Here is a 63980-nt window from a genome sequence, read left to right as displayed (position 1 = left end):
GGCTACCGGCACAAGTTGGCACTTCAGAAATACAACCTGCAGTGCCAAAACCCCTCTCCCATATTATTGTGTTTACAGAGACTTGGTTAAAACCGGAGATACTTAACTCCGAAGTTCTCCCAGGTATGTACACAGTATACAGGCATGATCGTCCCTCCAGGCGGGGAGGAGGAGTCCAAATTGCTGTTAGGTCTACCCTCACGTCAGAGGAGGTACTTTTTGACGAGTTCCGTAACATAGAATTCTTATGCGTAAAGCTGTCATTTTCTGATAGCTATGTTTATATTACGTGCTCGTACATTCCGCCGTCTTCTGAATTTCCTGAATATATTAACCATTTGTCCGCTATCCAATCCGTTTCAAACAGACTGTCCGATAGGGACCAACTAGTTGTTCTAGGTGACTTTAATATACTAGGCACTAAGTGGTCCACAGAAGAACAGTCGAATATTCTCCTGCCTATAGCACAGCATGACTTTATTGACGGCTTGCTTGACATATCGTTGTCGCAAGTTAATTATATTCGAAATTCTCTTGGTCGTTTATTGGATCTATGTTTTGTTACAAGTCCTGAAAGTGTGTTTCTGACTAGAGTAGGACCTCTTAGTCAACCAGAAGATCCATACCATCCAACTTTCGAGGTGACAATCGACACAGGTACCGTAATAAAAGAGAGGCCAGATAAGTCAACCAAACAAATTCATTGTTTTCGTAAGGCAAGCTTTCGGAGGCTAAATCTTTTTATATCTGGCTTTAATAGGGCCGATCTATATTCTTGCAACATAATAGCCGATGCCATAGATATTTTTTATACTGCAATTAAATCATTTTTCAACTCTTGTGTTCCGATGTACTATCCGTCTACCTCTAACAAACCTCCTTGGTTTAATAAAGAGTGTTAAGAAATGTTAAGTCCAGACTTTATATAAAATTTAAAAATACCGGTTCTCAATCTATATTTTCTAAATATGTAAGTGCTCGGTTAAATTTTACCGTGATTAATGGGCAGTGTTATAAGAATTATTTAAACCGTTGTAAGTTCCAGTTCGCACAGGATCCCAAACAGTTTTTTAATTTCGTTAACACTAAGCGCAAACAACAAAGGGTAACTTGCTATTTTTTGAAAATACTTCGGTAACATCGGATCAGGCAATAGCCGATCTATTTGCCAAGTTTTTTCAAACCACATATTCTACGTTACCTCATTCCGAACGGCCTTACTCTTACGCAGTATCAAAGTCAAATTTAATATTCTGTCCCACTTTAACCGAAAGCTCACTGCTTTATGATCTTCAGCGAGTTAAGCCTGTCTATTCGCCAGGTCCCGACGGAATTCCTGGCTGTGTGCTTAGATTCTGTGCGGAAGCCTCTGGAATCTACACAGTTCGCCCAAATATGGAAGGAGTCCTTTGTGATCGCTCTCCATAAAAAAGGTAGCAAATCGGATGCAAGCAATTACAGAGGAATCTCCAAATTGTCTGCTATCCCTAAGCTTTTTGAAAACGTTATCACTCCTCATTTGCAGCACTTTTGTAGGTCAATTATATCACCATGTCAGCATGGGTTCATGAAACGCAGATCAACAACTACTAACATTCTGGAGCTAACCTCCTTCGTAGTACAGGGCTTTAAAAATAATCTTCAAACATATGTCATTTATACGGATTTTAGTGAAGCATTCGACTCTGTTAATCATTCACTTTTAATAAAAAAAACTTGATTTATTAGGTTTCCCTGTTGATCTCCTAAATTGGATTCTAAGTTATCTGAATGGCAGGACGCAACGGGTCCTCTTTAAAAATTCTCTTTCTTGTATTCTTCGAGTCACATCCGGCGTCCCACAAGGGAGCCACCTAGGTCATATAATAACACATATGTGTAACACAGATAACAGATGTTGATGATCGTGGTGTTCTTCTGGACCCTAAACATAAATTTTCAGAGCATAGTTCGTCTATTGTCAATAAGGCCAGGGGTGTGCTTGGTTTTATAAAACGGTGGTCAAAGGAATTTGATGATCCTTACATGACCAAAACCTTATTTATTTCTCTAGTCCGTCCGATCCTCGAGTATGGATCACCTGTTTGGAATCCACAATATGAAGTTTACTCGGACCGCATTGAATCGGTTCAAAAGAACTTCTTACTTTTTGCCTTACGGCGCCTTAATTGGGATGCAAACCGTAGATTACCTCCTTATTCGAGTAGATTAATGTTAATTAACTTACCCTCCTTAGCTAACCGTAGAACGATGCTTGGAACAGTCTTTATTTTTAACCTTATTCGTGGTGATGTGGATAGTCCCGACTTGGTTAGTCGGCTAAACTTCACTGTTCCAAGCAGATTTACTAGAAACTACGTACCTCTAATTTTAAATCATTGTAGATCTAACTATGAGTTGCATGATCTGACTATAATAGATTCTATCCTATTATCTCTAATTCTGACTCCCTGCCGTTTTTAAAGCGATCAATACTAACGTACTTAACGAATTCTTAGATCTTACTACTATATACATATATTTCCTCGTCCTTTACTGTCTTCTATATCGCGTCTATCTTCCCGCGATTCGAGCCGTACGATTCACGGCAGCGCCCCTCGGTCGGTTGGATGGGAGGTGTGGCCGTGGGACTCGCGCATAAAACAAAAAAAAAAAAAAAAGTGAGCATGCTTTAGTGCTGTTAGGGCCCCTTCGCTGCACTCAGTCCACTGTTCGTCATCGCGTTTGAGCTGACTCTGTATGATTGGCTGCTTCCTGAGTCTAGAGCTTTCTGGGGCTTTCTCGATACTGGAGCAGAAGTATCTCAACGAGCTTCTTTGTGCCCTGCGTATTTCCTTCTTGTAATCCCTGAGTAGGATATTGTATTCCCTAGAGGTCCTCCATTGGATGGGGATATAGCCCGTGCTTCAGCAAGCTGTGAATATAGCGTGTAGCCATGGGGTGATCACTTCTATGGACACCTGTAGCATGGCTGGAAATATTCCATCTAGTCCCGGTGCTTTTATTCCCGCAAAGGAGTCTATAGCCCATTGGATTCTTCTGGAGTATATTAGATCTGTTGGGAGATGCTCTTCTCCAGTTACGAGGTCCTGGTGCTTGTTGGCATCGGATATCTCGGTACATTTTTTTTTTTCATATTTCTAGCTTCAAAGCGAACGGTTTGTTTTGCTAAATCCAGCGGTGGAATTTAACAAATTCTTTAATAATTCAATTTCGTAATCCGTACTAGTTAAAGTTCCGATCGCTTCGCGAGTGAATCTATTGTGATATGTGCATTATTTTAATAAATTAATTCAAATTCAAATTAATTCACTTTCTGTCTTTGCGTTTTGTTTACTCTCTCTTTCGTGCGTTGTCCGTAGTGCTGTTTGGTGTTGTTTTTGTACTTAACTGCACGGTGAATCCGCTTTCTCGCTCTCCCACACAAAATCCTAAAGTGCAGACTGCGTTCTTGCGGTACATTTTCTGATTTTGTCATTTGGTACAGTGGTCAAAACCCAATTAAACATGGAAACCAATGTTGTCTGCTTCCATAACAAATGCCGTCAGGTAATAAAGCCTGAGCAATCAAAAATGACCTGTTGGCTATGTGATAGAATGGTGCACACTAAGTGCGCTGGTTTTAACGGCCGAACAAGTGATGACCTAGCTAAAGGCCATAATCGAAAATACTGTTGTGATACTTGCCTAGGAGTTGCGAATGAAATGCAACTCTTTATGCGCCAAACTAAAGGTGGCTTGAAAAGACTGATCAAAAGTTTTGGCGTGGCTAGAGATAGTTTTCGTCGAGCTGATGATCTTCTTTCTGCGCTTGATTCACAATTCAATAGCCTCAAACTATTAGAAGAATCTCCAAAGCGCAAGAAAGCTGCTGGTGGTAGGCTGCCTAAGCGTAATGTGCCGCAACCTTCGGCAAGTGATCAACAGGACTCCACAGCTGATCAGTTCACGATCGCAGCAAACCTTCAAATGTTGCTTAGATCGGCAGCTAAAAAAGATTTGGTGCAATCCGATCAATCGGTTGTCGAAGGAGTCCAGTCTGGGATTGCTACAGATTCCGGGGATTCCTCCCGTCCCGAATTGTTTACCACCACAAAGGAATATTGAGTCCGGGCTACCGGCACAAGTTGGCACTTCAGAAATACAACCTGCAGTGCCAAAACCCCTCTCCCATATTATTGTGTTTACAGAGACTTGGTTAAAACCGGAGATACTTAACTCCGAAGTTCTCCCAGGTATGTACACAGTATACAGGCATGATCGTCCCTCCAGGCGGGGAGGAGGAGTCCAAATTGCTGTTAGGTCTACCCTCACGTCAGAGGAGGTACTTTTTGACGAGTTCCGTAACATAGAATTCTTATGCGTAAAGCTGTCATTTTCTGATAGCTATGTTTATATTACGTGCTCGTACATTCCGCCGTCTTCTGAATTTCCTGAATATATTAACCATTTGTCCGCTATCCAATCCGTTTCAAACAGACTGTCCGATAGGGACCAACTAGTTGTTCTAGGTGACTTTAATATACTAGGCACTAAGTGGTCCACAGAAGAACAGTCGAATATTCTCCTGCCTATAGCACAGCATGACTTTATTGACGGCTTGCTTGACATATCGTTGTCGCAAGTTAATTATATTCGAAATTCTCTTGGTCGTTTATTGGATCTATGTTTTGTTACAAGTCCTGAAAGTGTGTTTCTGACTAGAGTAGGACCTCTTAGTCAACCAGAAGATCCATACCATCCAACTTTCGAGGTGACAATCGACACAGGTACCGTAATAAAAGAGAGGCCAGATAAGTCAACCAAACAAATTCATTGTTTTCGTAAGGCAAGCTTTCGGAGGCTAAATCTTTTTATATCTGGCTTTAATAGGGCCGATCTATATTCTTGCAACATAATAGCCGATGCCATAGATATTTTTTATACTGCAATTAAATCATTTTTCAACTCTTGTGTTCCGATGTACTATCCGTCTACCTCTAACAAACCTCCTTGGTTTAATAAAGAGTGTTAAGAAATGTTAAGTCCAGACTTTATATAAAATTTAAAAATACCGGTTCTCAATCTATATTTTCTAAATATGTAAGTGCTCGGTTAAATTTTACCGTGATTAATGGGCAGTGTTATAAGAATTATTTAAACCGTTGTAAGTTCTAGTTCGCACAGGATCCCAAACAGTTTTTTAATTTCGTTAACACTAAGCGCAAACAACAAAGGGTAACTTGCTATTTTTTGAAAATACTTCGGTAACATCGGATCAGGCAATAGCCGATCTATTTGCCAAGTTTTTTCAAACCACATATTCTACGTTACCTCATTCCGAACGGCCTTACTCTTACGCAGTATCAAAGTCAAATTTAATATTCTGTCCCACTTTAACCGAAAGCTCACTGCTTTATGATCTTCAGCGAGTTAAGCCTGTCTATTCGCCAGGTCCCGACGGAATTCCTGGCTGTGTGCTTAGATTCTGTGCGGAAGCCTCTGGAATCTACACAGTTCGCCCAAATATGGAAGGAGTCCTTTGTGATCGCTCTCCATAAAAAAGGTAGCAAATCGGATGCAAGCAATTACAGAGGAATCTCCAAATTGTCTGCTATCCCTAAGCTTTTTGAAAACGTAATCACTCCTCATTTGCAGCACTTTTGTAGGTCAATTATATCACCATGTCAGCATGGGTTCATGAAACGCAGATCAACAACTACTAACCTTCTGGAGCTAACCTCCTTCGTAGTACAGGGCTTCAAAAATAATCTTCAAACATATGTCATTTATACGGATTTTAGTCAAGCATTCGACTCTGTTAATCATTCACTTTTAATAAAAAAAACTTGATTTATTAGGTTTCCCTGTTGATCTCCTAAATTGGATTCTAAGTTATCTGAATGGCAGGACGCAACGGTGTAGGTCAATTATATCACCATGTCAGCATGGGTTCATGAAACGCAGATCAACAACTACTAACCTTCTGGAGCTAACCTCCTTCGTAGTACAGGGCTTCAAAAATAATCTTCAAACATATGTCATTTATACGGATTTTAGTGAAGCATTCGACTCTGTTAATCATTCACTTTTAATAAAAAAAACTTGATTTATTAGGTTTCCCTGTTGATCTCCTAAATTGGATTCTAAGTTATCTGAATGGCAGGACGCAACGGGTCCTCTTTAAAAATTCTCTTTCTTGTATTCTTCGAGTCACATCCGGCGTCCCACAAGGGAGCCACCTAGGTCATATAATAACACATATGTGTAACATAGATAACAGATGTTGATGATCGTGGTGTTCTTCTGGACCCTAAACATAAATTTTCAGAGCATAGTTCGTCTATTGTCAATAAGGCCAGGGGTGTGCTTGGTTTTATAAAACGGTGGTCAAAGGAATTTGATGATCCTTACATGACCAAAACCTTATTTATTTCTCTAGTCCGTCCGATCCTCGAGTATGGATCACCTGTTTGGAATCCACAATATGAAGTTTACTCGGACCGCATTGAATCGGTTCAAAAGAACTTCTTACTTTTTGCCTTACGGCGCCTTAATTGGGATGCAAACCGTAGATTACCTCCTTATTCGAGTAGATTAATGTTAATTAACTTACCCTCCTTAGCTAACCGTAGAACGATGCTTGGAACAGTCTTTATTTTTAACCTTATTCGTGGTGATGTGGATAGTCCCGACTTGGTTAGTCGGCTAAACTTCACTGTTCCAAGCAGATTTACTAGAAACTACGTACCTCTAATTTTAAATCATTGTAGATCTAACTATGAGTTGCATGATCTGACTATAATAGATTCTATCCTATTATCTCTAATTCTGACTCCCTGCCGTTTTTAAAGCGATCAATACTAACGTACTTAACGAATTCTTAGATCTTACTACTATATACATATATTTCCTCGTCCTTTACTGTCTTCTATATCGCGTCTATCTTCCCGCGATTCGAGCCGTACGATTCACGGCAGCGCCCCTCGGTCGGTTGGATGGGAGGTGTGGCCGTGGGACTCGCGCATAAAACAAAAAAAAAAAAAAAAGTGAGCATGCTTTAGTGCTGTTAGGGCCCCTTCGCTGCACTCAGTCCACTGTTCGTCATCGCGTTTGAGCTGACTCTGTATGATTGGCTGCTTCCTGAGTCTAGAGCTTTCTGGGGCTTTCTCGATACTGGAGCAGAAGTATCTCAACGAGCTTCTTTGTGCCCTGCGTATTTCCTTCTTGTAATCCCTGAGTAGGATATTGTATTCCCTAGAGGTCCTCCATTGGATGGGGATATAGCCCGTGCTTCAGCAAGCTGTGAATATAGCGTGTAGCCATGGGGTGATCACTTCTATGGACACCTGTAGCATGGCTGGAAATATTCCATCTAGTCCCGGTGCTTTTATTCCCGCAAAGGAGTCTATAGCCCATTGGATTCTTCTGGAGTATATTAGATCTGTTGGGAGATGCTCTTCTCCAGTTACGAGGTCCTGGTGCTTGTTGGCATCGGATATCTCGGTACATTTTTTTTTTTTCATATTTCTAGCTTCAAAGCGAACGGTTTGTTTTGCTAAATCCAGCGGTGGAATTTAACAAATTCTTTAATAATTCAATTTCGTAATCCGTACTAGTTAAAGTTCCGATCGCTTCGCGAGTGAATCTATTGTGATATGTGCATTATTTTAATAAATTAATTCAAATTCAAATTAATTCACTTTCTGTCTTTGCGTTTTGTTTACTCTCTCTTTCGTGCGTTGTCCGTAGTGCTGTTTGGTGTTGTTTTTGTACTTAACTGCACGGTGAATCCGCTTTCTCGCTCTCCCACACAAAATCCTAAAGTGCAGACTGCGTTCTTGCGGTACATTTTCTGATTTTGTCATTTGGTACAGTGGTCAAAACCCAATTAAACATGGAAACCAATGTTGTCTGCTTCCATAACAAATGCCGTCAGGTAATAAAGCCTGAGCAATCAAAAATGACCTGTTGGCTATGTGATAGAATGGTGCACACTAAGTGCGCTGGTTTTAACGGCCGAACAAGTGATGACCTAGCTAAAGGCCATAATCGAAAATACTGTTGTGATACTTGCCTAGGAGTTGCGAATGAAATGCAACTCTTTATGCGCCAAACTAAAGGTGGCTTGAAAAGACTGATCAAAAGTTTTGGCGTGGCTAGAGATAGTTTTCGTCGAGCTGATGATCTTCTTTCTGCGCTTGATTCACAATTCAATAGCCTCAAACTATTAGAAGAATCTCCAAAGCGCAAGAAAGCTGCTGGTGGTAGGCTGCCTAAGCGTAATGTGCCGCAACCTTCGGCAAGTGATCAACAGGACTCCACAGCTGATCAGTTCACGATCGCAGCAAACCTTCAAATGTTGCTTAGATCGGCAGCTAAAAAAGATTTGGTGCAATCCGATCAATCGGTTGTCGAAGGAGTCCAGTCTGGGATTGCTACAGATTCCGGGGATTCCTCCCGTCCCGAATTGTTTACCACCACAAAGGAATATTGAGTCCGGGCTACCGGCACAAGTTGGCACTTCAGAAATACAACCTGCAGTGCCAAAACCCCTCTCCCATATTATTGTGTTTACAGAGACTTGGTTAAAACCGGAGATACTTAACTCCGAAGTTCTCCCAGGTATGTACACAGTATACAGGCATGATCGTCCCTCCAGGCGGGGAGGAGGAGTCCAAATTGCTGTTAGGTCTACCCTCACGTCAGAGGAGGTACTTTTTGACGAGTTCCGTAACATAGAATTCTTATGCGTAAAGCTGTCATTTTCTGATAGCTATGTTTATATTACGTGCTCGTACATTCCGCCGTCTTCTGAATTTCCTGAATATATTAACCATTTGTCCGCTATCCAATCCGTTTCAAACAGACTGTCCGATAGGGACCAACTAGTTGTTCTAGGTGACTTTAATATACTAGGCACTAAGTGGTCCACAGAAGAACAGTCGAATATTCTCCTGCCTATAGCACAGCATGACTTTATTGACGGCTTGCTTGACATATCGTTGTCGCAAGTTAATTATATTCGAAATTCTCTTGGTCGTTTATTGGATCTATGTTTTGTTACAAGTCCTGAAAGTGTGTTTCTGACTAGAGTAGGACCTCTTAGTCAACCAGAAGATCCATACCATCCAACTTTCGAGGTGACAATCGACACAGGTACCGTAATAAAAGAGAGGCCAGATAAGTCAACCAAACAAATTCATTGTTTTCGTAAGGCAAGCTTTCGGAGGCTAAATCTTTTTATATCTGGCTTTAATAGGGCCGATCTATATTCTTGCAACATAATAGCCGATGCCATAGATATTTTTTATACTGCAATTAAATCATTTTTCAACTCTTGTGTTCCGATGTACTATCCGTCTACCTCTAACAAACCTCCTTGGTTTAATAAAGAGTGTTAAGAAATGTTAAGTCCAGACTTTATATAAAATTTAAAAATACCGGTTCTCAATCTATATTTTCTAAATATGTAAGTGCTCGGTTAAATTTTACCGTGATTAATGGGCAGTGTTATAAGAATTATTTAAACCGTTGTAAGTTCCAGTTCGCACAGGATCCCAAACAGTTTTTTAATTTCGTTAACACTAAGCGCAAACAACAAAGGGTAACTTGCTATTTTTTGAAAATACTTCGGTAACATCGGATCAGGCAATAGCCGATCTATTTGCCAAGTTTTTTCAAACCACATATTCTACGTTACCTCATTCCGAACGGCCTTACTCTTACGCAGTATCAAAGTCAAATTTAATATTCTGTCCCACTTTAACCGAAAGCTCACTGCTTTATGATCTTCAGCGAGTTAAGCCTGTCTATTCGCCAGGTCCCGACGGAATTCCTGGCTGTGTGCTTAGATTCTGTGCGGAAGCCTCTGGAATCTACACAGTTCGCCCAAATATGGAAGGAGTCCTTTGTGATCGCTCTCCATAAAAAAGGTAGCAAATCGGATGCAAGCAATTACAGAGGAATCTCCAAATTGTCTGCTATCCCTAAGCTTTTTGAAAACGTAATCACTCCTCATTTGCAGCACTTTTGTAGGTCAATTATATCACCATGTCAGCATGGGTTCATGAAACGCAGATCAACAACTACTAACCTTCTGGAGCTAACCTCCTTCGTAGTACAGGGCTTCAAAAATAATCTTCAAACATATGTCATTTATACGGATTTTAGTGAAGCATTCGACTCTGTTAATCATTCACTTTTAATAAAAAAAACTTGATTTATTAGGTTTCCCTGTTGATCTCCTAAATTGGATTCTAAGTTATCTGAATGGCAGGACGCAACGGGTCCTCTTTAAAAATTCTCTTTCTTGTATTCTTCGAGTCACATCCGGCGTCCCACAAGGGAGCCACCTAGGTCATATAATAACACATATGTGTAACACAGATAACAGATGTTGATGATCGTGGTGTTCTTCTGGACCCTAAACATAAATTTTCAGAGCATAGTTCGTCTATTGTCAATAAGGCCAGGGGTGTGCTTGGTTTTATAAAACGGTGGTCAAAGGAATTTGATGATCCTTACATGACCAAAACCTTATTTATTTCTCTAGTCCGTCCGATCCTCGAGTATGGATCACCTGTTTGGAATCCACAATATGAAGTTTACTCGGACCGCATTGAATCGGTTCAAAAGAACTTCTTACTTTTTGCCTTACGGCGCCTTAATTGGGATGCAAACCGTAGATTACCTCCTTATTCGAGTAGATTAATGTTAATTAACTTACCCTCCTTAGCTAACCGTAGAACGATGCTTGGAACAGTCTTTATTTTTAACCTTATTCGTGGTGATGTGGATAGTCCCGACTTGGTTAGTCGGCTAAACTTCACTGTTCCAAGCAGATTTACTAGAAACTACGTACCTCTAATTTTAAATCATTGTAGATCTAACTATGAGTTGCATGATCTGACTATAATAGATTCTATCCTATTATCTCTAATTCTGACTCCCTGCCGTTTTTAAAGCGATCAATACTAACGTACTTAACGAATTCTTAGATCTTACTACTATATACATATATTTCCTCGTCCTTTACTGTCTTCTATATCGCGTCTATCTTCCCGCGATTCGAGCCGTACGATTCACGGCAGCGCCCCTCGGTCGGTTGGATGGGAGGTGTGGCCGTGGGACTCGCGCATAAAACAAAAAAAAAAAAAAAAGTGAGCATGCTTTAGTGCTGTTAGGGCCCCTTCGCTGCACTCAGTCCACTGTTCGTCATCGCGTTTGAGCTGACTCTGTATGATTGGCTGCTTCCTGAGTCTAGAGCTTTCTGGGGCTTTCTCGATACTGGAGCAGAAGTATCTCAACGAGCTTCTTTGTGCCCTGCGTATTTCCTTCTTGTAATCCCTGAGTAGGATATTGTATTCCCTAGAGGTCCTCCATTGGATGGGGATATAGCCCGTGCTTCAGCAAGCTGTGAATATAGCGTGTAGCCATGGGGTGATCACTTCTATGGACACCTGTAGCATGGCTGGAAATATTCCATCTAGTCCCGGTGCTTTTATTCCCGCAAAGGAGTCTATAGCCCATTGGATTCTTCTGGAGTATATTAGATCTGTTGGGAGATGCTCTTCTCCAGTTACGAGGTCCTGGTGCTTGTTGGCATCGGATATCTCGGTACATTTTTTTTTTTCATATTTCTAGCTTCAAAGCGAACGGTTTGTTTTGCTAAATCCAGCGGTGGAATTTAACAAATTCTTTAATAATTCAATTTCGTAATCCGTACTAGTTAAAGTTCCGATCGCTTCGCGAGTGAATCTATTGTGATATGTGCATTATTTTAATAAATTAATTCAAATTCAAATTAATTCACTTTCTGTCTTTGCGTTTTGTTTACTCTCTCTTTCGTGCGTTGTCCGTAGTGCTGTTTGGTGTTGTTTTTGTACTTAACTGCACGGTGAATCCGCTTTCTCGCTCTCCCACACAAAATCCTAAAGTGCAGACTGCGTTCTTGCGGTACATTTTCTGATTTTGTCATTTGGTACAGTGGTCAAAACCCAATTAAACATGGAAACCAATGTTGTCTGCTTCCATAACAAATGCCGTCAGGTAATAAAGCCTGAGCAATCAAAAATGACCTGTTGGCTATGTGATAGAATGGTGCACACTAAGTGCGCTGGTTTTAACGGCCGAACAAGTGATGACCTAGCTAAAGGCCATAATCGAAAATACTGTTGTGATACTTGCCTAGGAGTTGCGAATGAAATGCAACTCTTTATGCGCCAAACTAAAGGTGGCTTGAAAAGACTGATCAAAAGTTTTGGCGTGGCTAGAGATAGTTTTCGTCGAGCTGATGATCTTCTTTTTGCGCTTGATTCACAATTCAATAGCCTCAAACTATTAGAAGAATCTCCAAAGCGCAAGAAAGCTGCTGGTGGTAGGCTGCCTAAGCGTAATGTGCCGCAACCTTCGGCAAGTGATCAACAGGACTCCACAGCTGATCAGTTCACGATCGCAGCAAACCTTCAAATGTTGCTTAGATCGGCAGCTAAAAAAGATTTGGTGCAATCCGATCAATCGGTTGTCGAAGGAGTCCAGTCTGGGATTGCTACAGATTCCGGGGATTCCTCCCGTCCCGAATTGTTTACCACCACAAAGGAATATTGAGTCCGGGCTACCGGCACAAGTTGGCACTTCAGAAATACAACCTGCAGTGCCAAAACCCCTCTCCCATATTATTGTGTTTACAGAGACTTGGTTAAAACCGGAGATACTTAACTCCGAAGTTCTCCCAGGTATGTACACAGTATACAGGCATGATCGTCCCTCCAGGCGGGGAGGAGGAGTCCAAATTGCTGTTAGGTCTACCCTCACGTCAGAGGAGGTACTTTTTGACGAGTTCCGTAACAAAGAATTCTTATGCGTAAAGCTGTCATTTTCTGATAGCTATGTTTATATTACGTGCTCGTACATTCCGCCGTCTTCTGAATTTCCTGAATATATTAAACATTTGTCCGCTATCCAATCCGTTTCAAACAGACTGTCCGATAGGGACCAACTAGTTGTTCTAGGTGACTTTAATATACTAGGCACTAAGTGGTCCACAGAAGAACAGTCGAATATTCTCCTGCCTATAGCACAGCATGACTTTATTGACGGCTTGCTTGACATATCGTTGTCGCAAGTTAATTATATTCGAAATTCTCTTGGTCGTTTATTGGATCTATGTTTTGTTACAAGTCCTGAAAGTGTGTTTCTGACTAGAGTAGGACCTCTTAGTCAACCAGAAGATCCATACCATCCAACTTTCGAGGTGACAATCGACACAGGTACCGTAATAAAAGAGAGGCCAGATAAGTCAACCAAACAAATTCATTGTTTTCGTAAGGCAAGCTTTCGGAGGCTAAATCTTTTTATATCTGGCTTTAATAGGGCCGATCTATATTCTTGCAACATAATAGCCGATGCCATAGATATTTTTTATACTGCAATTAAATCATTTTTCAACTCTTGTGTTCCGATGTACTATCCGTCTACCTCTAACAAACCTCCTTGGTTTAATAAAGAGTGTTAAGAAATGTTAAGTCCAGACTTTATATAAAATTTAAAAATACCGGTTCTCAATCTATATTTTCTAAATATGTAAGTGCTCGGTTAAATTTTACCGTGATTAATGGGCAGTGTTATAAGAATTATTTAAACCGTTGTAAGTTCCAGTTCGCACAGGATCCCAAACAGTTTTTTAATTTCGTTAACACTAAGCGCAAACAACAAAGGGTAACTTGCTATTTTTTGAAAATACTTCGGTAACATCGGATCAGGCAATAGCCGATCTATTTGCCAAGTTTTTTCAAACCACATATTCTACGTTACCTCATTCCGAACGGCCTTACTCTTACGCAGTATCAAAGTCAAATTTAATATTCTGTCCCACTTTAACCGAAAGCTCACTGCTTTATGATCTTCAGCGAGTTAAGCCTGTCTATTCGCCAGGTCCCGACGGAATTCCTGGCTGTGTGCTTAGATTCTGTGCGGAAGCCTCTGGAATCTACACAGTTCGCCCAAATATGGAAGGAGTCCTTTGTGATCGCTCTCCATAAAAAAGGTAGCAAATCGGATGCAAGCAATTACAGAGGAATCTCCAAATTGTCTGCTATCCCTAAGCTTTTTGAAAACGTAATCACTCCTCATTTGCAGCACTTTTGTAGGTCAATTATATCACCATGTCAGCATGGGTTCATGAAACGCAGATCAACAACTACTAACCTTCTGGAGCTAACCTCCTTCGTAGTACAGGGCTTCAAAAATAATCTTCAAACATATGTCATTTATACGGATTTTAGTGAAGCATTCGACTCTGTTAATCATTCACTTTTAATAAAAAAAACTTGATTTATTAGGTTTCCCTGTTGATCTCCTAAATTGGATTCTAAGTTATCTGAATGGCAGGACGCAACGGGTCCTCTTTAAAAATTCTCTTTCTTGTATTCTTCGAGTCACATCCGGCGTCCCACAAGGGAGCCACCTAGGTCATATAATAACACATATGTGTAACACAGATAACAGATGTTGATGATCGTGGTGTTCTTCTGGACCCTAAACATAAATTTTCAGAGCATAGTTCGTCTATTGTCAATAAGGCCAGGGGTGTGCTTGGTTTTATAAAACGGTGGTCAAAGGAATTTGATGATCCTTACATGACCAAAACCTTATTTATTTCTCTAGTCCGTTCGATCCTCGAGTATGGATCACCTGTTTGGAATCCACAATATGAAGTTTACTCGGACCGCATTGAATCGGTTCAAAAGAACTTCTTACTTTTTGCCTTACGGCGCCTTAATTGGGATGCAAACCGTAGATTACCTCCTTATTCGAGTAGATTAATGTTAATTAACTTACCCTCCTTAGCTAACCGTAGAACGATGCTTGGAACAGTCTTTATTTTTAACCTTATTCGTGGTGATGTGGATAGTCCCGACTTGGTTAGTCGGCTAAACTTCACTGTTCCAAGCAGATTTACTAGAAACTACGTACCTCTAATTTTAAATCATTGTAGATCTAACTATGAGTTGCATGATCTGACTATAATAGATTCTATCCTATTATCTCTAATTCTGACTCCCTGCCGTTTTTAAAGCGATCAATACTAACGTACTTAACGAATTCTTAGATCTTACTACTATATACATATATTTCCTCGTCCTTTACTGTCTTCTATATCGCGTCTATCTTCCCGCGATTCGAGCCGTACGATTCACGGCAGCGCCCCTCGGTCGGTTGGATGGGAGGTGTGGCCGTGGGACTCGCGCATAAAAAAAAAAAAAAAAAAGTTAGCATGCTTTAGTGCTGTTAGGGCCCCTTCGCTGCACTCAGTCCACTGTTCGTCATCGCGTTTGAGCTGACTCTGTATGATTGGCTGCTTCCTGAGTCTAGAGCTTTCTGGGGCTTTCTCGATACTGGAGCAGAAGTATCTCAACGAGCTTCTTTGTGCCCTGCGTATTTCCTTCTTGTAATCCCTGAGTAGGATATTGTATTCCCCATTGATATTCGCGTCTTTGGCGATTTTGAAATATTCTCGGAGGTTATTGCGTAGAAGCGAGAGATTTCCATTCCACCAGGGTGGCGTGGTCCTCTTCCTGGCTCTGATGCGCGTTGGCACTGCACCCACGATCAGTTGTTGGTCGTTCGGGCTGGCTTCCACCATGCTCCTGAGTTCTTCCGGTGGGGCCGTTCTGTCGTGTTCCATGTAGCAGGAAGCTACCAAAAGGCGGTTCCTCTCGCTCTCAAGCATTACAACAGCCAGGTCATCCGTGCTGTAATTTAACATAAGGTTAGTATGCAGGCCCTTCCGTACAAGTACGGCGGCTCTGTTTCTGCTTACCGATGGTGTGTAGAAGAGGTTATAATTGGAGGACTTTAGTCCGGCGTGGGCATTGCCCGAGGCATTCCATGGCTCTTGGACCAAAGCTATGACTGCGGATCCTTGCTCCAGGGCGATGAGGAGTTCCGCCGACGCAACCTTGCTTTTATGAAGATTGAGCTGCAGCACCCTCAGTGGCATGCGTACTGGGCTCATCTCCATTCGACGGGTTGACTGTCAACTTCAGGTCTCCGTCCTCCTCATCCGTCTCGCCTAGCGAAAGTCCCTGGGCGGCTTCCGCGATGGTTTACAGACCTAGGTCCTTCTCCACTTCGCCTGCCTTCAGGGTGTGAGCATCCTCATCCCCGGGATGGCGTTTTTTGAGGCGCAGGTACGCGCTCCCCATGCCCCTCGCCATCTTCCCGTATCTCGGATAGAGGATGTCCTCCGTCTCCTTATTTATCTGGAGGACTGCACTATGGCCCCCCTCCTTGGGTGATAGGGTCGCAAGGTGCAGAACCTTCCAGTCCGCGGTTGGTATATCCGGATTCTGTCGCTGTAGCAGCTTCAGCGCACGGTCCTCTTGGATTGCGATTAGCCCCCTATCCACCACCTCCAGCTGGGGCCCCTCCCACAACGCCTCCAGTTGGCAGACCGTTTGCACTTCAGGATTTTGACTCCGTTCAGCCACCCGGCACCATTAATTGTGGGCATGGGGGCTTCAGGAGCTTCCTCCATCCCTCGACCCTCGCCGTCGGATGCGCGTCGTTGCCTCTTCGCCGTCCTTCCTTCGTCGTCTTGCGTCGCTTCCGATGGCGGATCCGTACCCGCTCGCCTGGGGCTTAGGATGTTATGGCGACAGGGTGTATCGTCCGTGAGACATGCTAGTACTCCTCCCCGAACCACCTTTGCCGACCACTGACTCCACCTCAGGTAAACCTGATGTTATGGGGAAGGGTGTATCGTCCGTGAGATAAGCTAGCGCTTTTCTCCGAACCACCGTTGCGGCCACTGACTCCACCGTCCCTTTTTGACCACGCTAGGTCCTGGTGTTCGTCCTTCGCTGGTCATTACTTGCGGAGATCCTCTCTGGATGCTCGCTTGACGCACTTGTGTTTTCGCTGCTTCCCTATCACTCGGTATTGACTGTCTGCCCGTGTGGCGTACATTCTCGCTGACTGTCCGCGTACTTTTCCCGATCTACTATGTGGCTGTATGGCCCTTCGCGTACTTTTTGTTGACTGTCCCGAGCTGCGCCTGCGCAGTCCCTTATATCGGCTGCGGGAATCCCGTTAAATCCCCCTTTGCACACGGCTCGCTCGGGTACAAGGTCCAAACATGTCCCGTTAGTTCACGGTGCGTCCTCTTTGTGCTTGTCCAAAGTCCGCACCGTTACCGTTCAACCTTTGTGCCCTTGGCTGGCTTGAGTCCAAGGTCAAGCGCGGTACCGTTATTTCACGGTCTCTCCGCTTTGCCGGGGTCCGAGGTCCATTATTTCCCGTTTGACCTAACCGCCCTTGACTCCTCTCGCATTCCAGCCGTCTTCGCTGTTGCTACGCCGATCTCCTGCACCCGGATTTGTGGGGAGTTTTAAGACTCCTCACAAGCGACTCCTCCTACCTGGAGAAGCAGGAGAACCATCTAGCAATCAGCCTCCTTGACAAAAGCCTACAGCGCAGAAGACTCCGAAGATACCATCCACTTGACCTGCCCTTCCAGATTCCCTAAAGGAATCCTCTGATGACCATAGATATCAAATATAAGATTCTCTAGGGAATCTACATAACCGCCCACGTAACACAAAAATTTAATTGATTGTCCTCTTGGGCAGATGTAAATAAAGATACTGTTACACAAAAAAAAAAAAAAAATCTGTGTCTGTAAAGAGACTGCAAAATAACAGAACGTCTACATTCGTTGTGTTGATATTTTAAACTTAATTTTTATTTCTTTGTCCAAGCTTATATACTCGTAGCTAACATGAAATTCACATATTCTAATCATATCTCTAAAACAGCCTTCACGGAACAAGTAGGATATTACTAATTCAATCATATCCCGTTTGGTCTTACAAACGCTCCAGCAACTTTCCAAAGAGTTATGTATAACGTTTTAGCCGACATCATTAATTTTTCACCATCTCTATAAGAGCAAACGCTCATTTATTTTTTGCGTGATTTCGCCAAAATAACCAAACCAATGACGCAACACTTAAAAGGCAAAGCATTAACCGAAGAATTTTCAAATTTTCTTGAAATGTGTAAAATATTGCTGTGTAAAATATTCCGATTTCAAAATACCTTTCACACTAACCACAGATTTTAGTAATGTGGCAATAGGAGCAGTGTTGTCGCAAGGACCATTCGGTCCTGACAGACCGGTCTCTTTTGCAAGCAGAACACTGAATCCACGAGAAGAAAATTATTTCACGGTGGAGAAAAAAATGGTAGCAATTGGGAAATTTGGGCCACTTAGTACTTTCGCCCCTACCTTTTTAAAATCATCAGTGACCACAGACCTTTAACCTGGCTAATGCCTAAAAGGTTACACACTATTTCCGTACCTAACCAGAAAGAAACTGTTCAACACTTTAAAGAACACAAATTAATCAGATTTAAATCACTTTTAAAGGACATTACAGCTAAAGAAGGACAGGAGACAACTATTAAAAACTATCATCTACAAGTAATCGCCGAAGAAATTTAAGCAACTTTAAATCAGCTTAAGAGAACCCTTTATTTTCCGTACATAAAACAAAAGAGAAGTCGAGTACCCCGACTATGTGATACCCGTTACTAAGCTTGTGAAAGTGTGAAGGAGAGTTTTCAACACTGACAGGCGATTTGTGGGCGTTAGAGTGGGCGTGGCAAACATTTTTTTGGCAAATTGATAGAATTATAAATTTCTATTACTATTACTAATTCAAAAATGAAAAAAAATCGAATACAACTTACAAGTCTAACAAAAAATTTTGAGCGATTTGTTGGGGTTAGAGTAGGCGTGGAACATGGGTCAATAAACTGGCTGCGTCTATGTCTCTGGAGTCTACATGCTGAATCTCAACTTCCCAGCTTTTATAGTTCCTTAGCTCTCGTTGTTCATACGGACGGACATAAGGACATTGCCAGATCGACTTGGCTATTGATGTGTAACGTGTAACGACGGGTGCTGTGCTATGACTCCGAGAATCGGTACTTGCGGGGGCACGCTATAGGATCCGGCCTTGCTCGTCGGCTTGCGGGGTGTTGTTCTTGCCTGCACCAATTCAAGCACGGGCTACCCTTTATTAATAAATAGTTCGAAAATTGAGCGGGCTGCAACAAAAGAATGAGCAATAAAAAACTCGTAAGAAAGAACAGACAATTCGCGAAAACAGTTTAAGAAATAGGAAAGATGACGAGATATTCAGAGATGCGAACCCACGGCTATTATTAGGGTCGCGTTGTGCTCTCCCATCCTACGATCACGCGCCTTACAGCTAGGCTCTGGTGACCCCTTTCCTATGCACACGAATACATTAGCTGAGTTCAGTTCACCTTAAATTTAAACATCCATGATTTATTTTTATTGTCTATGTTCTATGGTGATAAGCTCTATAATAATTCTTACAATAAGGAAAGACTGGAACATTATCTCTCTATTATTTACATCCAGTAGTTAGTAGGATTAAAAAACTAGAATTCAGAAAATCGGGCTAAGGTTGTCTTCTTCAATGTTTATCAACTTATTGAATTATCGGTATTTTCTTATAGGAATTTCGACTTTTTTTTTTTGTATTCCTTCTATTCCTCTCGGGAACTTAGGGCTTCTACGAGAGCTTTTCATCTAACTCTATTTTGAGCTGTCTGTTTTGGGCTAGTTCTTGGTGAGCGGTTCTTCTCCAGGTTGCTTTTGGCCTTCCTACTCTCCTGCTTCCTTGGGGGTTCCAGTCTAGTGCCATCCTCACAATGTTACTCGGGTTTCTTCTGCGAGCGTGCCCTATCCACATTCATTTTTTCTTCCTTATTTGTATGTGAATCGGGGATCCGTCTGTAACGCGCCACAGTTCTGTGTTGGCTATTCTGTTTCGCCAGAATACCCCACATATGACTCTCAGGCATTTGTTGCTGAAAGCCTGTAGCTTCTGCGTTATTTTCTTCGTGGCGAGTCATGTCTCACTTCCGTATAGCAGTATGGATTTCACACACGCATTGCAGATCCTGAGCGTTGTTCGTCGGCTGATTTGTCGGTCTCTCCATATGCGGTATAGTCTCCCAAATGCTGAGCGGGCTTTGCCAAGACGACTGGAGACATCATCATCCACCCCACCACTGTTGGATATGATGGTGCCAAGGTATGGGAAAGTGGTAATGAACTCGATTGGGCTCCCATTTATGTTGATGTTTCCTTGGCTGGAGTGGTTGAAGCGCTTAGCTTTTGTTTTCGCTATGTTTATCTCGAGCCCTACGCTGCTGGCTATCCTGACGAGGTCGTCACTTTTCCTCTGTATGTCGCCGAGTCTGTGCGATATGAGACAGATGTCGTCTGCGTAGTCCAAGTCCTCAAGGTGTCTGTTGAGGTTCCACGTAATTCCGCGCTTGGAAGAGCATACTTCGCTCATTAACTCGTCGACTGCGATGTTGAAGAGGAGTGGTGACAGCGGGCATCCTTGCCGAATTCCGGTGTTCGTCTGGAAATTCAATTCCATTAGTTAGCACTTAAATTCTTAATGGGCACTTGCTCCATTATAATTTACTACGATTCCTTTTGTTCATGCTATCGACTTTAGTCGGTTTCAAAAAACATAGACTCTTTTAATTTATAAAATCTACTAATCTTAAAATCGTTTAACTCTAATCAGAGTATTTTCATAATTTATCGTTACGTTAGTCGAGGCAAGTTATCTTTAAGAGAAAAAAATTCGTCGGAAAATTCTTAATTTAGTTTCAACAACTCACTGTTCAATTTCTTATCCAACGACGAAGATCGATCTTCCGATGGTTTAATCTGAAAGAAAAAAGAGATCACGGGAGCCATTTTCTCAGGAATTTCCCTAACAACTTTCTTATTAGCCATGTATGGGGAGCTCTTGCCTTGACCTACGCATTTAAAGGTATTACTTTGAAAAAATAACTTAAATGATAGTAATTAGAATGAAACTTTAATCAATTTTAAGGCAGTGATATATATATAGGAATTCAAATAAGGACAGGTTTCACGTCCATTTGTTGTTGCCCTGGCGACCGAATTTATCATGTTCTAATAAATAGAAACAGCTCTGCTGGCCGACACGGAAAAAATCCTTTTCTGTTTGTCTTAAAGGCTCCCGGGCACTTAAATCATTACATTATCGGAAGTGTTCGAATCGAAGAAAAATACTGTATTTTTACTTGATAAAAGCATCCAACGGCTGAACGAATTTCCTGGTCTACAGGAGACTAGCGAACGAAAATGAGGCTGACAGGAATCTCCTGGTCGAAAAACATAGGCGCACACGCGGCTCTATGGCGGAGGCATGGGGTGCTTCCTGATGGCTGGTAGCGAGAAGACCCCAGCCATCGACATGATTTCTCCCCAAAACAATAAATCCGCTGCCTTGCACAGCCGCAACCACGCTCCAGTGGCACAATGTAGAGGATACTGGCAGAAATGCCTCACTTTAGCAACTTGCAAAAAGTTTCAACATTAAACTCACTTCAGAATGTTACTTCAATTTTGTTACTTTTGGCTTTGACTATGATCCTCACGCAGTCGATCGGACAACACTGCTGCTGGCGACGATCGTTGCAGAGATGCCTCCCTCAACAACTTTTGGCTTTGACTACGAACGGCAGAATCCTCACCAAGTTATTCGCTATCGCTTCCTTCAAATACCCTGCTGCAGAGGCAGAGCAACTGGTGACTCCACACCAGACCACGAGGCGTTGTTGACTTCAGCTTCGGGCTTTCGGAGATGCACACGTTTGGATTCCAACTCGCCAAGAAATGAATAGGCCGATATCGGCAAATGGCCGGCGGAACTTCTTGGCAAATTAAACAATGACAGGAGCCACGATTAACAAAACTAATTTCTGACTATCAATACCTCTATTGATATCTATATATCTCTTTCCATATTTCTACACCGGTAACAATATTAGATGGCAACGCCTTTACTGGTTCCTCATACTATTATCGATCTATATTGGCGGTTCTTGTAAACTGCCGCTGCAGGCCGTTACAGATTCTGATTAAGAATATATATACGGTCGATGGTCGAAAACGCTTCCATCTGCCCGTTCATACTTTTCAACGAATTTAGTTACTTTTTACTCTACGAAAAACGGGTATAACAAGATTATAAAAAAGCAAATCCCTATCGATTTTACATATTCGCGTTCATCGCAGACCAAGACTTAAAAGTCCAAAAATTAGGAAACGATACCCCGTTTCTAAAGATCAACCTGGGACAACCTGGCAGCGGCAGCTGCCAAACCCTTAAGACATTGGGAGACCTATCTGGAAAAGACCAACTTCTACATTTCTTACCAACGCAGATTCCATCGTACCCATAACTCGGGAAATTTGACGGCAAGAACAACAACAACAAAAAAGTTAACGGTTCCATTGCATCTCGCCGACGCTTGTAACCTCTACTATTTTGCCGTAAAAGTAAAGGGTGTTTCATGCCTCTGTCGCGTTCGGACATTTTATTTTATTTTGTATTACTTTTTCTCGAATTGAAAAATGTCCTATACAAAAAATTCGGTTCTGACTCAAAATGAATCTCCCAGTGAATGGACTTCTAACGAGTTAAAGCCCAATCTATTTCGCGGCAAATAAACTCGATGTTTATTTAAACGCTGTTGCAGTTACAATGTTTAATGAAGCTGCTTTACTGGCGCGAGTGAAATTAATCATCTCAAGTGAGCATCGGTTTAAATATTCGGCAGTTTTCATGGATTTGAAGGCAACTTTACCTAGGATTAACTGCTAATCGCAAGTCGCAACTGCTGTCATCAACCGCTGTCAATTTAACATCTATTGACATTACTAACAATGCGGATCTTTCGTTTTGAACTAGAAAGCCTCGCTTGCCAAATCTTGAAATTGCGCGTTATCATGGATCCTATTCTGATTGGCCGGATTTTACTGCAACTTTCACCACGGTCATCGGAAATGATTATGAGCTAAGTGATATTGAAAAATTACAATATCTACGGTCGAGTTTAGGCGGCGTGACACGCTCGATCGAACCCTCGAATTCTAAATATAAAAAGGTGATTAATCGATTGGTGATTAATCGATTTGATAACAATGTTTTAAATTTTCAGGCACACATTTAGTAAATATTTGGCTGAAAATGTGTCGAGAAGGGATCATCAAAGGGTCTTCGGGAGCTCAGTGATTGTATGAATTCGCATCTGCGGGCAATTCTCCTACTATCAACAAATATATTTATTTAGCGATGCGAAGAATAATTATTTGCCTAAGTGTTCTCGATGTTTAAATTTGAACCCCAATCTTCGATATAAAAAAGCAAAGATGTTGCACCTTTCCCTTAACTGTTTGCGCAAAGCGCATAGCTTGCAGCAATGCAAGTTGACTAACTGCAGATATGGTCATTATTGCACATGAATTATGACCAATGCACATAATTTTCATCACCTCCATGCGATCCAAACTTGACACCATTGCCATCTACTTCATCAACATTAGTATTCTGCTCTAATTCATCATCGGACCTTATCATCAGATATCAAGCCCTCCACCAAAAATCACCAATATTATGCCGATCGATTGTTCCTTCCAACTGCTATTATCTACGAAAGAATTGGAGCATTTATGCCTTGCCGAGCAATTTTAGATTCCGCCTCGCAGCTAATGCAATCCATATTCTTGCGCACTCAGGGGATACAAGCTATCGTGCTTCATCCGATGCTTTTGTGACTCACAGTATCACGGATTCGAGCCCCATTAGGAGGATACCACAAAACATGTAGCTCGCTGATCCCTATTTTAATCAATTACAACGAATTGACCTTTTAATTAGCGTTTGTCTGTTTTTCAAAATATTTTGTATGGGACAAATTCATTTGGACAGGACGTTGCGAACTCTTCAAAACACCAAACTTGGTTGGATAAGATCTACAGGGATGTCAAATATGCCAAATCATAAATCGGTTTTAGCAACCATCATCAACGATCCTGCTCATCATTCTGATGACGCCACACTAACCGCAATATTGGGAAATGACTTTCGATGCGAGCAACGTTTTACTGAAAATTGCACTCGACTTGAGAATGGTCAATACTCTGTTCGCCTCTTGTCTACTTCAGGATTTAAATATATAGGTGTCAGAAAACAAGCACGGAAAGCTCAGTACTCAGCATTTTTACGGGAGTGTATCGATCTAGGACACATGTCTCTCGTAACAAAGGAACTATCGGTACCACAATTGTTTTTGGCCCACTATTGCGTACATAAGCAGGAGATCACTTCTGCTAGCTCTCTGAACGACTTACTTCTTGCAGGGCCAACAATTAAGCCAAAAAATCTTTGATATTCCGCTTCGCTTTCGATTTTTTAAAGTTGTGAAGATATCTGCAAGATGTAGCGTGCGTGTTTCGTACCCGGAAGACTTTTTGCAGTGTATCGTTTGGCGAGAGAACACCACGGATGAGTTAAGTGTTTTAAATTAAACACTGTGACTTATCGAATAAAGCCAGTTGCCTTCTTGGCTATCAGAGCCATGCATAAGCTCTCTTATGATGAGGAGGAATCTTTTCCTGTTGGAGCAAAAATTGTTCGTACAGATTTCTATTAGAATGATTTCATCTCGGGAGGGTACTCAGTTAAAGAGATAGAAATTCGTCGTCAGGGGAAGAAACTTCTGTCGCGAGGCCACTTTCCAATCCGTAAATGGTGTTCCAATGAATCAGCAGCCCTGGCAGGAGAGTCGGACTGCGACAAGAAATTAAATTTCACGATTGATCGGATCCAATTGGTTTAATAACCCCAATTGTAACAAAATCTAAGATCTTTCTGCAATCTCTATGAAGTGCCAATGTGGTGTGGGATAGCACATTGCCAGAGCTAATTCTTTCGTCATGTGGGGAGTTGACCTCACAGTTATCGGTTGTATAGAATTTGAAATTTCTACGATTCGTAATGAAGCCCAGGGCTTCCGTTGAGTTGCATGGATTCTGCGATGCTAACATATCAGCTTATGGAGCTTCTTTATACTTGCGATCGAAGACTAATGGAGAACCGAAAGTCCATCTGCTATTTGAAAAGTCAAATGAAGCTCCACTAAAGGCCTTAACAATTCCAAGAGTAAAACTTTCCGCAGCAATTTTATTGGCTGAGCTAATCGTAAACGTCAAGGAATCCATAGACTTTCATTGCTGGTCAGACTCGTCTGTTGTGTTGGCGTGGGTTCGGCAACCTCCGAGGGAGTTCAGGAGATAACAAAATACATGACATGGCATCACGTTCCGAGAAACTTAATCCCGGCAGACGTGGTGTCGCGAGGATGTACCCCGAGAGAATTGCTGGAGCATTCACTTTGGACAAACGGGCCTCCCTTCCATTCGCAAACCTCGTCAAACTGGCCGTCCCTGTTGCATGCATTACAGGATTTGCAAGAGCGCCGTTCTTCGGCTCTAATTGGAACCGTTTGCATTGATATTTCATCGAGCTCTTAATTCCTTAACTTTCGAAAAGTTGAAGCGCCTATTTGCATACATTCATCGTTTCATTTCAAATTACATGGCCAAATCTATGCCAATAAAAGGCCGTTTTTCAGTGGGGGAGATCAACTCAGGAACTGTACTCCAGCACTGCATCCAGGTTCTCTTAGCGAAAGAGTATGGATTTCTTAGCTAGGGCAAATCGTTTCCACAGAAAAGTAAGCTGGTTTCGCTTAGGTCTGTACTCGGTCCCGACGGGTTACTTCGAGTCGGTGGGAGGCTTTAGAACGCAAGCGTGGACTACGATATGGGGCATTCGAACTTTTACCTAAGGATCATCCAGCCACAAAGGCAATCATTATTTATTATAATAAGAAATATTTACATGCAGGGCCGCAGGCGTTGCGACTGTTCAAGTGCAGTCTAATCCAGCATTTCAGACTACAGGAGTGGAGTATTGAGGGCCATTCTATCATATATCTATATGTATTGTTTGCTTTTCCACAAGGAAGCTCATTTGGAAGTTGTCTGGATCTCACGAGGAATTCTTTCGTCGTAGCGCTAGGAAGATCCATCAGCATTCGAGGCAGTCCGCTTGTCTACGAGTTCCATTTTTGAGCAAACTGCACACGGTATAGATAGCTTTCGCATGCTTAGCTAATCGAATCGCTTGTTCTTCCCTCCGCATGCCCCGCGGCTAAATTTCACTTCTACAGAGTCGTCGGTGATTCCATCGTAGCCATCAAAGTATTAAGAACTCTTACGTATGAGATTTCTCCCATCCTTAACTCCCGTCCACTCTGTCCAGATCTACAACGCCTAGTACTTCCCTCCACATGCCCCGCGGCTAGATTTCACTTCTACAGAGTCGTCGATGATTCCATCGTAGCCATCAAAGTATTAAGAACTCTTACGTATGAGATTTCTCCCATCCTTAACTCCCGTCCACTCTGTCCAGATCTACAGCGCCTAGTCTTGGCGCATAGGTGTACCACCTAAGCTAAGCTTTGTATGCCTATAAATTATATAATTTAATATAACCTACTTGTGCGTTCTTATTAATTATAATCATTATAATCATTGTCTTCCCAATAAACAATAGGATTGACTCTACTCTTGCTAGCTTTTATATTAACATTTTGTCCTACTTTGACATAGCATATGAGTATTTGGAAGCGTCAACCAATCCGCGAATCGGTGTTACTGAAAAACTGATTAAATTAATCCATCTTGGAATTCGAATTTTCCATAATTTGTATCTTTGGATAATTCCTAATCCAATTCACGTTTATTTATTCAAAGTTGTTTGATAAGTTTTTTTTTTGGCAAATTGATAGAAATTAGCCTTGATATTTTGAAATTTGAAAAATATCAAAACATTTCTCAAAAGTGTGGGCGTTGCAGTTGTGTGGGCGGTAAAGTGGCTACATGGGTCAACAAACATGCGCTGCGGCTCTGTATTGGAAATACAATTGGCAGCACATTAATCGGCACGTCACATATCGTATACCTTAATATATATCGCCTATATTGTCATCGCATAATTGTAATCCCTATGTATGGCTCTCTTTCATCTATATCGCCGACAACGTGTAAAACATCTCACAACACTTAATCCTTAAATAAAGCTATTACTCAGCCCAAAATAACAACATGTTATGGGCCCAGCACGCTTCCACTGCGCCAGAAAATAGTTAGAACGAGGATAGTAAACAACTAGTGAGTTTAAATGGCTAATTTCAATATGTGGTGAAATTGCCGACACACACATGCATGTACGAGTCTGAGACTTCTGGAGACCAAGAGAAGTCGTCTGATTGACGACAGAGAAAACGTGTTCGTTGCTTGTGTAGCTTCGTAAAATGGTTGCTTGTGTAGCATAACTAAACGCAAAGTTAAGAAGCAAAATGAGTATTGCTAGTATATGCATAGAGCCCCTGGGCAAAGATAATTTCGACACCTAAAAAATACAAATGCAGGCGTTGTTGATAAAAAATGATTCGTGGAAATATGTCAACGGGACTCTTTTAAAACCCGAAGAAAACTTCGCAAAGTGGTTATGCGATGATGCAAAGGCTAAGTCCGATCTCATTTTGGCCATGTCGACATCGGAACTAAGGCATACTAAAAACTGCGAAACAGTAAACGATATATGGAAAAGGCAGCATAGCACATACCAGTCTACAGGGCCAGCCCGTAAAGCCGCACTGTTGGAATCCCTGATTCTACTGAAAATGAATGCAGGCGGAGACATGAGAAGTCACATAGATAAGTTTTCCGATTTAGTAGACAAAATACACGAAGTTCATCTCATGAATATTGATGATCTGTTAACCATCTTGTTACTATACAGTATCCCAGAAGAATACGAAAAGTTTCGAAACGCTAGAAACTCAAGAAAACTTAATCTCAACGGAGTCACTTAAAATAAAGTTATTAGACTAGGACGAGGCAAGAAACAGAAATCCAAGCGAGGCAACGCCTAGAGCATTAATGGTGCATAAGAAGTATAATCCCAGCAAACCGAAACAGCTAAGCACCAATCAAAAGTTTAAGTTTAAATGTTACAGCTGCGGAAAAGTCGGTCACCGTGCAGCTGAGTGCAGATCAAAGCCAATGAAGAACCTGAGCGATAGCATGTACATCAACATAGCTAATTATACAAACAGTGATTGCAGTAACTGGTGTCTAGATTCTGGAGCAACGTCACACATGTGTTCACAGCAGAATATGTTCGGGATCATGGAGCCTGCAGAAGGTGCAAAGCTCAGACTGGCCACAGAAATAAAAGGATATGGATCCGTGCAGTTCTCCCCAAACAACAAGTTCACCGCCAGCCTGAAAAACGCGCTCTACGTGCCGGATTTGAGGACCAATCTCTTATCGGTCTCAAAAATATGTGATCACGGCTTCAACGTAATCTTCAAGAAGGAGAAAGCTGAGGTAGTTAGAGCTAAGGGAGGAGAAATAGTTTTTACTGCTCCCCGTAAATTGGACTTGTACCAGATCGAGGGCACACACGAAAGTAGCCAGCTCGCTGTAAGTAAACAAAACAGCATCAAAGAATGGCATGAGCGTTTCGGCCATTTAAATGAGCCTGATCTGAAAGAACTTATCGGAAAAGGCAAAGTTCAAGGAGCTTAAGTAAACCTAAAAGAAAGTCTTCCCATTTGCGAAATATGTATCAAGGGGAAGCAGTCCCAAAAGCCGTTTCCGGCATCAAATTCAAGGGCAGGGGATGTGCTCGAATTAATCCACAGCGACGTTTGTGGGCCCATGCGTGTCAATAGCCACGGAGGCAGCCGTTACTTCTTGACGTTCATAGATGACTACTCGAAATGGTGCGAGCTCTATACCATTAAAAGTAAATCCGAAGTATTCCAGAAATTTAAAGAATTCAAGAACTACGTCGAACGGCGAACTGGAAAGAAGCTAAAAACAATCAGGTCAGATAACGGCACAGAATATACTAATAACGAGTTCAAAAATTACCTCGCAGCTCAAGGAATAAAGCACGAGTATTCCGTAGAAAATACTCCTCAACAAAACGGTACAGCCGAATGTAAAAAACGGACACTTGTAGAAATGGCTCGCTGCCTTATGTTACAGGCTGCACTTTCTGCGAGCTAGTGGTCGGAATCAACACCGCAAACTACATAAGAAACAGATGTCCTTCAAGAAGCCTATGCGGAGGAACGCCCTTCAAACTATGGAACAATCGCATCCCAATCGTAAGGCATATGCAGAAGTTTTTTCAAATTGCATACTCGCTGGACAAACGATCGAAGAGTAAGTTCAGTTCGTAATCCAGGAAATGTGTTTTCGTTGGATACTGCAGCGATTCCAAAGCTTATAGGCTGTATGATGTGGAAACCCAAACATTAATTAAAAGTCGAGACGTCGTTTTCACAAATCTATTTGGGCACGATCATAAGTATGAAGATTTCATGGAACTTTCAATCGATATCGACCTTGAACCAGTATCAGGCGATCAAACAGAAAATGACGACCCAGATGAGAACCAAGGCAATCGACCAAATGTTTCCGAGCCAGAGGACTGTGAGGCAGATGATACACAGGCAGAACCCGAAGTACAGATGAAACGTGGTCGCGGAAGGCCAAAGAAGTTATACACAGGTTAACCAGGACGGCCCAAACTAATTTACAATCAAATAATTGCAGACCAAATCAACACATCCGACCAGCAGCTCGAGTCGGAAGAAGAAGAGATATTTTATGAAGCCACCTCACTCGCAATGGAGCCAACTGTAAGCGAGGTTCTTAAGGGTGCGAACGCTGTCAAATGGAAGGAGGCCTTGATAAACGAGTACAAGTCATTGAAAAATAACAATACTTGGGAGGTCGTCGATCGTCAGAAAAACCATAGGGTTATCGAAACAAAGTGGGTACTACGAACAAAATATTTACCCAACGGAAAGATAAATTGCCGAAAAGCTCGTCTGGTCGCAAAAGGATTTACGCAACGCGAAGGCATTGATTACGACGAGACCTTCGCTCCAGTGTCCCGAATGAGCTCAATAAGAATTTTAATAGCTTTAGCTGCGAAACTCGGATTGGATGTACATAAATTTGATTTGAAGAGCTCTACATCAGCGTCCCACCTGAATTCCAAGAAATATTGACAGCAAAAGATAAAAGATAAGAAGATATATGGCCCAAATAAAGTGTGCAAGTTAAGAAAAGCTTTATATGGCCTAAAGCAGAGTGGACGCCAATGGTACAAAAAGCTGGACAACCAGCTCAAGGAATTGAACCTTAAGCCACTTGCGGCCGACAACTGCGTGTACTTGAAACGTGAGCGAAATGGAGTCCTAATAGTATCGCTTTACGTAGACGATCTCATAATAGCGACCAATGACACCCAAATGCTGTTGAAACTGAAGCACGAATTGTCCAACAAATTCCAGATGACGGATTTGGGCAAGATATCTTATTGTTTGGGCATAGAATTTAAACAGAGCAAAGACAAGACAGAGTTTACCATGTCCCAACCTAAGTATATAGCAGACATCCTGAAACGTTTTAACATGGAAAACTGTAAGCCTATAAATACTCCAGTTAACACGAGCGGAAAATTGTCAACAGAAATGTGCCCAACCACCGAAAGCGAAAAGAAAGAAATCTCCAGTGTACCATATCAGAGTTTGATAGAAGCCTTAATGTGGTTGTCAGTCTCAACGCGCCCTGATATTGCATTTGCAGTGAGCGCACCAAGCCAATATAATACCAATTTTGGGAAACAACACTGGATCGCTGCAAAAAGGGTATTACGCTATTTAAAAGGAACTCAAAACCACTGATTGCATTATAAACGAAGTGGTCAAGACCTAGAAGGCTACGCAGATGCTGACTGGGCCGCCAACATTCACGATCGCAGATCTTTCACAGGTTTTGCTTTCAAGTTTGCAAGTGCAGCAATATCCTGGGAGAGTCGAAAGCAACGGACGGTTGCCTTGTCAAGCACAGAGGCAGAGCCCATGGCTCTGTCTTACTCCTCAAAAGAAGCGGTTCATCTTAGAAGCTTTCTCTAAGAAATTTTGGGGCAACTGAAGACGACTGCCATTCATTACGACAATCAAGGAGCTGGCCAACTTGCTCGCAACCCCGTATTCTACAAACGGACCAAGCATGTTGACATCCGCCACCATTTCATCCGAGAGCTGGTTGAATAGGGAACTATATCCGTAAACTACATCCCAACGACCGAGATGCCAGCAGCAACATTGACGAAAGAAATTGGAGCATCAAAGCACAACACCTGTAAGACATCTTTGAGTATACGTCCAGCCGATCAACAGCTTACCAATTGAGGGGAAGTATTGGAAATACAATTGACAGCACATTAATCGGCACGTCACATATCGTATATATATTTTCATCTCATAATTGTAATCCCTATGTATGGTTCTCTTTCATCTCTATCGCCGACAACGTGTAAAACATCTCACAACACTTAATCCTTAAATAAAGCTATTACTCAGCCCAAAATATCAACACTCTCACTCTGGAAACTGTATGCTTAATCTCAAATCAGACAAACTGATGAACAGACGGACGGACAGACGGATGGACAGACGGACATGGCTAGATCGACCGCTATTGATCGTGATCAAAAAGTGGCACCGGATTACAGAGGTGAATACCTGCCGCAGGAGTTGGAGGTTCTGCGATAACTGTTACCGGAATTAAAATAGAAATAGTTATAGTGAGGCTGACCGCATTATAAGTACCCAGTGTTGTATTTAATTGCAGTATCAAAATAGTTTTGGTATCCCCAATAATATTACAACACTACTCGGACCAATTAAAGCCGTATACAATTTTTTAGCCTCAGAAAGATTGGCTTGCGAAAACAATGTATTCGTTTGGTTCTTCTCTGATTTTTGCTCTTATTACGGTAACTGTGTCGATTGTCACTCCAAAATAAAGATAATATGCATGTTCATGTTGAATGGGATAAAAACACTTTCAGGAGTTGTTACATAACATAGTAACCGAAAAAATGAATTTTAAAAATAATTAACTTGCGACAACGATATATAAAGCAAGCCGTCTATGAAGTCATGTTGTGCAATATGGAAAAGTAAATGTATGTAGAACTACCAATTGACACTTATCAGACAGCTTATTTTAAGCGGTTTGGATAGCGGACAATCTAAGAATTCATATGAGACGAAATGTACGTGAAAATTACATAAATAAAGCTTTCGGATAATGACAACTTTACGCATATAAATTCTATGTTACGAAATCCATCAGAAGTTCCTCCTCTGAGTACAGGAGTGGACTCAGCCACAATTAATACTTGGGTACCCTTCAAAATTCCTGAGGGTCTCTCTTTTAACAAAGTCTCTGTAAACTCAATGATATAGGATACAAAGGAAATGTTATCAGGATACCATTTTAAAGGGGAGAGAATTTTGAGTAAAAGAAAGACGGGGAGAAAGGTAGCTCAAAAAAGCTGGGTCCGCAAAAATCGAATTTTTGAAATTTGAAAGGTGGAATCGTTTGCCCATCGTTTGCCCACCAATTAGTGTTTTTGCCCACGTCCAGTTTTCAAGATATGAAATTTCGAAAATGTCGAACTTTAAAAAGTTGACATTTTTTTTTTAATCGCAATTACTTTGTATGCCCACGTTTGTCCACCCTTTAGAATTTTGAAAAAAATTTTAGTTTAGAAAATATAAGCACTTAAGGAATTAAGCATTTTTCATACCTCAAAACTAAATATTTAAAAAAAAAATCGTTTGCCCATCCTTTAAAAATGCTTTTAATCGTTTGCCCACCTTTTAAAAATTGTTTTTTTCGTTTGCCCACCCTTAAAAAAAAAATATTTTCGTTTGCCCACCTCTTAAAACTAAATATTTTCAAAAAAAAATCGTTTGCCCATCCTTTAAAAATGCTTTTTATCGTTTGCCCACCCTTTAAAAATTGTTTTTTTCGTTTGCCCACCCTTAAAAAAAAATATTTTCGTTTTTAAAGGGTGGGCAAACGATAAAAAGCATTTTTAAAGGATGGGCAAACGATAAAAAGCATTTTTAAAGGATGGGCAAACGATTGTTTTGTATTTTTCGTTTTCCCACCCCTTAAAACTAAATAGTTTCAAAAAAAATCGTTTGCCCATCCTTTAAAAATGCTTTTAATCGTTCGCCCACCCTTTAAAAATTGTTTTTTTTGTTTGCCCACCCTTAAAAAAAAATATTTTCGTTTTTAAAGGGTGGGCAAACGATAAAAAGCATTTTTAAAGGATGGGCAAACGATTTTTTTTAAAAATATTTAGTTTTAAGGGGTGGGAAAACGAAATAAACAATTTTTAAAGGGTGGGCAAACGATTAAAAGCATTTTTAAAGGATGGTCAAACGATTTTGTTTAAAAATATTTAGTTTTAAGAGGTGGCCAAACGAAAATATTTTTTTTGTTAAGGGTGGGCAAACGAAAAAAACAATTTTTAAAAGGTGGGCAAACGATTAAAAGCATTTTTAAAGGATGGGCAAACGATTTTTTTTTTAAATATTTAGTTTTGAGGTATGAAAAATGCTTAATTCCTTAAGTGCTTATATTTTCTAAACTAAAATTTTTTTCAAAATTCTAAAGGGTGGGCAAACGTGGGCAAACGAAGTTATTGCGATTAAAAAAAAAAAGTCAACTTTTTAAAGTTCGAAAATTTTCGAAATTTCATATCTTGAAAACTGGACGTGGGCAAAAAAAACTAATTGCCCACATGGGCAAACGATTCCACCTTTCAAATTTCAAAAATTCGATTTTTGCGGACCCAGCTTCTTTGAGCTGAGAAAGGTGCATTGTTCTGCCCGCATCAATTAATTTTGATACCCATGGGCTATTTTTCATATTCTAAATTTTAGCTTTAAACACTTTCGCCACCATACTATCCGGCCAAAATCACCAGAACATATGGTTCTGGGGGATAAGGTTCTCGTTACCGGTTGTGATCATGAAAGATTAAATGTTCATATACATATAATTCGTAATTTTTAATTAGTACACGAGACTTTATAAAAATTTTTAAAGAGTAAGGACAAATAGGAGAACTACCAAACGTATTTGTAAATTGGTTATAAACACTTTTGTATCGACGGCACTGGAAGCGTATGTGCAAACGTTTTGACTTTCATTTGACCATATTATTTTTTACAACAGGAATGACCTTTATTGTAACGGTAGCATTTGTGGCCATTAAAGTGGGCGTGGCAATGATATGCTTCCTTGTACCTGTTACTTACTTTAAATAAATCTAGTATACCCCTTTACTTTACGGGTAACGAACATAAAAACAGGAGTTTCCCGACTCTAAGATTACCGTTACTTAGTAGTGGTATGTCTATAGAAATTGGGAAAAACAATAATAGAATGAACAAATTTTCAAATTGTGGGCATGGCTGTTTTGGGCGGTTTGTGGGCGTTAGATTAGAAATCGATAGATGTTTACAAGAATAATACAAAAATTTTTGTCGGTTTTGTAGGCGTTAGACACAACATTTGTAAACAAACTGCTCTGTACATAGTCGCATATAGTCGTGTTCCCCGACTATCTGATACCCGTTACTCAGCTAGTGGAGGTGCGAAGGAGGCTCTTCAACTCTGAAAGATTTTGGCGGTTTGTGGGCGTTAGAGTGGGCGTGGCAAAAAGTTTTTTGGCAAATTCATAGAAATTTACAATTTACAACGCCCGGTTTGTGGGCGTTACAGTGAGCGCGGCAACATGAATCGACAAACTTGCCCTGCGTCTGTCTATGGAGTCAGTATGCTTAATATGAACTTTCTAGCTTCTGTAGTTCCTAAGATCTCGACGGTCATACGGACGGACAGACAGACGGACGGACATGGCCAGATCTACTCGGCTATTGATCCTGAACAAGAATATATATACTTTATATGGTCGGAAACGCTTCCTTCTGCCTGTTTTCAACGAATCTAGTATACCCTTTTACTCTACGAGTAACGGGTATAATAATAATATATACATTCTTTTCAATATTTTTACTAATAAATCGAATAGTTAAAGCCTTGGTCGTAAAGTTGGTCATAAAAGTTGATATTGTTAATTTAAAAAAACATTGAAGGTTTGTAAACAAACATCGAGGTATCGACATATTGCCAACTTTATTTGTGTGTCAATATAGCGCCTTTCAAACAGCAATGAACGAGGAACGATGACATATACGGCTGGTGGTATTGGTATTTGGTATCAGATTCGTTAAAAAATATACCAAGTAATAGAGCACTAGCCAAGTCGATGTGGTCATGTCGGCATATTTGTCCGTCTCTCAGTTTCTGATATCGATATCTCGGAAATTATAAAAGCTAAAAATTTGGGAAAAGGCATGCAGATTCTTGGGACAAACTTTTAGTATATGTTACGCATTTAACAAAAAAAAACAATTTTAGACCAACCAATTTGTATCGTTATCTTTCCTTCTCCCACTCTAACTTCTACAATCCGAAGTCACGCCCACCTTTTGAAAAATGTTTTGAACCTGTGGTTTTATATAATTTATCTTGCCAATTTTGGTGACATAAAATAATAGCTTGATTTATTTGTCATTGCTGTTTATACTCGTTATTCGTAGAGTATAAGGGTATACTAGATTCGTTGAAAAGTATGTAACAGGCAGAAGGAAGCTTTTCCGACCATATGAAGTATATATATTCTTAATCAGGATCAATAGCCGAGTCGATCTGTCCGTCCGTATGAACGTCGAGAACTCAGGAACTGAAAAAGCTACAAAGTTCAGATTCTGCATCCGGTGACATGGTCGCAGCGCAAGTTTGTCGATTTATGATGCCACGCCCTCTCTAACGCCCACAAACCGCCCACAACTTCGACGCCCACACTTTTAAAAAATGTTTTAATTATTTTTCCAAACCGTCCACAACTGCGACGCCCACACTTTTAAAAAATGTTTTAATTATTTTTCCTTTTTTTGTTTGTGTTGTGAATTTCTATCGATGTTTCAAAAATCTTTTTGTCACGCCCATAAACCGCCAAAAACGGTCAGTGCTGAGTAACGGGTATCAGATAGTCGGGGAACTCGACTATAGCCCTCTCTCTTTTTTTTGTGAACAAAGAAATGCTGATACAACGCATAAAGTTAGTTAATTTAACATCAACGCTTTTTCTATTTTTGTTTGGATATCGATAGCAAAAAAACGTAAGTTTGGCTTCAAGAGTAATATTAAAATATCGTTTACAATAATCAACATATGTTTTAAAATAATATTACAAATAGTCAGCCAACTATTAATACCCAAATAAAAAAAAAAGAAAAATGGTATGCCTCTAGCTTTAAAAACCATGATTACTTTTTTACACATTATGAATATTTAGAGATGTCGTTCCAGTATAATGGTACCCCATATTAATTAAAATACATGTGCCCTCATTATATGGAAAAGTGTAATATAAATTAAATAACAGTGGACAAGAAATATCAGCTTCAGTGCTGTTTTAAAAAAGGAAAAAATAATATATAGGTACAATATACAGGTACTTACACAAAATTCTGAAATTGAGACTAAACAATTTATGGAATACCCTAATTATTTTAGAATGTGATCAATGTAACCGTTCGCTATTTATAGTGGGAATGGATAAATGCAGTAAGAAATCTTTCCTCAATATGCTAAACAAAACAAAAAAAATAATTCACTGATTGAATGAAAGCTTTACAGTCAAACAGACACGTTTGAATAACATGTTAAATTATACTCGAATGTAGAACAGTGAGTTTTGTGTGTACTTTAACATGCGAAATAGTATATGTATGTACATATGACTTATTTTCAATAGGACTCAGATATAAATCGGTCATCTTTGGCGTATTCTGCTCAGATTATTTAATTTGGGATTGCATTCTTATAAGAAAGTATTGAAAACCAAAAGAAAGCCAATAATGCAAAATACATTTCAAGCCGCTGTTAGCTGTTTAACGCGACAATACATTATAAAGCAGTCGTGGCCCTGTGGCAGAGAGCTCTTGAGGACGAAACTGATAATTCCACCGACTTCTACATCTAGCCCATTTAAATGCCGAAACTACTCAAAGTTTAGCACACATCTGTCCATGGATCGGGCGATGGAGCTACTATGCAACCTTGACGATGAGGAACGCAGCAACCTGCGCTCAGCTCTTGGCAGGCTAGACGCCGACAAGGAAAAAAAGTTGTACGAGAGTAAGTTTTTCTCAAAATACACTTTTTATTTTACTTGATAAAGGTGGGGTATTATTGTATGTACTAACTATTTGCAAATCCAAAAATGAAACAAAATTTAAGCTATATCATGAATAAAGATATATATGCGTACAGTATTTTAATAGGTCTTATCATAATACGATCTTCCTAACTAAACGCATAAAAAAAACGCATAGAATGACGCATTTGTTAACATTCAAACGATATTTCAAAACAAAATTTGGGGATTTTAATTTAATTTCGGTTTGAATGTATGCCTGCAACAAAACGTTTTAAAATCCAAAAACTTTTTGTTGCTTTTTAACAGCTTCCTATGAGAAATGTAATAGCGGAAAAACAACTATAAATAGATAAATATCCTATGCCCTTCTTTTAAACAAATTGTTGTCTAAATACAACAAATAAGAAACGATCCCTAAAAATAAAAAAAAAAGTAAAACGAGTTTAAAGATTTTATTTTTAAATTTAAAGCTGTATTGCTCCCGAGAGAAATAACATTTTCTAGATATTCCATTTTCTTAGTTAAATAAAAAACATTTTCATTTCATTGAGTGTGCTAGGAAAGGGACAAATAACTCCGTCCTTGACGGCTTCGATCAGCCTTGAAAATTAAAACATTGACGACGTCACACGTTTTCTCGCATAATGCATCTCCAACATAAAGCCAAAGCTCGTGGTTTGGTTCCTTTGCGAGCTCTTGGGGGGCGGTGTCTGCGGCACCCATATTTATCCTAAAGGTGTTTGCTGATTTTATTGAGGTCAACTTTTATTTTTACCTTGTCAACGAAAAGGCAAAGGTAGCTAATATATATCCGGATTGATATTAAATGTAAATGTAAGTTTTTGTGTTACTCACTGCGATCTATTCTCACAGAGATATCCATATATCCATTGAATATCTTTTGGTACACCCCAAAAACGAAAACATTTTCATTAATCTTTAGAAATATTATGTTGCATTAATTATCTTAGTAATATTTGCAGTAAAAGTGCGTCTGACTTCGGCATGGGTATGGCAGTCGTTATTCTTAACCAGGATCGCCAGCTGAGGTGATCTTGCCCTGGCTATCTGTCCGTATGAACGCTGTGGTCTCCGAAACATAAAGAATAGAGTGTTAAGATTAGACATGTGGATACTACCGGACACGCCAACTTTAACACCCACAAATCAAACTGTCCCGCCCACAATTGTAAAATTGTTAAAATTTATTTTTTATTTATAGCCGGAACTCGTAGAGTAAAAGGGTATACTACTAGATTCCTTGAAAAGTATGTAACAGGCAGAACGAAGCGTTTCCGACCGTATGAAGTATATATATTCTTGATCAGGATCAATAGCCGAGTCGATCCGGCCATGACCGTCCATCCAAAGACATTAGAATAACAAGATGCGTAACGCCATACGATTTTGCACATGATTTTTTGATGCTGGCTCTAGCGCTGGCTCCAGGCTCTCTCGAAAAGCCAGAGAGCGGAGAGCTCTAGAGCCAGCAGCTCTCTTGTACGCATACAGTCACAGCTGACCACTGTATTGGTGCACACGCATGCACATGCATTGTTAAAATGACAAAATATGCCCTTCATCTTAGAAGTTCTTAGACATTAAATCTATATTATTTATTATAAATTGACACCACTTAAAAACTCTAGTCTTGCATTGCCGTAACATAACAATTATTCAAATTCAACACAGACATAATAATAGCACAATCTATGTACATAAATAAAATATGACTTTATATTAGAATAATTGTCATTAGAGTATTCAGCGTGCGACGTGTACAAAATATAAGAAGACATTGATTTTTCCGTGCTTATGTCCGTACTTCGTGCTTCAAGAAATCAATTTTGCAATAAACAGATTCTATGTTTTTATTTATTTTATATATGTATATTAATTTTTTAATATGAATTATTTGTAAGAAATATTTATTTTTGAAATGTAATTCCTTTTTTTGGAAATTAATTGTTTTAAATTACAGTAGTTATAATAATTTACTTTGTATACATTTTAATTATTTACTATAGTTATTTAGTCAAATTACTAGTATGAAAATTATCCATTTTCAGTATTTAAAATGCAAATAAGATTCAGTTAAATTATTTTCTTATATTTTATTTTGTTGTTTTTAAAAAAGCGATTTTATCAAACGAATATTAATAAAACTTCTTTCAAACCATATAAGTTTTGATTCGAAATTGACCAAAACATTAATCAAATTTGTTTCTTAGATCAAAATTGATTTCGGCCCGAAAATCATCTTCTCGCAAAAGCACGCACACATACACACTATCTCCTTTAAAGTTTTTACTCACACAAGCAAGACAATTATATTTTTAGATTTTTACTCTCTCAATTTTAGGCGAGCGAAAAGAGAGCAATTTTGGTCGTCACCAAAAAAGTGGCTGCGTAGTGCAAAACCAATGTATGGCCGTTACGCATCTTGTTATTCTTATGTCTTTGGTCTGTCCGTCTGTTTGTCCGTATAAACGTCGAGATCTCAGGAACTATAAAAGCTAGAAAGTTCAACATGTAGACTCCAGAGACATAGACACAGCGCAAGTTTCTTGACCCATGCTGCCACGCCCACTATAACCCACACAAACCGTCCAAACCTGACACGACCCCACTTTTGAAAAATGCAATGCTATTTTTTAATTATACCCGTTACTCGTAACAGAGTAGAGTAAAAGGGTATACTAGATTCGTTGAAAAGTATGTAACAGGCAGAAGGAAGCGTTTCCGACCATATAAAGTATATATATTCTTGTTCAGGATCAATAGCCGAGTCGATCTGGCCATGTCCGTCTGTCTGTCCGTATGAACGTCGAGATCTCAGGATCTACAAAAGGTAGAAAGTTGAGATTAAGCATACTGAGACATAGACGCAGCGCAAGTTTGTCGATTCATGTTGCCACGCCCACTCTAACGCCCACAAACCGCGCAAAACTGCCACGCCCACACTTGAAAAATGTTTCGATATTTTTTCATTTTTGTATTAGTCTTATAAATTTCTATCGATTTGCCAAAAAACTTTTTGCCACGCCCACTCTAACGCCCACAAACCGCCAAAAACTGTCAGTGCTGAAGACTCCTTCGCACTTTCACTAGCTGAGTAACGGGTATCAGATAGTCGGGGAACTCGACTATAGCGTTCTCTCTTGTTTTTTGTATAAGTCTTGCAAATTTTTATCGATTAACACTTTTTGCCACGCCCACCCTAACACCCACAAATTGCTCAAAACTGACTCTCCCACACTTTTAAGAAATGTTTTGATACTTTTTTACATTTTTGTTAGTCTTGTAAATTTCTCTCGATTTGCCAAAAAATTTTTGCCACGCCCACTCTAACGCCCACAAAACGTCCAAAGCTGCTACGCCCACACTTTTTTGAAAAATGTTTTGATATTTTTTCATTTTTGTATTAGTCTTCTAAATTTCTATTGATTTGCCAAAAAACTTTTTGCCACGCCCACTCTAGCGCCCACAAACCGCCAAAAACTGTCAGTGCTGAAGACTCCTTCGCACTTTCACTAGCTGAGTAAGGGGTATCAGATAGTCGGGGAACTCGACTATAGCGTTCTCTCTTGTTTTTTGTATAAGTCTTGCAAATTTTTATCGATTAACACTTTTTGCCACGCCCACCCTAACACCCACAAATTGCTCAAAACTGACTCTCCCACACTTTTAAGAAATGTTTTGATACTTTTTTACATTTTTGTTAGTCTTGTAAATTTCTCTCGATTTGCAAAAAAACTTTTTGCCACGCCCACTCTAACGCCCACAAACCGCCAAAGACTGCCAGTGTTAAAATTTATCCTTCGCACGTCCACTAGCGTAGTAATGGGTATCAGATAATCGATTATAGCGTTCTAGCTTGGTTTTTTATTTGACTTGCCAATATCTATCTCTAAGCCAAATGAACGTGTATCTATTTTCTTTTTACTATAAGAGTAATGGTTACAAAAATAGGGGAACCTTAAATTTTGATTTGTTTTATACAAAAAGTGGTTTTTACTGGTAAAGTCGGGGCTGTAAACATTGGGATACGGAATTGGGATATTTTACCTTGAAACGCTTCCTTCTACGAGTTATACTTTTCAACGATAATAGTATATTTGATTCTCCAAGTACTTGGTCACCGCACTTGTTTTGGATTTTATGATTGTTTCTTCATTTTAGCTGGCATTTGAGAAAATGAATAATCTACTATTTTATTTTGTTTGTATTTCCCGCTGTTTATTCTCGGTTGTAAATTTTTTAGTTTAATTTGATGTTATATTTTCGTTGCACTGCTTATGTATGCAAAGCGTCTTTTTTATTTCTGCTTCCTCGATATTAATTTTTTGTGGATGTGGGATGTACATACGATCATTTCCAACACATGGCGATGGTCACAACTCCTCTGCACTGATCGCTTGTAGGTCTTCACTAGTTTCAATATCGCCACAAACACCAACACAATAGTTTTGAAATTAAAGTTGTGCAGCAAGCCAAAGATCTTTTCCTTGCGGTCTATTTCTTCCATCCTGTTGTGTTGTCGGAGGCTTTGCACTCTTTGCCGACCATCTTAGAACTGTTCACCGGTTCGAAAAGCAGGTTTTCCTTCAATAGGTGTGCTTTTGCATTCACCGTATCACCCCAGTCCAGGATTCTTGAATCCCATAATTTCGTTCAGGATTGTCCTTCAGGAATGTCCTTTCTGAACTCCAAATCTTCTGTTCGACCTGGACAGGAATTCGTTAGTCTCCCTTTGAACACGATATTTCTAGTGTCCTTTTCACGAGACTGGCATTTCTTTGTTGCATTCGGTCTGACGAGGTAGTTGTACCCCTTTTTCTTCTTCAGATTCTGGCTGCTTTGTGTGTGAGTCTTCAAAGTCTTATGATAGCAAATCTATCTTAGCTATCTATCGGTATAGCAAAACATTTTGACCCCTTTTAACGCCCACAAACTGCCTAAAAGTGTATTTTTTCAAATATTTTTAAAATATTTATCTATATTTGAAAAATTTCGAAATTACTGGTTCGCTCTTAGCTGAGTAACAGGTATCTGTCTGTTAGATTTAAAATAGGGCTTTTTACCACGAACTACTTAACTTCCGAATTATTCATTGGCTGGATATCAAGAACCTTAACCAGGAACTACATCTGAACATCACAAAACCTAAACCAACAATAAACTGAATGGCTGCTTTTACTCCAAACTGGATTTTGAACATAAAATAAATAACACATTTCATAAGAAAATACGATAGGCACTTTTAAAAGACACATCCTAATCTATCTATGTAGATGCCTAGCATAGTAAAGCTAATAATAAAATACAAAGAACGGATTAAAGTCCTCAATTATCCTTTCCATAAAATATTGCTTTAAAACTTTGAAATACCATTTTAAATCAAAAATTTGCTAATTGGGTTTTATACAAAAGTGTGACTAAAAAACGATTTAAAACAAGAGAGAACGCTATAGTCGAGTTCCCCGACTATCTGATACCCGTTACTCAGCTAGTGGAAGTGTGAAAAAGAGTCTTCATCACTGACAGTTTTTGACGGTTTGTGGGCGTTAGAGTGGGCGTGGCAAAAAGTGTTTTAGCAAATCGATAAAAATTTACAAGACTAATACAAAAATGAAAAAATATTAAAACATTTTGCAAAAGTGTGGGCGTGGCAGTTTTGGGCGGTTTGTGGGCGTAAGAGGGGGCGTGGCAACATGAATCGACAAACTTCCGCTGCGTCTATATCTCTAGAGTCTGTATGCTTATTCTCAACTTTCTAGCTTTAATAGTTCCTGAGATCTCGACGTTCATAGGGACGGACAGACAGACGGACAGACAGACGGACGGACCGACGGACATGGTCAGATCGACTCGGCTATTGATCCTGATCAAGAATATATATACTTTATATGGTCGGAATCGCTTCCTTCTGCCTGTTAGATACTTTTCAACGAATCTAGTATACCCTTTTACTCTACGAGTAACGGGTATAAAAAGTGATTGTGTTGATTTATACTTATACAAAAACGCACTCTTTACATTTTCATTTGCAGTTCCAAAGCATAGCTCTGGTATTTGATTTGACAAATTATAGGTTTTTGGTTGACTACCCGTTATTCATAGACATGACATATGCAATGACATACATTGAAAAGTATTTTATATATATTGAAGGTCCTTAATAATGTTAAGTTAGTTCTTGGTCTGGAGCAATATTCATGTCCACATAAAGACCGAGCGAAAAATAAGAAGCATATAGATTTTAGTGAATCTAGTTACCACCAGATTTTCCAAACGCCTTTCCATTTCACAATATTAACAAACAAAATGACCAAGCTATCCGGTCCATCATTAACTAAATATATTTTCGAGAAAAAATTAAATTTTTAAAGAATGTGAGTTCGGTTGGTGGATGTCAGGAATTACTTGTTCGAAAGGAACGTCATACAAAGGGCTCCTTTATATTAATATTCGCATAATTTGTATTTTTCTATTGCAGGGCAATTTATAAACATCAGTAAATAAGAAAGATGAAGTACAACCGCAATTATTGTTTATTTCTATTTCTTTCTATTATTTTTCCATTCGTTTTCAAAATGTTAAAACCGAAAAAACAAAGTCCGGGGTCAATACATTACATTAGTCATTACATTTTTAAATTCGCCTTACTTTAAGATCAATAACCAAATAAATAAAATATAATGGTGCCAATAATCCGAAAAAAAATTAGACATATTCATAATAAAACTTGCAAGTTTTGACTGTTCAATGTTTAAAGTGCCCACGGGTTACGCACATACCCGGAGCCAGTAGAACAAAACGGTTTTCTAGTATCTTTGACAAGTATAAAACAAGTAGAAAAAAGCGTGTCCAAACTTATAAAATACAAAATTCTTAGTTAATTAAAAAAATTACCGAGAATTTAGTGGCAAGAATAATTAATTTATTTGCGACCGAAGAGAGGCGAAAACAAGAGTGCGTGTGCGCTTGACGATTTAAATTTTCAACATAACTTCTATTTTTACACGACCGTTCTTAGAGCCTTGCCTAACGCAGGTTGGCGAACGCGGAGCGAATTCGCAAAGAGCGACAAAGAGTTTTATTATGCTCCCGACTTGCCCTAAACTAACTTAGTTGTTAGTGGTGCCACTTATCCCGAACTTGAAGGCCCAGGGCATGTTCCCGGGACCATCGCCGCCAGAACAAAAAACAATAAACAACTACAAAACATATAGATTCAGCCAACACCGGCCTCGTTGATCGCTTCCACGGCTTCAACAATCTGGCAGCGGCTCTAGCTTTTGGATCGCCCCTTCAAAAAACTGCTCCGTCGCTCATTCTAACATCAACGACTCTGCCGTCCTCCCCTGCGTGCGATCTTTCCAGCAACCACTGTTGAGGCGCCACGACGACGAGTTGTCCCTCCTCGACGTTTTCCTGCTGGTGGTGCCACTTGCCCCGAACTTGAAGGCCCAGGGCATGTTCCCGGGACCTAACTGACGAGACAAACCGCCATCGTCGCATGTAACTGAGACCCGCCTGGTCCGGGGTCTGGAGAGCTTTGGCTGCGATGAGGAGCCCGCCTGTCAGCAGGTGTCCGGAAGTGCACCTGTCGCTTTGTTCCTGGATGAGGGCAGAGAGAGGCCGCGAGTTTATGACGACGAGGACTAACCCCCGGCTCTTCCGCGTTGAGGAGCGCACTTCCCACCGCTCGTAGGAGTAGATGCTTTGCAGTTTTGACACCTGCCTCCCATAGTTGGCTCATGTGCGGAGCCTGAGGGGGTGTGAACGCAAATTCACATCCGCTTTTTGATGCGAATTCGCAAATTACTTCCGCCTGCTCCTCGATCCGCTCGCGAACAGCCTGGAAATGGCGACTCTCTCCGACGAAGTTCGTCGCGTTGTCGCAATGAACGGTCGCGGAAAGCCAATACAAAAATTGTTTACTTAGATCTGGACGCAAAACAAACAAATAATGCAACGTATGACTTGTACGGAGGCCTTTGCTCACAAGTTCTCGAGTGTCGACATGAAATGGTGCAGATGCCGGACGTAGCTCTGCACAAATTGGGAATTGGGAGCGTTTCGTCATCAGCAAGGGAAACTTTGCATCGTATGATATAGGACCGTTATTTAGTCGCCCCCCAACCCCAACTCGCAACAACGAAAACTTGAACCAAGTGCCCGTGTCCTCATGAATGAGTATCGCTTTAATCGCTATCGGCTTAATCGCTAAAGACTTGGGCCAACCTTGGATCCTTTACGAACCTTTTCAATTTCTATTTTATACTCGTGATTTTGAACCATTTCAATAATTATACCCGTTACTTGTAGAGTAAAAGGGTATACTAGATTCGTTGAAAAGTATGTAACAGGCAGTAGGAAGCGTTTCCGACCAAATAAAGTATATATATTCTTGATCAGGATCAATAGCCGAGTCGATCTGGCCATGTCCGTCTGTCTGTCCGTATGAACGTCGAGATCTCAGGAACTACAAAAAAAAGTTTTTAGTGACGCACATAAAATCCACTTAAAGGACTAGGAAGATGCTTCAAATAGCAAACTCACGTTAGCCCCTATCAATTCAAGACATTTCCCAACCAAAACAAAGAGCTCCACACACAGTCCTCAAAAACATTAACATGAGCAAAGCCAACGACTAGATATAAAGACCTGTTGTCCTCTGAAGATGCACTACAAGAAACATATTTCAAATATATTGAAATAATTCTACAAGTATTTCCTGCAAATAGTAAGATATCATAATAATTAAACTAACTGAACTGACGAAGCATCCTTTTAGTTTACTTATTTATTCAATTGCATAAATGAAATTAAATGTGCGGAGGTCGCCACTCTTGTATATCAATCTAGCTTTGAAGTAGTATGAATAAGAATAAGATGCAGACCCTTTTTGTTCACAGTGCACGATGCAGAATTGTGGAAGTGCAAAACCGGTTAATTGGCTGAGAGAAGCGACTGTGGCGTGGACAGGCAGATAGATATGGAGGCCTAATGGCGCCAACGACGATTACTGAAAACATAGACATTAAATGCAGAGGAAGTGACATTAATTGAATTGATTTAGCAGGCCTTACAGTCCCACAGGCTAACTGATAAAAGTTGCCCACGTCTGGCTTCATTATGAAGCTGCCCTCAAAGGCCAATCGACAAACAATTTCCGGAGCATGGGAGCTTTAGGGGAGCCTTGGATCGAAAGCTGGCCATTTGCCTGGAATGGTCATTACGCACTTATTGCGTATGCACCACTTCCAATTATTTGAAATTGTTGCTAATGAGAAATTAATTTGCAAAATGCTAATCAAGCGGTGGCAGTTGCTCGTTGGCCAGATCTCCATTCTAATTCCAAGAAATTGCAAATGAAGTATTGCGAACGGATCGAAGTGATTTAATTAAGACGGCCAGCCAGTCGGTCGCTCGAGTTTCGGAATTTTATTGAATCGTGTCTGACTAATGCGTATTTAATTGTTTCAATTCGGACATTCGGCAAATGAAACCGAGTTGTAATGAGAGCAAATCATCGAAACCTGGGGACTAAATATGCATCATGTTTAAGGTGCGTTCGTCACTACGCCGGTGCTGCTCCTTCACTTCATAGAGTAGAAAAACGGAAGTGGCTTGCAACATGTTGATACAAACAGTATTATTAGCACTGGTGGCGAAAAGGCGATAAATAAGCATCGCTCAATAAATACGTCAGGGATTCAGACAATTGGGGCGTGTGCAACATTAATCAAAACCTCAGTGAATGCACTGCCACCTGCAACAAGCCTCCCATTTTCTTGCGCCTTCTATTCTTGTTTCCCCAATATGGTTTTGCTTTGGACGGAGTTTCGATTGGTGCACTACGGGCGGTTGCCAAATGCAACCAAACTCCTTATTTCACCGAGCGTGCGTGCAATTAAGCTGCCTGATTGATACATTTTGATTGATTAATGGCATTCAAAGTACGTGCTTGCCGGCAATCAGCCCACACTTCGCTCGGTAAAATTCGGAGCTGCGATTCTATAGAGTAAACATTTCCTTGGAGGCGGTGAAGTTCACAAATTTTATTTTAGCCCCTTTTAACAGAAAATTTAGGATACTGCAAAATAATACAAAATAACTATCACAAATTTAAATTCAGTGCTGAGGTAGCTCTGTTAATAAGACATTTAATTGCACAAATCCCGTTAAAAGTTTACTACAAATTAAATATTGTTTTATCATTCCAATACTATTCAACCCAGGGACAATTAGCTTTACAGACTAGGTTCCACTTCCGATAAATACGAGTTTAAGCGGCACCGTATGTGCGATCGCATGTGATTTTTGAGACTGGACTTCCAATTATAGGTCTGCAAAAGGATCTATAATTGCATTTGTAGGGCTCTCCATCCGGGTGATTGCGAATGTGGGCCTTAAGGCTTTTCGCAGTGAAGTAAGTCCTCTGGCAAATGAGGCATTCGTGCTGTCGTTCAGTTTGACTATGTGGTTGGCTGTGTTCCTTGAGAAAATATAAGCGCGTAAAGGACTTCGGGCACTGGCTACACTTGTGCGGCTTATCCTTGGAGTAATTTGCATGTGGACTTTCAGGTACGATGCATGGACGAAATCCTTTGGGCATTCGGGGCACTTGAAGATTCGATCCACCAAGTGAGTGCGCTGGTGGTCTTTCAGGCACTGCGACCTGCCGAAACTCTTTGGGCACTCGGAGCACTTAAAAGGTCGTTCTGTGTGATGTGCCGTCTAAGGGTCGAATTGGTTGTGTGGAAATTTCTCCTTTGTACTAGCACTAGCTGAGTAACAGGTATTAGATTGTCGGGGAACTCGTCTATAGCGTTCTCTCTTGTCTTCTTCTTCTGGCCATTCTGGCTACCCTGCTCGAAACGAATGTCGACAACGAAGATGGATGAGATCGAATCCAGTATAGAATAACTTCAGTATCCGACCAGTATACAATTCGACAGGGACTTTTACTAAGGGTTTAATTCTATGGCAGATATCTGCGAGAAGGTGAGCGGCACATAACTCAAGCCTTAGAATCGTTTTGGTCCTGAGCAGCGCTACTTTCGACTTTGAGGTCAACAATGATAATTAATAACTTTTGGCAGTTTTGCTACCAATATACACGCAAGCTCCATAAGCTCTCATCTCCAGTTGAGACAGAGAGCTTTTGAGAAAGAACTCGCCACAAAGAAAAATTTAACCAAATAACGCCTTAGTTGACTTTGAATACGAGATAGATATCGACTTAGATGTGCTTTCAGATGCAGTGACCTCAGGTGAGTTTGAAAACCACTTTGTCAATTCAAAACCTGCTGCTTGTAGAACATAAGGCACTTCAGACTTAATTGTCTTTAGCTCCTCTTATATGCAGCACAGTTAACATGTCATCGACGTAAAACTCGAATAAAAATCTTGCGGATTCACTCAACCTTTTCACGCACCGAATAGCCAGAAATGGGGCTGGTCCAGTACCATATGTGACGGTGTTGAGCTTGTTTAATCTCAAAGATTCAGAGTGGTCTCTCTTCCACACTATGCGTTGAAACTTCCAATCCGCTTCATGAACCATCACACGATACATCTTTTTTACATTGGCAGTCAGGACATACCTGTGCAGCCGGAAGCGTAGTAGCGTGAACTATTCTTGATTAGTCTTGATGTTATTTAAGGCCACCTTAGACGATGTTTTTCAAGAAGCATCGAACACGACGCGTAATTTTGTCGATGTACTCTGGGGCCTTTACACGCATTGATGGGGAATGACATAATATGGAGCGAATGGTATTTTGTTGTCTGTAGGCGACATACGAGTATGCCTTAGGGCGAGCTATTCTTCCATGAATTCCATGTACATTGTCTTCATGTTAGGTTCTCGAGACAACCTTCGCTCAAGCGACAAAAACCTCGAAGGAGTCGCCCAACCTATTTTCTTTGGATTTGGCATTTCCTCCAGTGACCAACATTTCTGTAGTGTAGTCGATTCTAACAGTTCTTCACTACAAGTGAAACCATTCACATCTTATTTCGGGACCGCAAAATTGTTTCGGCTTGAGACAACCCAACCAAGAAGGGTCTTTTGTAAAGTTGGATTTAGGATAATTTAGGCAACAGCAGCAATTTGAAACTCCTATCAACATATACATTTTTGTGACTTGTAGAAATAGGGGTCTCCTAAATGGTAGGTTCTTCGAGAATTGCCGTTCACCGATTGATCAGGATGGAACCGGAGACCTGAGATTTTTGTTTGGTCAATGGGTCGACTCTATTCAATACCAAATAAATCACATTGCATTTGAAATTTTTGTATCGTCTCCTATCGATAACAGATAACCATAAATCGACAAAACAGTATTGAAAAGGATTCTCAAGGAGGATGCTGACAGATGCGATATTTTCGGAAGACTAAGCAATGTTGAATTATTATTCATTATTATCTTATATATAAAATTCTGCTGTCACACTGTTAGTAACCGAACTCCTCCGAAACTACTTGACCGATTTTGATGAAATTAGAAGAGTATATTCTATAGGCCTGGAAATCAGCTAACATCTATTTTTCGTACCCCTAACCGATAAGGGTTGTCCACGTCTAACATTTTTTTATTTTATTTTAATTTTGTATTTATTTTTTTGTCAAAATTTTTTTGTTTTCAATTTTTTTTTTCCATGTGGCATTAGAAAATGCGTATAACCCTAAATTTTCACCCTTCTACCAACAACCCCTATTTTTTACCGTCCATTTTCACTCAACAAAATTTTAAACGGGAAGAGTCAGCCATGTTTCAGCTCCAACAAATGAGCTCTCAGCTGTTTGAACGTCGGCCATTTTTCAGCTCCGATCTCAGCTTTATTGACAGCTGGACTTATGTGGCGTGGGTCTCATCAGTGTAATTTAGACCATGTGTGCATACCTCATGGCTTCTACAAATACTATATTTTGAACTATATTTTAAACAAAAAGACGTTCATTTGAAAAAAAAAAAGAGAAAAGTGATAAATGCCGAACATTAGTTCGTACACAGAGAATCGAAAAGATATTTGCTGAACAGTTACGCTAGACACTATATTAATAGAGTGAAATTTTGTATTTTTATACCCGTTACTCGTAGAGTAAAAGGGTATACTAGATTCGTTGAAAAGTATGTAACAGGCAAAAGGAAGCGTTTCCGACCATATAAAGTATATATATTCTTGATCAGGATCAATAGCTGAGTAGATCTGACCATGTCCGTCTGTCCGTCCGTCTGTCTGTCTGTCCGTCTGTCTGTCCGTCGTCTGTCCGTCCGTATGAACGTCGAGATCTCAGGAACTATAAAAGCTAGAAAGTTGAGAATAAGCATACAGACTCCAGAGACATAGACGCAGCGCAAGTTTGTCGATTCGTGTTGCCACGCTCACCCTAACGCCCACAAACCGCCCAAAACTGCCACGCCCATACTTTTGAAAAATGTTGTGAAATTTTTTCACATTGTTGTTTGTCTTGTAAATATAACTCTATATACCAAAAATCTTTTTGCCACGCCCACTCGAACGCCCACAAACCGCCAAAAACGGTCAGTGTTGTAATTTCCCTTCGCACTTTTACCAGCTGAGTAAAGGGTATCAGATAGTCGGGGAACCCGACTATAGCGTTCTATCTTGTTTAATCTTTCTTTATTGGGATTCTTACGTTCTTCGAGTTTTTTGAATTTATATAATTTTTTTTTTTTTTTTCTATTTATTTATTTTGCAATCTGTCTTAGAACTATGACAATAAGCAAATTATATAGCACCTAAAAAATACTTGACAGGATTGCTTGAGCTCCAATGAGCACATACAATATATATACATATTTACATTTATTTACATTTTCCACTTAAATTTAACTTTCGGATCTATGTGACAAGTCTAGCGTGTGAAATCTTTTTAATCGTCTAAGACTGCTAGTATTGTCTAATAGACCTATTGCCAATATGTTTTCGTGGTTGTGTAGTCTGTTAATATACCTCGTAGCATTTCTTTTTATTTCTTCTTTAACCGTAAGTAAGTTTAGGTCTTTGTGAATGTCATAATTGGACATATACCAAGGAGCACCTGTTATTGTTCTAAGTGTCATGGACTGAAACCTTTGCAATATTTCGATATTTCAGTTACTTGCTGTTCCCCACAATTGCATCGCATATGTCCACACTGGCTTAAGGATTGCCTTGTATAAACGAATTTTGTTCTCTAAGCTGAGCTGGGAACGTGGACCTAACAGCCAATACATCTTTCTTGTTTTTGCCTTGAGCTGCATTTGCTTCGCTTTGATGTGCTGCTTCCAAATTTGTCGTCTGTCCAGGTGTATTCCAAGGTATTTCACCGTTTCACTAACGGGTATGTAAGTCCCATTGAGCATTACAGGAGGACAATTCCCAGGTCTCAGGGAAAATGTGACTTGAACTGTTGACCACTATTCTCCACCTCTCCAACCACGCTTCAATTAGACCAAGTTCTTCTTGAAGTAGATTGGATGCTTCGTGTGGGACATTGCCCGTAGCAATGACTGCCGTATCATCAGCATATGTTGCAATTTCAACAGCATCAGTTGTGGGCAAATCAGCTGTAAAAATTGTGTATAATACTGGACCTAAAACACTCCCTTGTGGGACTCCAGCGTGAGCAGTATGTAACCTGGACGATTCGTCGTATTCGTGCACATAGAAGACTCTGTTTTTCAAGTACGATTGAATTATGAGGAAGTATGGTGCGGGTAGCCATTTTTTAATTTTATAGAGTAGCCCTGCGTGCCAGACTTTATCGAAGGCCTGCTTGACATCAAGGAATTCCCCTGTGCAGTACTTTTTGTACTCAAATGCATTGACGATTGTATGCGTGATCCGATGGCATTGCTCGATCGTTCCATGTCCCCTTCTGAACCCAAACTGGTGTTCGGGTATGATGTTAAGTTCATCCAGCACAGGCAACATTCTTCTCAAAAGTATTTGCTCAAATACCTTAGAGAATGTCACCAGCAAACTAATGGGACGGTAAGACGAGGTGCAGCTTTCCGGCTTGTTGGGTTTAGCGATCATAATTACTTCCGCACATTTCCATTGACTTGGGAAGTATTCAAGTCTGATCATGGCATTATAAATATACGTCAGCAATCGGATGCACTTCGGCGGGAGATTTCTGATTGTGTTTGCACAGATTTTGTTATATCCTGGTGACTTTTGCCTATTTAACTTCTTTATCTCATCTTCTACCTCTGTGAAGGTTGTTTGGGTTATTGGGAAGCTCATCTGGCAGGGAGATTCGAGAAAGTGATGTACCTCATCTACGAAGTCTGGGTAGTTTTCCGGATTTGGCTTAAAAACTGAGCTTAAATGTTCTGCAAACGCCTCAGCCTTCTCGTCATTGCCCTTGCACCGTTGGCCTCTGCTGTCGACTATTGTGGTAGCTCTTCGGGTTGGTCTTTTGAGATATTTAGTTGCTTTCCAGAGGCTATGGTCAAGGTCGCTTGTATATGGGTCAAGGTTTCTTAGGTATGCGCCTGTTGCTTCATTTTTAATTTCCCAAAGTCTGCTTTTTAATTCCTTTGCTGCCCTGTTGAATTTTCTTTTGTCAACTGGACTTCGCGTAGATTGCCAAATTTTTCGAAGTTTCCTTTTTTCAGCAACTTGTGCTCTCAGGTCTAGAGGTAGAAATGTGTGTCTGATTCGATTTTCGTTTGGTGGTGGTGTGAACATGTGTCCAGCTGCATGGATTGAGTTGGTGAATGCCTCAATTGCAAGATCAACTTCGTCACCTGATTTAAGCGATATGTCTAGACAAGTTCGGTTTTCAAGCCAGTTTTTAAAAGCACTTATGTTCGTTTTTGCATTTATTATTCTATAAGGCTTCTGCTTGAAACAAACTGTTTGACCATAGGTCACAATGATCGGCGAGTGATCGGAGCTAAGATCAAAATTCTCTTCGACTTTGAACCTGGTTTGTGGTAGACCAGAGTAGACAATAAAGTCCAGCAAATCAGGAATTTTGCGGGGGTCAGTTGGCCAGTACGTTGGCTTGCCCGTAGATAAGGTTGAGAACTTATTGTTGGTTATGCATTTGTACAGTTCAGCACCTTTCGGATTTACTAATCTCGATCCCCACCATGGGTGTTTGGCATTATAGTCGCCCCCGGCAATAAAGCATCTGCCAAGTGCTTGAAAGAGAGAATTGAAGTTGTCAAGCTTGCAAGGATATCTTGGTGGTAGGTACACTGCAGCTACAGAAATATTTGCTTGCATAATTTATTTACAAGCAACATTATCATGTTGAGCAGATTGGTTGTAAGCTCTGATTGTTTTATTAATAATTGCTCAATTCTATCTAGTGCAGCAATTTGAAACTCCTATCAACATATACATTTTTGTGACTTGTAGAAATAGGGGTCTCCTAAATGGTAGGTTCTTCGAGAATTGCCGTTCACCGATTGATCAGGATGGAACCGGAGACCTGAGATTTTTGTTTGGTCAATGGGTCGACTCTATTCAATACCAAATAAATCACATTGCATTTGAAATTTTTGTATCGTCTCCTATCGATAACAGATAACCATAAATCGACAAAACAGTATTGAAAAGGATTCTCAAGGAGGATGCTGACAGATGCGATATTTTCGGAAGACTAAGCAATGTTGAATTATTATTCATTATTATCTTATATATAAAATTCTGCTGTCACACTGTTAGTAACCGAACTCCTCCGAACTACTTGACCGATTTTGATGAAATTAGAAGAGTATATTCTATAGGCCTGGAAATCAGCTAACATCTATTTTTCGTACCCCTAACCGATAAGGGTTGTCCACGTCTAACATTTTTTTATTTTATTTTAATTTTGTATTTATTTTTTTGTCAAAATTTTTTTGTTTTCAATTTTTTTTTTCCATGTGGCATTAGAAAATGCGTATAACCCTAAATTTTCACCCTTCTACCAACAACCCCTATTTTTTACCGTCCATTTTCACTCAACAAAATTTTAAACGGGAAGAGTCAGCCATGTTTCAGCTCCAACAAATGAGCTCTCAGCTGTTTGAACGTCGGCCATTTTTCAGCTCCGATCTCAGCTTTATTGACAGCTGGACTTACGTGGCGTGGGTCTCATCAGTGTAATTTAGACCATGTGTGCATAGCTCATGGCTTCTACAAATACTATATTTTGAACTATATTTTAAACAAAAAGACGTTCATTTGAAAAAAAAAAAAAGAGAAAAGTGATAAATGCCGAACATTAGTTCGTACACAGAGAATCGAAAAGATATTTGCTGAACAGTTACGCTAGACACTATATTAATAGAGTGAAATTTTGTATTTTTATACCCGTTACTCGTAGAGTAAAAGGGTATACTAGATTCGTTGAAAAGTATGTAACAGGCAGAAGGAAGCGTTTCCGACCATATAAAGTATATATATTCTTGATCAGGATCAATAGCTGAGTAGATCTGACCATGTCCGTCTGTCCGTCCGTCTGTCTGTCTGTCCGTCTGTCTGTCCGTCGTCTGTCCGTCCGTATGAACGTCGAGATCTCAGGAACTATAAAAGCTAGAAAGTTAAGAATAAGCATACAGACTCCAGAGACATAGACGCAGCGCAAGTTTGTCGATTCGTGTTGCCACGCTCACCCTAACGCCCACAAACCGCCCAAAACTGCCACGCCCATACTTTTGAAAAATGTTGTGAAATTTTTTCACATTGTTGTTTGTCTTGTAAATATAACTCTATATACCAAAAATCTTTTTGCCACGCCCACTCGAACGCCCACAAACCGCCAAAAACGGTCAGTGTTGTAATTTCCCTTCGCACTTTTACCAGCTGAGTAACGGGTATCAGATAGTCGGGGAACCCGACTATAGCGTTCTATCTTGTTTAATCTTTCTTTATTGGGATTCTTACGTTCTTCGAGTTTTTTGAATTTATATAATTTTTTTTTTTTTTTCTATTTATTTATTTTGCAATCTGTCTTAGAACTATGACAATAAGCAAATTATATAGCACCTAAAAAATACTTGACAGGATTGCTTGAGCTCCAATGAGCACATACAATATATATACATATTTACATTTATTTACATTTTCCACTTAAATTTAACTTTCGGATCTATGTGACAAGTCTAGCGTGTGAAATCTTTTTAATCGTCTAAGACTGCTAGTATTGTCTAATAGACCTATTGCCAATATGTTTTCGTGGTTGTGTAGTCTGTTAATATACCTCGTAGCATTTCTTTTTATTTCTTCTTTAACCGTAAGTAAGTTTAGGTCTTTGTGAATGTCATAATTGGACATATACCAAGGAGCACCTGTTATTGTTCTAAGTGTCATGGACTGAAACCTTTGCAATATTTCGATATTTCAGTTACTTGCTGTTCCCCACAATTGCATCGCATATGTCCACACTGGCTTAAGGATTGCCTTGTATAAACGAATTTTGTTCTCTAAGCTGAGCTGGGAACGTGGACCTAACAGCCAATACATCTTTCTTGTTTTTGCCTTGAGCTGCATTTGCTTCGCTTTGATGTGCTGCTTCCAAATTTGTCGTCTGTCCAGGTGTATTCCAAGGTATTTCACCGTTTCACTAACGGGTATGTAAGTCCCATTGAGCATTACAGGAGGACAATTCCCAGGTCTCAGGGAAAATGTGACTTGAACTGTTGACCACTATTCTCCACCTCTCAAACCACGCTTCAATTAGACCAAGTTCTTCTTGAAGTAGATTGGATGCTTCGTGTGGGACATTGCCCGTAGCAATGACTGCCGTATCATCAGCATATGTTGCAATTTCAACAGCATCAGTTGTGGGCAAATCAGCTGTAAAAATTGTGTATAATACTGGACCTAAAACACTCCCTTGTGGGACTCCAGCGTGAGCAGTATGTAACCTGGACGATTCGTCGTATTCGTGCACATAGAAGACTCTGTTTTTCAAGTACGATTGAATTATGAGGAAATATGGTGCGGGTAGCCATTTTTTAATTTTATAGAGTAGCCCTGCGTGCCAGACTTTATCGAAGGCCTGCTTGACATCAAGGAATACCCCTGTGCAGTACTTGTTGTACTCAAATGCATTGACGATTGTATGCGTGATCCGATGGCATTGCTCGATCGTTCCATGTCCCCTTCTGAACCCAAACTGGTGTTCGGGTATGATGTTAAGTTCATCCAGCACAGGCAACATTCTTCTCAAAAGTATTTGCTCAAATACCTTAGAGAATGTCACCAGCAAACTAATGGGACGGTAAGACGAGGTGCAGCTTTCCGGCTTGTTGGGTTTAGCGATCATAATTACTTCCGCACATTTCCATTGACTTGGGAAGTATTCAAGTCTGATCATGGCATTATAAATATACGTCAGCAATCGGATGCACTTCGGCGGGAGATTTCTGATTGTGTTTGCACAGATTTTGTTATATCCTGGTGACTTTTGCCTATTTAACTTCTTTATCTCATCTTCTACCTCTGTGAAGGTTGTTTGGGTTATTGGGAAGCTCATCTGGCAGGGAGATTCGAGAAAGTGATGTACCTCATCTACGAAGTCTGGGTAGTTTTCCGGATTTGGCTTAAAAACTGAGCTTAAATGTTCTGCAAACGCCTCAGCCTTCTCGTCATTGCCCTTGCACCGTTGGCCTCTGCTGTCGACTATTGTGGTAGCTCTTCGGGTTGGTCTTTTGAGATATTTAGTTGCTTTCCAGAGGCTATGGTCAAGGTCGCTTGTATATGGGTCAAGGTTTCTTAGGTATGCGCCTGTTGCTTCATTTTTAATTTCCCAAAGTCTGCTTTTTAATTCCTTTGCTGCCCTGTTGAATTTTCTTTTGTCAACTGGACTTCGCGTAGATTGCCAAATTTTTCGAAGTTTCCTTTTTTCAGCAACTTGTGCTCTCAGGTCTAGAGGTAGAAATGTGTGTCTGATTCGATTTTCGTTTGGTGGTGGTGTGAACATGTGTCCAGCTGCATGGATTGAGTTGGTGAATGCCTCAATTGCAAGATCAACTTCGTCACCTGATTTAAGCGATATGTCTAGACAAGTTCGGTTTTCAAGCCAGTTTTTAAAAGCACTTATGTTCGTTTTTGCATTTATTATTCTATAAGGCTTCTGCTTGAAACAAACTGTTTGACCATAGGTCACAATGATCGGCGAGTGATCGGAGCTAAGATCAAAATTCTCTTCGACTTTGAACCTGGTTTGTGGTAGACCAGAGTAGACAATAAAGTCCAGCAAATCAGGAATTTTGCGGGGGTCAGTTGGCCAGTACGTTGGCTTGCCCGTAGATAAGGTTGAGAACTTATTGTTGGTTATGCATTTGTACAGTTCAGCACCTTTCGGATTTACTAATCTCGATCCCCACCATGGGTGTTTGGCATTATAGTCGCCCCCGGCAATAAAGCATCTGCCAAGTGCTTGAAAGAGAGAATTGAAGTTGTCAAGCTTGCAAGGATATCTTGGTGGTAGGTACACTGCAGCTACAGAAATATTTGCTTGCATAATTTATTTACAAGCAACATTATCATGTTGAGCAGATTGGTTGTAAGCTCTGATTGTTTTATTAATAATTGCTCAATTCTATCTAGTGCAGCAATTTGAAACTCCTATCAACATATACATTTTTGTGACTTGTAGAAATAGGGGTCTCCTAAATGGTAGGTTCTTCGAGAATTGCCGTTCACCGATTGATCAGGATGGAACCGGAGACCTGAGATTTTTGTTTGGTCAATGGGTCGACTCTATTCAATACCAAATAAATCACATTGCATTTGAAATTTTTGTATCGTCTCCTATCGATAACAGATAACCATAAATCGACAAAACAGTATTGAAAAGGATTCTCAAGGAGGATGCTGACAGATGCGATATTTTCGGAAGACTAAGCAATGTTGAATTATTATTCATTATTATCTTATATATAAAATTCTGCTGTCACACTGTTAGTAACCGAACTCCTCCGAACTACTTGACCGATTTTGATGAAATTAGAAGAGTATATTCTATAGGCCTGGAAATCAGCTAACATCTATTTTTCGTACCCCTAACCGATAAGGGTTGTCCACGTCTAACATTTTTTTATTTTATTTTAATTTTGTATTTATTTTTTTGTCAAAATTTTTTTGTTTTCAATTTTTTTTTTCCATGTGGCATTAGAAAATGCGTATAACCCTAAATTTTCACCCTTCTACCAACAACCCCTATTTTTTACCGTCCATTTTCACTCAACAAAATTTTAAACGGGAAGAGTCAGCCATGTTTCAGCTCCAACAAATGAGCTCTCAGCTGTTTGAACGTCGGCCATTTTTCAGCTCCGATCTCAGCTTTATTGACAGCTGGACTTACGTGGCGTGGGTCTCATCAGTGTAATTTAGACCATGTGTGCATAGCTCATGGCTTCTACAAATACTATATTTTGAACTATATTTTAAACAAAAAGACGTTCATTTGAAAAAAAAAAAAAAGAGAAAAGTGATAAATGCCGAACATTAGTTCGTACACAGAGAATCGAAAAGATATTTGCTGAACAGTTACGCTAGACACTATATTAATAGAGTGAAATTTTGTATTTTTATACCCGTTACTCGTAGAGTAAAAGGGTATACTAGATTCGTTGAAAAGTATGTAACAGGCAGAAGGAAGCGTTTCCGACCATATAAAGTATATATATTCTTGATCAGGATCAATAGCTGAGTAGATCTGACCATGTCCGTCTGTCCGTCCGTCTGTCTGTCTGTCCGTCTGTCTGTCCGTCGTCTGTCCGTCCGTATGAACGTCGAGATCTCAGGAACTATAAAAGCTAGAAAGTTGAGAATAAGCATACAGACTCCAGAGACATAGACGCAGCGCAAGTTTGTCGATTCGTGTTGCCACGCTCACCCTAACGCCCACAAACCGCCCAAAACTGCCACGCCCATACTTTTGAAAAATGTTGTGAAATTTTTTCACATTGTTGTTTGTCTTGTAAATATAACTCTATATACCAAAAATCTTTTTGCCACGCCCACTCGAACGCCCACAAACCGCCAAAAACGGTCAGTGTTGTAATTTCCCTTCGCACTTTTACCAGCTGAGTAAAGGGTATCAGATAGTCGGGGAACCCGACTATAGCGTTCTATCTTGTTTAATCTTTCTTTATTGGGATTCTTACGTTCTTCGAGTTTTTTGAATTTATATAATTTTTTTTTTTTTTTTCTATTTATTTATTTTGCAATCTGTCTTAGAACTATGACAATAAGCAAATTATATAGCACCTAAAAAATACTTGACAGGATTGCTTGAGCTCCAATGAGCACATACAATATATATACATATTTACATTTATTTACATTTTCCACTTAAATTTAACTTTCGGATCTATGTGACAAGTCTAGCGTGTGAAATCTTTTTAATCGTCTAAGACTGCTAGTATTGTCTAATAGACCTATTGCCAATATGTTTTCGTGGTTGTGTAGTCTGTTAATATACCTAGTAGCATTTCTTTTATTTCTTCTTTAACCGTAAGTAAGTTTAGGTCTTTGTGAATGTCATAATTGGACATATACCAAGGAGCACCTGTTATTGTTCTAAGTGTCATGGACTGAAACCTTTGCAATATTTCGATATTTCAGTTACTTGCTGTTCCCCACAATTGCATCGCATATGTCCACACTGGCTTAAGGATTGCCTTGTATAAACGAATTTTGTTCTCTAAGCTGAGCTGGGAACGTGGACCTAACAGCCAATACATCTTTCTTGTTTTTGCCTTGAGCTGCATTTGCTTCGCTTTGATGTGCTGCTTCCAAATTTGTCGTCTGTCCAGGTGTATTCCAAGGTATTTCACCGTTTCACTAACGGGTATGTAAGTCCCATTGAGCATTACAGGAGGACAATTCCCAGGTCTCAGGGAAAATGTGACTTGAACTGTTGACCACTATTCTCCACCTCTCAAACCACGCTTCAATTAGACCAAGTTCTTCTTGAAGTAGATTGGATGCTTCGTGTGGGACATTGCCCGTAGCAATGACTGCCGTATCATCAGCATATGTTGCAATTTCAACAGCATCAGTTGTGGGCAAATCAGCTGTAAAAATTGTGTATAATACTGGACCTAAAACACTCCCTTGTGGGACTCCAGCGTGAGCAGTATGTAACCTGGACGATTCGTCGTATTCGTGCACATAGAAGACTCTGTTTTTCAAGTACGATTGAATTATGAGGAAATATGGTGCGGGTAGCCATTTTTTAATTTTATAGAGTAGCCCTGCGTGCCAGACTTTATCGAAGGCCTGCTTGACATCAAGGAATACCCCTGTGCAGTACTTGTTGTACTCAAATGCATTGACGATTGTATGCGTGATCCGATGGCATTGCTCGATCGTTCCATGTCCCCTTCTGAACCCAAACTGGTGTTCGGGTATGATGTTAAGTTCATCCAGCACAGGCAACATTCTTCTCAAAAGTATTTGCTCAAATACCTTAGAGAATGTCACCAGCAAACTAATGGGACGGTAAGACGAGGTGCAGCTTTCCGGCTTGTTGGGTTTAGCGATCATAATTACTTCCGCACATTTCCATTGACTTGGGAAGTATTCAAGTCTGATCATGGCATTATAAATATACGTCAGCAATCGGATGCACTTCGGCGGGAGATTTCTGATTGTGTTTGCACAGATTTTGTTATATCCTGGTGACTTTTGCCTATTTAACTTCTTTATCTCATCTTCTACCTCTGTGAAGGTTGTTTGGGTTATTGGGAAGCTCATCTGGCAGGGAGATTCGAGAAAGTGATGTACCTCATCTACGAAGTCTGGGTAGTTTTCCGGATTTGGCTTAAAAACTGAGCTTAAATGTTCTGCAAACGCCTCAGCCTTCTCGTCATTGCCCTTGCACCGTTGGCCTCTGCTGTCGACTATTGTGGTAGCTCTTCGGGTTGGTCTTTTGAGATATTTAGTTGCTTTCCAGAGGCTATGGTCAAGGTCGCTTGTATATGGGTCAAGGTTTCTTAGGTATGCGCCTGTTGCTTCATTTTTAATTTCCCAAAGTCTGCTTTTTAATTCCTTTGCTGCCCTGTTGAATTTTCTTTTGTCAACTGGACTTCGCGTAGATTGCCAAATTTTTCGAAGTTTCCTTTTTTCAGCAACTTGTGCTCTCAGGTCTAGAGGTAGAAATGTGTGTCTGATTCGATTTTCGTTTGGTGGTGGTGTGAACATGTGTCCAGCTGCATGGATTGAGTTGGTGAATGCCTCAATTGCAAGATCAACTTCGTCACCTGATTTAAGCGATATGTCTAGACAAGTTCGGTTTTCAAGCCAGTTTTTAAAAGCACTTATGTTCGTTTTTGCATTTATTATTCTATAAGGCTTCTGCTTGAAACAAACTGTTTGACCATAGGTCACAATGATCGGCGAGTGATCGGAGCTAAGATCAAAATTCTCTTCGACTTTGAACCTGGTTTGTGGTAGACCAGAGTAGACAATAAAGTCCAGCAAATCAGGAATTTTGCGGGGGTCAGTTGGCCAGTACGTTGGCTTGCCCGTAGATAAGGTTGAGAACTTATTGTTGGTTATGCATTTGTACAGTTCAGCACCTTTCGGATTTACTAATCTCGATCCCCACCATGGGTGTTTGGCATTATAGTCGCCCCCGGCAATAAAGCATCTGCCAAGTGCTTGAAAGAGAGAATTGAAGTTGTCAAGCTTGCAAGGATATCTTGGTGGTAGGTACACTGCAGCTACAGAAATATTTGCTTGCATAATTTATTTACAAGCAACATTATCATGTTGAGCAGATTGGTTGTAAGCTCTGATTGTTTTATTAATAATTGCTCAATTCTATCTAGTGCTGATTTTTCTTGTGGTAAAGTCTCACCTCGTATCACTTGCGCATAATTTAGTTGGTTAGAGTAAACGTTTTCTTGGTTTGGCCTTGTCGGAATATTTGTTGTCAGATTCTGTCAATCACGAGCTACAGTTGGTGCTTGCCTGGTTTTGGATGCATTAGTCTGGTGTTTGGCGATGTCTTGGTAGATTCTGCAACCTTTGTAACTAGCAGCATGATTTTCATGGCAGTTGGCACATGTGGCTGGTGCATTCTTTTCCTTTGGACAGTTTACGCTTGGGTGATTCTGAGCACATTTAACGCACTTGAATGTTTTATTGCAGTATGTTTTTGTGTGCCCGAATTCTTGGCATCGAAAACATTGCACCATGTCACTCACTTTCCTTGGTGGTTCTATAGTTACAATTGCATTATTAATGTGCCTGATTTTGTAGATTTCCGTGTTATTGTTTTGTGGTTCCAAATCTATAAAGAACATCGGTAGTGGTTCCTTGGTAATACGAATGAATGTACGAATGTAATATGAATCCCCCTAACTGCATGGCCTTCAGAATCTAGAGCTTCCTTTATAGTTTCAACTTTTGTAGAGTAATGAATGTTTTTGGCTACAACCCTAAATGCCCTATCCTGTTTGAGCTTAAATGTATGGTAGCTTATCTTATCTATCTTCAGAACTTTTACTACGTCCCTGAATTTTTCGACACTCTTCACCATAATTCGAACATGTCCGTCTCGTTGTGATTTATAAGTGAACTGACTAGCGCTTATATATGGCTTGATATTGGAGAAACCCGTTTATATCACTCAAATTGGACACGAAAATTGGTGGTGGTTTTTCAGAGGGCAAATCTTTATCCATTTCCTCATCCAGTGTTGGGTTCGTTGTTGTAGGGTTAGGAGCTTCATCATCCGTGTCTGCCAATAGGGCAAAATGGTTAGCATTTCTGGATGTACCGGGTCCAAAATCTATGGCTGAAATTTTTCTCGTCACAGCTGGGGAGATCTCGTTTTTTCGCTTAATTGAGTGTGGATTAGTTGGCACCTTTTGCCACGCAAAATTATTGCTGTCACCAGCTCCGTTTGAAGTCATAGTTTTGCTGCTTAATAGCAGCTAAGCTGCAGTCTCTTATCAGTTGTTTGTTCTATTTATAGATGCTTCAGTGCAAGTTGTTTTTGTGTTTAGCTTGTTGGTTTTGCTTATTGGGTTTGCTTATTGAACTTGATTTTTGTCTGTGCATTTGCGCGGCCGTACTCTTTGAGAGTGTGATAGAGACTCAATTTATATAATGTTTGGAAATTTCAGTGGTTTTATTGTGGAAATTGAAAAATTTTAAAAATAATTGGTTTCATTGGTAATATTTGTTTCTTCAATTTTTCAATATTAAAAAATTATAGGGAGTTTTCATTAGTTGTTTTCATGCTACACAGAGAAAAACAATTTTTTTGTTTATATAGCATGAATTGAATCACGGCTAGGTGGGACGAAGTCCACCGGGTCAGTCTAGTTATTCATAAAGATTAGACATTCATTATCGTAAACCTTTTTTGAACTGTCCAGTGCCTTTTCGTAATTGCTCTCGGTGACTTTGTAAGCTTTAATTGTTCCTAAAGCTTCACGAAAGTGACAAGAAATTTAATGGTTACATTTTTCGAGAAGAATAATCTCCACCACATTTTGGCAATGCCAACTCCGGAAGCCACATTCTTGTAACTGATGTACCTTATTAATGGAAGCATTTAAGTTTTCGAGTCGCCATTTTAATTTTTCCTCTGAAATAGAAATAGCCTCCTGGTCTAGTCGCTAGTTAAATCGAATGGTTCTGACCCGACTTTGGAGCTTGGTTTTTAGCTCTTCCCGAACAGATTTATTTTTCGATTCATTTTTACCTACTAGGTGTTGGAATAAGTTCGTAGCGTTTTACAATGGCACTAGCAAACTATTCAAAGTCACACATTTACCATTCCGCTTATCTAAGCGCGCCAAGCGAACAAGGGCCAAACAA

General features: G+C 40.1%; 1 protein-coding gene across 2 annotated transcripts; it reads left to right on the top strand.

Moving 5' to 3' along the window:
- The first annotated feature begins 36548 nt into the window (after positions 1–36548).
- Positions 36549–46143, top strand: LOC122625545. Of its 2 annotated transcripts, none has more exons than XM_043805639.1 (3): positions 36549–36694; positions 36762–37144; positions 46091–46143. In XM_043805639.1, exons 2-3 carry the CDS (start codon positions 36865–36867, stop codon positions 46126–46128), a joined length of 318 nt encoding a protein of 105 aa, XP_043661574.1. In that variant the 5' UTR covers positions 36549–36694; positions 36762–36864; the 3' UTR covers positions 46129–46143. The 2 variants fall into 2 exon arrangements, with proteins under 2 accessions (XP_043661574.1, XP_043661573.1); XM_043805638.1 differs by lacking the exon at positions 46091–46143 and adding an exon at positions 38150–38382.
- Positions 46144–63980: the final 17837 nt, after the last annotated feature.

Source organism: Drosophila teissieri, unplaced genomic scaffold, assembly GCF_016746235.2.
Source record: "Drosophila teissieri strain GT53w unplaced genomic scaffold, Prin_Dtei_1.1 Segkk124_quiver_pilon_scaf, whole genome shotgun sequence".
In the NCBI taxonomy this organism is placed as follows: domain Eukaryota; kingdom Metazoa; phylum Arthropoda; class Insecta; order Diptera; family Drosophilidae; genus Drosophila; species Drosophila teissieri.
The sequence above is the reverse complement of the archived record's forward strand: the minus strand, read 5'-3'. Positions and strand labels throughout refer to the sequence as shown.

Coding starts and splice junctions, on each gene's coding strand:
- LOC122625545 (XM_043805638.1), top strand. CDS start 36,865: ATGCAAAATACATTTCAAGCCGCTGTTAGCTGTTTAACGCGACAATAC. Junction 37,145..38,149: donor GGAAAAAAAGTTGTACGAGA/GTAAGTTTTTCT, acceptor TAATATTTGCAG/TAAAAGTGCGTCTGACTTCG.